Source organism: Apium graveolens, chromosome 11 (genome assembly GCF_009905375.1).
Source record: "Apium graveolens cultivar Ventura chromosome 11, ASM990537v1, whole genome shotgun sequence".
NCBI classification, from domain to species: Eukaryota; Viridiplantae; Streptophyta; class Magnoliopsida; order Apiales; family Apiaceae; genus Apium; species Apium graveolens.
Window position 1 is genome coordinate 139328641 of NC_133657.1, and position 72089 is coordinate 139400729.

General features: G+C 34.7%; 1 long non-coding RNA gene across 1 annotated transcript; it reads left to right on the forward strand.

Annotated features, from left to right (window-relative positions):
- Positions 1 to 38804: 38804 nt before the first annotated feature.
- LOC141697150 (uncharacterized) lies at positions 38805 to 40141 on the forward strand. The gene is made up of 3 exons (XR_012564604.1): positions 38805 to 38937; positions 39023 to 39091; positions 39840 to 40141. It is a non-coding gene; the product is annotated as an uncharacterized LOC141697150 (long non-coding RNA).
- Positions 40142 to 72089: the final 31948 nt, after the last annotated feature.

Sequence of the window (72089 nt, forward strand, 5' to 3'; positions counted from 1 at the left end):
TTCTTTATCATTCGGGGAAAGCCAATATGGTGGCTGATGCCCTTAGTAAAAAGGAGAGACTCAAGATGATAATGTCTTTTGGAGAGTTTATAAGAGATTTTGAGAAAATGGAAATAGTAGTGAAGGTAACCGGAGCCGGTACCGAAAAGCTGTTTGAGATAGCAATACAGCCCGAAGTATTGGAAAAGAACATATTGTGCCAGTAAAAGTGATGAATGAAGGCAGAGAGCCAACAAATAGGTATGAGATTAATACCGAGAGTGATGATAAGGGAATAATGAGGTATTCCTATAGAATTTGGGTTCCAAAGGTTTAAGAGCTTAAAGATGAAATCTTAGATGAAAGCTAGTTTGAGGAATAAGAGTTAGAGCAAACCCTGAACGTGATAGTCAGGGAGGTTGCCACCAAGACAAAAGGAACCCATAACATGATGAAGTGGAAAATGAGGATTTAAATTATGTAAGATGACCCCAATTATGGGGAGTAGGAAGAAATATTTAGACTGAGGAAACAAAAGTCGAGTAAGGACAGGAGACCCGAGATGGTACCCCTATACGGCAATTCATGGACCTGTCTAAAGAGAACTTAGACTATTATCCCCAACCACCACCCTGAGGAGACAGTGCGGTGGGAAATTCTTTCATGACCTTTAAGTCGCTAAGCTCTCAGAGTTCCAAGGAACAAGCTGACCCAGTCGAGGCAAGAGCCTGGCTAAAGGAAATAGATGAATCATTTGAGATTCTAAATGATTGATGAACCACAAAAGACTGTTTTGTCACTTACCCTCCTAAGAGAGAGACCACCCGCTGGTGAAAGGCCAAGGAAGGCACAGAGCAAGAGATTATAATAAACTGATTTAAGTTCAGTCAATTGTTTTCAGGAAAGTACTTCCCAAGGTTATGGAGATAGTGTAAAAGCTTAAGAGCCAGAACAAAGGCAGACGAGTATGATGAATTATGAATCTAAGTTGTAAAAGTTATCAAGATTCGTTCTGAAGACACGAATCCAGAATGACGGGATATTTGAAATCAATGCTTATGTTGTGTTGGTTCATGAAATAACGATAAGAGAAAGGAATATAAAGGCAAGAGAGTTTGAGGAATGATAAGGGAGTTGGGTATGAGGAAACCCTAAAGACTCGTAGAAATAGAAATAGAAAAGTAGGTAATCGTCCGGATGAGAGTGATTCACCATGAGTTAAATTGATGGTTGAAGGTATAAGAGATATATATATTTTATCCCCTGTAAGTTGGGAAGATTCGAGGAAACCTTGAGATAATTCGAAGGATAAATAATGAGACGCGGATAGATTGAGGAGACAAGAAAGTAAGAAATTAAGAAAATTGGGTGAAGGAAGTGACCTTCAAGAAGGTAAAGTGTAAGACCGGTGGCATGATACCCAGAAAGGGAGACGCCAGATATGAAAGATATCCCAACATTGAGATGACTGTTGAGATAAACAACAAAAGTAAATAAGGAATTATTAAGAAGAAGTTCACGTTGAACATGACCAATATCTTCCAGAACATCCATGTTATCATTACCAAATCAAGAAAGAAAAGTGGATGACCATTGTTATCTTTTGGAGGCCATATGGATTGACCTCAATTTGAATAAGGATGCTATTATGAAGTTAGGTATAGACTATCGAGGTGGGAATGATTGAATAAGACACCCTTATCAGGGATATATGACTTGATTTATCCATGGAAGGATGCAGGTACCTTTTAAAGGTGGAATTAAGGATAGAACATCGGTAACTTAAAATGAATCCTAGGGGAATGCATAAAGGTTGGAATTTCACCCTTAATAGGGACAGTATGAGTTTTGACAGTATGATTTGGAAAGGATTAAGGTAATAACGACCTTTAAGGATCAGTGGAGAAATTTTTCAGAAGTATATAGACAATGGTTTTAGTATTAGTAAATGGTATTTTGATATGCCCTGTATCTAGGGAATACAGGAGGAACGATTCAAGGATAACCTTAAAGGTTTTACAAGGAGAAAGGTAATATTCAAATTTCTCAAGAATAGAAATGTTGATAAAGGAGATATGACGTAATTATAATGATGCCAAGTGGGGCACGTGTTAAACCACGAGAAAGTATGGATCGAACCAGTAAAGGTCGAAATTATTCAAGGCAATTAGGACTTAAGATAAAAGATGTTCTAATTATGATTGAGAGTCAGTCATGACAGTGATTAACCTCTAAAGACTGAGGCAATAACTTATGGAAAAATGGTGATTTTTTTTTTACTCATCTGATTTTAAGGAAAATATCTTCACTCAAGCAGTGATCGGAAATAAGGTAGAAAATTTATTTGGAGGTGGTTAAAATGACATTGACTGTAAGGAAATTTTACTATCAGGAAAGGCCAAAGAGGTGGCCGACACTTTAAAGGTAAGTGGATAATTATAGGCGCGTGTGCCAAAAGAATACAGTGATGATGGTTAAAACTGTGAAGGTTGTATTATGGTTTGGAAGATTGACATTCCTTCTGATGACTGTGCAATACCCAACTGTAATAGTAGTTGGTAAAGGTTTAATTCGTGTAATCTCCATGAACGGGCTATCTATCTTAGAAGGTACTATCTTGAGAATGAGCCTGGACCATGTTTCAAAAGGACTAAACGAACCTTTGAGATCAGGAGTGTTCTTCATGAATCAGAAATGGTGATTATGTTACCTCCTTAGAAGGATTTGATACGACATGTATGGACTCCGTATGGTTAGCTATTAAGATTTCATGGAAAGTGAATGATGACAGTGGGTCAGTGGTGGACCATAGTAAGGCAGCAATGATTCTGCGAGTAACGAGCTGATTACAACCGTGAGAGTTGTATTGGAATGGATGTTGAAATTGAGTACCACTAAACGGGTCGTGGTAGTGTATAAGTTATCATTGATAGACTAATTAAGTAGAGTATCTACCTATTGAATATTTATTCCCTCTTATGAAAAGAGAGTCGTATTACTATATGAGGAAGGTTGCGGTGCAAGCATAGAACTCTAGTAACGGTGATGTCTAAAATGAGATCCCAGGTTCGATTTTCGAAATCGAGGGAGTTTCAAAGGTGATTGTGTATAAGCTCGAGGAAGAGCATGGGTCCATAGAATGATGGACGGAATAGAAATATTTAGGCATGGGAAATACGATGCTATAATACTTGATGCTGATATAAATACGTATATGTTTTGTTCTCCTATGACAAACCTCTATAGTTCAGAGGTAGGTTCCAAGCCAGATATTTTGTGGCAGTATATTTTTTTATATATACAATTCTCTTCAGTTCGTTCTTTTCTCTTCTTTTCATTTCATGTAAGTTGAGAAGAACAACCCTTCCAGAAGGGGAGGTATTGCCGAATGACTGTCTATCTGTGTGATAGAAGCCTAGTAGGATACCAACTATTGTTTAATTGCTTGTCAAGTACTAAAGGCTGGCCACCTTCTGTACTAACTATGCGAGATAACAAGTGTTCATGATCATAGTGATCTCTCAATAAATTCTTTTACTTCTATATGAAGGATTAAGCTTTCGAAAATAGAAACAGCTGAAAAAGGAGTAGTAAAGTTATGGTGGTATTCAGAATGGGAACACATTCGTAATACTAAGGTTGACGTGGTTATTAAAAGGTTATAGAACGCTAACGAGCAAAAGTATAACCAGTATAATATTAGGAACGGAAGGTAGTAGCGATTACGAACTCGAAAAGAATGGGTATTGAGAAGCAAAAGCTCTAATGCTAAACGCTATAATGAGAGTCTGTGCAATAGACTTGAAAAAATTTGGAATGATCACTTAACGCGGATTTAGTTATATCACGACAATAGATCATATGTCATTATCGAGGTGTCACCTTATGAGATCCTTGAGGGAAGATAATGTCGATCTCCCTTATGTTAGGATGAAGTTGTAGAGCGCAAGATGCTCGGACCCGCAGTAGTCCAAAGGACCAGGGATATAATAGATCTAATCAGAGGACGGCTGGTAGTAACCCAAGATGGACATAAGAGGTATGTTGATTTGACTCAAAAAGGACAAAGAGTATGAAATAGGGGGCCTAGTAATGTTATAGGTATCCCCTTGGAAACCCTTGAAAAAGGATTGATGAGGTTCGGAAAGAAAGGAAAGCTAAGTCTACAATTTGTTGGACCCTTGGATATATTAAGACGTTTGGGAAGTTAGCATATGAGCTAGCCCTAACCCCGAACATGTAGCAGGTCGTAACGTGTTTCACGTATCAATGTTAAGGAAGTGTAATTCAGATGCCAGATAAATAGAGGCATATGAGCGCATAGACATGCAACCAGACGTAACCTATATGGAGCAACCAGGAAGGGTATAGATTAAGAAGGAACGAGTGTTTAGGAGAAGGGTTATCAAACTAGTAAGAGTTTGATGGTAGAACCACAATGTGGGAAAATTGACTTGAGAGTTAGAAAGTGCAATATTAAGAAGGTACCCCTATTCATTTCTATCTGATTCCGGGACAGAATCCTTTTAAGGAGGGGAGACTGTAATAACCCCAATTTTTGGAAATTTTTGAAACCCTTATGAATAGTGTTTTTGCTGAATGAGAAAACTGTTCATGCCACGCTATGTAGGGGTTCTGTTATTGATCTTATGGGATATTATTAGTACTCTATGTGGTATATAAGTGTATGTAAAGATCGTCAGAATCCAATTCTGAACACTTTGATTTTCGGAAATCCACTAGATACGGAGAGAATTGAGTATAAGGTAACAGGATAAAAAGGATTTAAATTAAAGGATTATAAGAGAGGATCATAAAAGGAATACAATATATTGAGAAAGGTTAAGGGAACCTAAGTAATAAGATCCCGGGTATGATCCCTCAAACGATAAACGAGAACGAAAGATAAGTGAACCGTAAAACAAATAAGTGACCAAGAGACAAGCTTGTACAAGAAGCCAGGGGTTGTGACATCATCAAACCACAAGGTGTGGACAAGTGGGAGCATTATGACATGTGCAAGGTGACATAGGCATGACAAGAAAGGAAGGAGATGTGGTGACTTTTTAACCACACAAAATCAAGGGCAACTAGGTAATTTACTAAATCAAACACAAAAACCAAGCCAACCAAGCCAAGCAAAATCATTTTCATCAAAATCAAAAAGAAACCAAGACATGGTTCATCATGCTCTCGGCTTTTACTATTGCAAATGGGCAAAAATTTCAAAAATTCAAGATCCAAGCTTCCTAAATTGGTGAGTAAATTCCCTAATCATCTTCATGCTTAGTTAGGGCTATATCATGAGTTTAATCCATTAATTCCTTCTCAATCTTCTTCATTTAATCAAAGAAGAAGACTATGAATAGTGTTTTCAAGTTTTTAACTTGAAGTTTTTCTTGTTTTTCTTGAAGATCCAAGCTTTCCTAAGACTTCTCAAAGCTTCTTAAGGCTTCCTAGCTCCTCCCACCACTTCAAGGAAGGTATACCATCTCCAAACCCTAGATCCCTATGTATTATAAGATAATTTTAATTAGTAGGATGATATTGTAGCTTGTTGTTGTGATTTAGAGTTTGGGATTTGGAATGGTAGTGAAATGGAATGGTAAATGTTGTGGTTTTGATTAAAAGAACTTAAGTATGATTAAAGTTAAGCTTAGGCATAAGTATGAATGATTAAATTGAATTGGTTGGGGTTGTTATGATGTGATAAGGATGGATGTTGGTTGTATGTTGGATTTGAGGTTGATTTGGGATGGTTTTGAATGGTTTAAAACATTGGAAATCGCGTAAACATAGCCGTCGTAACGTCCGATTTTCTTTGGACTGTTTTTGTGCATAACATTAGGACCCGAGAACCCCCTGCTAGATTATTACCACTGCCATGTTTAGATAGCTCATGTTACGATCTTCGTTTTGATATGTAGTTCGTTCGATTCCGATGCACGGTTTAGGAGAAACGACCGTTTCAAGTAACGGCGTTTCGCGAACGAAACTTTTCCCCTCGCCTTACTTTGAAACATAGGTTAAAGACCAAAAAGGGTTAATTAATGCATGAAACATTTATGGTAAGTGTGTTAGGCAGTTGGTAAGACACTCGCGAAGGAATCGCCTTAAAACTCGTAAAGGTTAAATTATTAAAAATGGTGGAGCCGAGGGTACTCGAGTGACTTAAGAGAATCAGTAAGCGCAAAACGAGCGTTAGAGTCTGAGTTGGTTAGAGTATAGATTTACAAGTGACTTTGGTTTAATTCCAACTTACTTGTTGTTTATAGGTTACCAGACTCGTCCCGAGCCATTCGTAACCCCCAATCGCTCAGGCAAGTATTCTATCCGTTATACTGTTGTTGTGATGAATATATGTATTTGCATTATCTTGCGATAGATGCATGTTGGATAATTAGCAAATGATGCGATATATGGTAGCATGTGATATGATATATATGCATGCCTGTTTCATATTCTTGAAATATATATCTGTTGGTTCAGTTGATAATACCTATGCTAGAGGATAGCGGTATCTTGCATATACCCTTAGTATAGGGACTCAAAGGTGAAAATATTTTCTAAAACCGGGAGTCGAGGATCCCGAGTAGATTTTGTATATATGGATATGGATATATATATATATATATTTATATATATATATATATGGTTATAGTTTTCCAAACTATTAATCGAATAAGGTTTATTCGATAACTTTAAACTTTATTTTATTATTGAATATTATTTCGAATATTATTCGAGGGCTTATGACTCTTTTATTTATTTATTGAATATTATCTTGAATATTCATCGGAGGGCTTATGACTCTTTTATATTATTTATTGAATATTATTTGAATATTCATTCGAAGGCTTATGACTCAATTTATATTATTTACTGAATATTATTTGAATATTCATTTGAGGATCTATGACTCCGATTATGTGCTGAGGTATATTCTTTAGTTTATTAAAGAATAAGGTGTCAATAATCAAACTTATTTTCGATTATTCAAATAAAGATAATACTTTCATATAAGTATATCTTGGGTTATTTAATACTCGTTTCAAGTATAAGTTTTAATACTTCTACTTCAATTATTTTTTTTATATAAAGATTATTCTTTATGGGAATATTATTTAAATAATAATAATCAGTCATTTTCTAAAAATACTGGGGACTGATTTACTTCATTAAATCAGTTTTACTCCAAACACTCTTTAAAGTGTTTTCGAGTCTTCAAAATGATTTTTAAAAGTTAGAGCGGATCCCAAAACTCATTTTTATATTTAAGATCTTCCTTTTTAAGGGGATTTAAATACTCGCTCAAAACCTGGGGAATCCGGCTCTGTGGTGTATTTTATATTCGCAACAAGGTTGCTGTCTTGGTAAAAGAGTTTTTGATTACTTACCCAATATTCGGGAAGTAAAATTCTTGGAACAAGTTAATCCATTAACAGGCATCGCCTGGGAAATATCGGTGAGTTTTCCTTTCCAACTAGATACGACTTCTTGGTGAAGCCGTATCAACAAGTTTCTACTTGGGGAAAGGGGGAACGAGCTTTACGTTTCAGAGTCATGGATTTCATCTGAACTAGGAGTGGCGTAAGTGGTCGAGTAGCGCCGGCCCAGCCTTATTATATTGGCCCAAATGGCCTGGAAGTTCCGCTAAGGCGGTCCATTCCTTAGGAGTTCAGTGTTCGGTTGACAAGTAAATCCGACAGGTTCTCCTCTACATGTAGAAAATGGTGGGGTTGTACTACTACGACTGATCATCGTAAGTGGTCTTCCTGGCGCGGCAAACTCCCGTAATGAGTTCATCATCCAATTGGATAATTTCTGCAACACTACCCAGAGCACTTCGATAGAAAGGCTACGGTTGGGCGATTGTTGAGTGTTGGCAGGGTCAAGTTTTCAAAATGATGTTTACATCAAATGAAGTATCTCGTAACTTCATTTTATTTTGATAATATTTTAAAGATTTAATCTATTCAAATCTTGTCTTATAGTCTCATCTATGTGATGAACTTTTGAAGCTAATTATAACTTGAACGGTGGTAGTTCAAGTAGTATTTGGGAAAGATATAAGTATATTGGGGTATCTTGTAACCTCATCTTTTAAACTTATATCTAATTAATAATTGTCTTATGAATGACAAAGATTTTCAAAAAAAACGTTGAGACAAGGTTAGATATATGAGATCACCTTGCAACGATATTTTTTTATATATACAGTTATACACTGGGACTTTGTGTATATTGTGCATGGAAGAGGACCTCCAATATTTTGAAAAGTATATATGTATATATATATACTGAATATTTTGCGACTTCCTCGCATTAAGAGATCAACTTGGTTCATTTCTTTTGACCAAGACTTTCATGAGTACTAAGAGAAGGCTCATATACTATTAATCATTATACATATTATTTTGGTGGGCTTGCTGCTCACCCTTGCTTTCTTCTTTCATCACACAACAACAGATAGAAAGGATGAACAGGACCAAGCTCCCGATTCGCAAGTGATTAGGAGACGTTCCACAGTTTTCTAGAAGCATTGATGCCGCCGTAGCTGAGGTAGGAACTACCAATAGGCTAGGCTTTCAACTTCTAATGTATCAGATTTATGTATAATTATGAATTGTAATAATGGCAAAGAAATGTAAATTTATTCAGAAAACCTTTTAAGGTGTATTGGCAGATAATTGTGGAATAAAATGACTTGTGGTTATTTTTGGATGTTCATCTCTGAGACTATAACGTATGGTGTGTGTGTTTATTGTGGGGTCACAGTACAGAGTAGTTGAGTAATTATTAAGATTGGGTGTTATTAAGGGAAATGGAACTCGTGACAACCCGGATCCCCGACCCCGGATTTGGGGGTGTTACATTTATCAAAAACTCATTCATATTGAAAAACAAAATTAAACTTCTTTCTACATTAGTGATTTCTTATTTCATGTAAAATCTTTTAAAATCACTATTGTAAATCATTTTCTCTCTATTACCATATATTCTGTGTTACAGGTTCAGTCTCCAATGACTTTCTTTCATTGACAGTCATGAGGTTGAAAACCCACAACGTCTATCCCAGACTGTAAAGACAAACATAAAAACAGAACCAACCAACACTCTCTTACCACTAAAAGTAGTATGAATGAGCGTGAGGGAGATAGTGCCTAGTGCACCACATAAGGAAGGTTCTGTAGTCAACCCAGTAGCTCTGTCTCCTACATAAATGAGTAGTATTTAAACCGAGACAACTGCTAGCCCCCATACATCTTCTCAAAAAGATGTAATGGCTGAAAAGGCACAAAAACAGTTACTAGATTCATTTTCTCAACAGGGTGCGTCTATTGAATTTTGTCTGTCGGCCAAGGTATCCGATGTAGTGTCACCACTTCAAACATAAACAATTCTTGATGCACAAGGAGAGGTTACACACACAAAGGATGAGTTGACAGAAACAAGAGTTTCGACCATTTTAAGGTCAGATTCGATTGTTCAAGGTTCGTTAGTGGACCAATTGCCTTTACAGGTGTTAGGAGAGGATACTGATCCAAAAGCCATATGTCAGTGGTCAGTGTCTACCTCCCCAGGCTTAAATCCCCTGGATGCATCTGCGGATAGTGGATCTGACATAGGCGCAGATCGGCAACTTGTTGACAATGATTCAGATATTACCTGATGAGTCACAAGGAAATGTCTTCACAGACATTAGAAGGGAACTTTGATCTTTATGCTAAATTCGTTGGATCATTGTTTACCTTCCCAGAATTCAAATCTGGAACCCTAAAAGGGAAACTAGCAACTTGTAGATTATGACTCAGATTCATCTGACGAGTTTAACAAGGATGGGGATTTGTGAACTCCCATTGCACCACCTGTGACCTCCTTAAGGATGGCTAAGGTGATTTTCCTTGCAGGTACAGCTGGATTATGGAGCTATGAGAGAAGAGTGATACACTTGTGAGAATGAGTGTAAACACGAGTGGAGAGAAGAGTGAAACACATGTGAGGTACACTAAAACACAATCACACACTCACAGTGAAGAAGAAAGAGAAACTACTTGTTATTTCTTTTCCAACCAAGTGAAATATGAGAACTCCTTCAGACGACGGCATACATTCCTTCTTTAAGGGGGAGATAAAAGCTTAAGTAATAGTTTGGAGGATTCCTCAACTAAGGGGGAGAAATAGCAGGGAGGAAGAAAAAGATCCTATATGTACACTACACCACACCATTGTTGTTTGTAACTACGGATCCTATTGTACGGGAGAGGTGGTAAACACAAGGTGATTTCCTAGTAAGGGAAGAAGCAGTTAGGGGAGTACCATTGGTTTTTATCTGCGGATCCTATTGTACGGGAGAGGTGGTAAAACGAAGGTGATCTTCTTTAATCAGTTGATTCTCATAGGGGGAGAAGCAAGAGATATGGGCTTCTCAACAGGAAATGTGGTTGTACAAATGAAGATGGAACTACTTGAAGATATGTTCAGTCTAGAGGAACATCTACTTGGAATCTGGAAAATGTTAAATCTCATCCAGAACTTTTCTGCTATTTACTTTGCATGTATGTTTATATCTTTTTCTTATTTGTTAGTTGAGTTATCCTCTAGGTATTTGTGTGTTATTGTCTAACAAACAAATAGGGGGAGATTGTAAGTCATATGTCATAGCCTATTTGTATATTCGAGGATTCAACTCAACTCAAATAAGAATGTAATAAGTAAATAGTGGATCTACCGTCAGAGAGATCTCGCAAAGTAATATCTGTCAAAGGATTCAGAAACAAGGTTCATCTACAGACTTGAGAAGTTAATTCACTGGAAGAAGTTCAAGAAGTTGATCATGCCTCAGTGATATAAATCAAGATCGTGGATTTAATCAAGTGACAGAGATCTCGTCAGAGTATCATTAATTACAAGGATTTAATCTGAAGAAAATCAAAGCGTCAAAGTCAAGACATGAAGAAACGTCACGGAAGTTAGTCACTCATGAACCAGACAGTACATCGAGTGTCAACATTGAAGTGGTGATTGATTCATAATTTTCAGTGATTTTCAGAAGATCTGCAGAAGAATGGTTGCTGCTCAAGACTAGAATTAATTCTCTATTAATTAATTAAGTCATCTAATTTAATTAAGAAAATATATTATATCTGCGAAGAATAATTTATTTATTAATTGAATTAATTGATTAATTAATTCTGAATTAATTTTAGGAATTTTCAGAATTTAAATTGGATTAAAATCTGCATTAAATCAGCAAGACAATTGAAAATGAACTAGCATGACAATCAGGATTGTCATACCGATTGTCATGCTAGGCCATTTTCAATAGTCTCACCGAAAGTTACACTAGGAGGATGATTGTCTTGCTAGTTCATTCTGATTGTCATGCTAGTTCATTCAGATTGTCTTGCTAGTTCAATCCATTGTCCTACCGAAAGTCTTGCCAGCTATAGGATTGTCATGCCAGTTCAATTCTATTCGGTTGTTGATTAAAAAGAAGCAGAGCAGCAGAAACTCAATAATCCAGAAAAAAGAAGTCAAGAACATACAGAGAGAAAAAGCAGCCAAATATTTCATCTTATCTGCTAATTCAAAGATCAAATTTCTAGCTTGTAAAGTTAAATCCAATCAACTAGAAATCATTCTCTTGTTCTTGTTTAACAATCTAGCGGATCAAAATCCCTAGAACTTAATCTCAAATCACGTTTAGCATTTGATTCTAATTATTGCAAAAATTGAAAAAGTTCATGTCGAATTTATTCTAGATTTGTGATAATTGATTTGAGATTAATACCTTGTAATCGATACAGTTGTTGTAACACCTTTCAAGTTTAATAATATTTTTATTTAACTTGAATTTTGTTTCACATTTTTTATTCCACATTTATTCGATTATTTGGTAACGTTTGTATTCAACCCCCCCTTCTACAAACACATTGGGACCCAACATAACCTCTGTCACAGATTTGACTCACACTTAGCAGATTGTGTTTAAGTCCTGAGACAAGAACTACTGTTTCAATGATGACATTCCCAAGATTGATATTGCCATATCCCAGAGTTTTTCCCATGTTGCCATCTCCATAAGAAACTCCTGAGCCAGCTTTCTCCACAAAGTCTGATAGCATGGCTTTATTTCCAGTCATATGTCCTGAACATCAACTGTCCAGAACTAGGATGTTTTTCCTGTTGCCCTGAAATCACAAAGACCACTATTGGTTACTTTTAAGGACCCGGACTTGCTTGAATTCTTTGGCCTTTTTAAGTTTGTTAGCATTTGCAGTGGATTTAATTTCAGAGTTTATGCTAACATGCTGTTTATCAGAATTTATATCAGACTTTGCATCAGACTTTACACTAGAAGGAATAATACTAACTTTCTTCAAAGAAGGTTTTATTTGATAATAATCATAGTACAAACTCTGATATGCCTTATAAGTATAAATGGAGTGCCATAAACTACCACAATGAAAATAAGGATTTTATGGTTTAAACCTAACAGACTGACTCTTAACTCCTGATTTAGGAGGTAAAGAGTTTATATCTTTATTTTTCCTGCAAAAAGAGGCAAAATGGTTAGGGTTTCCACAGTTATAACATTTATTTCTAGGAACATTAGGAACAGGCATATAATTATTGCTTTTATTCACACCTTCCTTTCCATTTCTATTTTTCCTAGCTTCTTTTACCTTGTTCACATTTCTAATCTCTTTCAGTTTATTGCTTAAGCTGCTTCTTTGTCATTAAGCCTATATTAACTTCAGCTGGTTTTTCCTATTTTAATTTGTCAGAAGTTGACTTTTCTTTGGCTTCTTTCCTAGACTCTTTCATCTTTTCAGAATCAGACTTTACAGTTTTTGCTACAAACTTAACAAGATTTACCTTTGGCTTAGCAGTCTGTTTAACAACAATTGGCTCAATTTGCACAGTTCTTTTCTCACTTTTATCATCTCCATAACCTAAGTCCTCTTTCCAGTTTCCACTACTTAGTAAATTATAAGTTGTTCTGCCAGAGTTAGTCCAAGTTCTGATAATCTCTATTTCCTTTTCTAAGTCAGCTTTTAGAGATTCATTCAATTTTAACACTTCATCTCTAACATACAAAGCATTATCTCTTTCTTTCTTAGTTTGATGAAGAAAAACTAACTCCTTTTCTAAATAGTCATTTCTATTTTTAAAAGCAAGATTTTCAGATGTTAATCTTTCACATGTTAAAGTCTGATCTCTATAACTAATGAACATGGTTTTAAGATATAATCTCAACTCAGTAATGTCATCAGTATGAAAAGCATAAGTTGTTTAAGGTACCTTCAATTCAGAAGTTTCAGTACTACTATCAGCATTTTCCATCAAGGCATAATTCACCTCATGTTCAGAATCTGAAGTGTCTGTCCAGCTTTTCTTCTTTGTGAAAAGTGCCTTGCCTTTGTCACTTTTTCCTTTCTTGCAGTCAGGAGATATGTGGCCTCTTTCACCACAATTGTAGCATTTGACATTTGAGTTGTCTCCTCTGTCAGACTTTCCTCCTTTGCCTTCAGACTTTCTGAACCCTTTCTTATCAGAACTTCCACTTTTCCTGGAAAACTTCTTGCCCTTTCTGGATTTCCTGTAGGCTATCTTTGTGATACCCTTCATCATAAGAGCACATAGTTGCATCATCTCTGCATCAACATCCATTTCAGGTAAACTTTCAGTTTCTGAATCATCATCATCAGAATATGATGACTCTAAATCAGACTTTATGATGAGAGCCTTTCCTTTGCCCCTCTTTGAGGCAACCACTTTAGGAGATTCCTCCTCAGTTTTAAGAGCAATTGTCCTTGACTTTCTTCCATGCCTCTTGCTCCTTTAATCCATCTCAAGTTCATAAGTCTTGAGCATACCATAAATTTCATCAAGAGTAGTTTCAGTAAGGTCATAGTTGTCTCTTATGGTAGTAGACTTCAAATCCCAATTTTCAGAAAGAGCTAAAAGGAATTTTAGATTTGAATCTTCAAGATCATATTCCTTGTCCACCAGTGACAGGTCATTCAAGAGTTTGACAAACATGTCATATAAGTCAGTTAATGACTCATCAGCTTTTGAGTCAAAGTGCTCATATTCTTGAGTGATTATAGTCCTCCTGTTCTTTTTTATTGCACAAGTTCCTTGGCATCTTGTCTCCAAAGCATCCCATATCTCCTTTGTAGTCTTGCAATTAATTACCCTGTTTGACATAAAATTATCAATGGCACTATGCAGCAAATGCCTTACCCTTGCATCCTTGGCAATATATGAGATATCTTCAGCTGTGTAATCACCTTTCTCCTTTGGTATGGACTTTGCTGGTTGATCACCAACTGTAACAGAGAGCTTGGTAGGCTTATATGGTCCTTCATTAATTCTGTCAAGGTATTCTGGATCTGTATCTTCCAGAAACATAACCATCTTCACTTTCCATATGGGATACTCAAAAGGTCTCAGTATGGGAACCCTAATAGTCTCACATCGACTGTGGGTTTAAATGTTTTGAGTTTCTTGAGTTTTGGTGGGCTTAGTTGGGGTTTGTGTTTCTTCAGACATGATTGTTTGGATCTTTACTGTATGTGTGTTAACAGAAAAGCTCTGATACCACTTGTTAGGTCACACAACACTATGAAAGGGGGTTGAATATAGTGTTTATACAATCAAATCGATTTCAACACAAGTATGTAACAAAGATCAAGTATATTCAAATAAACTCTGTTACAATATGAACTGTTGTTCTCTCTCAGTGATGAACAAATATCACTAAGAGCTGCTAGGTTACAATGTATAATCTTCTCGATAATGATAACACATATAGTGTAAATCCTAAGTCTGTGTTTATATAGTACACAGTTAAAAGATATATTCTAATTGATATGGAATATAATTCTTTCTCCTAAAATATATCAATCAGATATCGTCTACAAGTCTTCTAGTCCTCTAACTCTTTCCATGCATATCTTCTATTGTTTTAGTCTCGATCTTCTCCCGTAAATCAGCTTCATTCCATAACTGAAAGTCTTCCCACACTTAAGTACTGATATGTATCTTAAGTTCTGATATTAAGCTTTGACTTCACTAAGTTCTGATTTCAGTAAGTGTAACACCCCCAGATCCGGGGTCGGGGATCCGGGTCGTCACGGTCTTTCTTTCCACAATATCACTTCACTTAATTAATAATAATAACCTTATGATGTGACCCCACACTAACACACACCACAACCCGTTATAGTCTCAGAGATGAAATTTAAATAAGTACAAGTCTTTGAATCCACAATTTAAAAGTTATTACAACCCAAAATGATTACTTGATAAATTTACAGTTAATTGCCATTATCTGCCATAAGTTATAATTATACATAATTTGATTCTCAAAAATAGAATGCCTGATCTACCAATAGATCTACCTCTGCAGCTATAGCAGCCACAACATCATCGGGAAGACGCGGGATGCTTCCCACGCGCTTGCGCTGGGTCTGCTGGAGTCTGGCCATCTTTCCTAACTGTTGTTGTGTGATGAAGAAATAAAGCAAGAGTGAGCCTTACAGCTCGCAAGATAATATGTAGTGATAACAATAATATAAGTATCTAAATGGATACTTACTAGAATCTTTTATCACGAGTAAGATAATTACTTACTAGATATAAGTAGAAACAAGGGATGAAGTTACCAAATACTTCACTATACTTATATCATTTATGAAGCTAGTATAATGAGCTTTCAACAGTTCATCACATAGATGAGACTACAAGACAAGATTTGAATAGATTAAATCTTTAAAATATCATCAAAATAAAATGAAGTTACGAGATACTTCATTTGATGCAAACATCATTTTGAAAACTTGACCCTGCCAACACTCAACAATCGCCCAACCGTAGCCTTTCTATCGAAATGCTCTGGGTAGTGTTGCAGAAATATCCAATTGGATGATGAACTCATTACGGGAGTTTGCCGCGCCAGGAAGACCACTTACGATGATCAGTCGTAGTAGTACAACCCCACCATTTTCTACATGTAGAGGAGAACCTGTCGGATTTACTTGTCAACCGAACACTGAACTCCTAAGGAATGGACCGCCTTAGCGGAACTTCCAGGCCATTTGGGCCAATATAATAAGGCTGGGCCGGCGCTACTCGGCCACTTAAGCCACTCCTAGTTCAGATGAAATCCATGACTCTGAAACGTAAAGCTTATCCCCACTTTCCCCAAGTAGAAACTTGTTGATACGGCTCCATCAAGAAGTCGTATCTATTTGGAAAGGAGAACTCACCGATATTTCCCAGGCGATGCCTGTTTGTTCCAAGAATTTTACTTCCCGAGTGTTGGGTAAGTAATCAATTCATTTATCAAAACAGCAACCTTGTTGCGAAAATAAAACACACCACAGAGCCGGATCCCTCCGGTTTTGAGCGAGTATTTAAATCCCCTTCGAAAGGAGGATCTTAAAAAAAATGAGTTTTGGGATCCGCTCTAACTTTAAAAAAATCATTTTGAAGACTCGCAAAACATTTTTAAGAATGTTTGGAGTGAAGCTGATTTAATGAAGTAAATCAGTCCCCAGAATATTTAGAAAATGTCTGAATATTATTATTTAAATAATATTCCCATAAAGAATAATCTTTATAAAAATAATCGAAGTAGAAGTATTAAAACTTATACTTGAAATGGATATTAAATAACCAAAGATATACTTATATAAAAGTACTATCTTTATTTGAATAATCGAAAATAAGTTTGATTATTTACACCTTATTCTTTAATAAAATAAAGAACAAATCTCAGCAAATAATCGGAGTCATAGATCCTCAAATGAATATTCAAAAATATTCATAAATAAAATAAGCTGAGTCATAAGCCCTCGAATGAATATTCGAAATAATATTCAATAAATAATATAAAAGAGTCATAAGCCCTCGAATGAATATTCAAATAATATTCAGATAAATAAATAAAAGGAGTCATAAGTCCTCGAATGAATATTCAAAATAATATTTATTAATAAAATAAAAGGAGTCATAAGTCCTCGAATGAATATTCAAAATAATATTTATTAATAAAATAAAAGGAGTCATAAGTCCTCGAATGAATATTCAAAATAATATTCATTTAATATAAAGGAGTCATACGCCTTCGAATAATATTCGAAATAATATTCAATAATAAAATAAAGTTAAAGTAATCGAATAAACCTTATTCGATTAATAGTTTTGAAAACTATGACCATATATAAGTATATATATATATATCCATATATACAAAATCTACTCGGGATCCTCGACTCCCGGTTTTAGAAAATATTTCCACCTTTGGGTCCCTATACTAAGGGTATACGCAAATACCGCTTATCTCTAGCATAGGTATTATGCAACGAATAAGCATTTGAACCAACAGATATATAAATCAAGAATACGAAACAGGCATGCATATATATACCATATCAGCATGCTTCAATATATCGCAACATTTGCTAATTAACCAACATGCATCTATCGCAAGATAATGCATATACATATATTCATCACAACAACAGTATAACGGGTAGAAAACTTGCCTGAGCGACTTGGGGTGATAAAAGGCTCGGGACGAGTCTAGTAACCTATAAACAACAAGTAAGTTGGAATTAAACCAAAATCACTTGTAAATCTATACTTTAACTAACTTAGACTCTAACGCTTGTTTTGCGCTTACTGATTCGCTTAAGTCACTCGGGTACCCTCGGCTCCACCATTTTTAATAATTTAACCTTTACGAGTTTTAAAGCGATTCCTTCGCGAGTGTCTTACCAACTGCCTAACACACTTACCATAAATGTTTCATACATTAATTAACCCTTATTGGTCTTTAACCTATGTTTCAAAGTAAGGTGAGGGGAAAAGTTTCGTTCGCGAAACGCCGTTACTTGAAACGGTCGTTTCTCCTAAACCGTGCATCGGAATCGAACGAACTACATATCAAAACGAAGCTCGTAACATGAGCTATCTAAACATGGCAGTGGTCATAATCTAGCAGGGGGTTCTCGGGTCCTAATGCTATGCACAAAAACAGTCCAAAGAAAATCGGACGTTACGACGGCTATGTTTACGCGATTTCCCAAATTTAAACCATTCAAAAACCATCACAATTCAACCTCAAATCAATCATACAACCAACATCCATCCAAACCACATCATAACAGCCCCAACCAATTCAAGTTTAACATTCATACTTATGCCTAAGCTTAACTTTAACCATACTTAAGTTCTTTTAATCAAAACAACAACATTTACCAATCCAACAACATCCCAAAACTCACTAATCTCTACATACACAACCATCAAGCCTCTCATGAACTAAAATACTCATATTATGCTCTTAACATTCAATAACAAAGCTTGGTTAAGAGATTATACCTTCCTTGAAGCTTTTTAACACAACACAAGAGCTTTGAATGCCTAAAGAACCTTGATCCTTGCTTGTATAACCTTAATCTTTCATAAAAATTCAAGAAAACTAAAGTTATTTCTTGAAGGTTACTATTCACCATCTTCTTCCTTAATTTATAGAAAAAGATTGGCTTGGAATTAGAAGCTTAAACTTATAGGAAGTATGTAACTATCCATGGGGAAGCTTAGATAATTACCTTGCTAAATAGTAAGTGGAGGAGCTTGGACTTTCATTTTTTAAGAAAAGCACCCGAGAGCATGAAGAAGAAGAAGAGAGATTTTTGTGTTTTGGCTTGATTTGCTTTTGGTTGGTTGATTTTTGTTGTTTGTTTTAGTGAATTACCTAGTTGCCCTTGGTTTTGTGTGGTTAAAAAGTCACCACATCTCCTTCCTTTCTTGTCATGCCTACATCACTTTGTGATGTCATCACCCCTCCTTTGTCCTCTTTCTATTGGTTGGATGACATCATCCCCACTAATCCCTTTGATTAGCTTTTAATTGTTTGCCTAATGACCGCTGATCTGTTATACGGTTCGCTTAACTTTCGTTCTCGTTTATCGTTTGAGGGATCATACCCGGGATCTTATTACTTAGGTTCCCTTAACCTTTCTCAATATATTGTATTCCTTCTATGATCCTCTCTTATAATCCTTTAATTTAAATCCTTTTTATCCTGTTACCTTTTTCTCAATTCTTTCCGTATCTAGTGGATTTCCGGGAAAAATCCAAGTGTTCGGAAATTGGATTCTGACGATCTTTACATACACTTATATACCACATAAAGTACTAATAAAATCTCAGAATATCCATATCAGAACCCCTACATAGTGTGGCATGAAAAGTTTTCTCATTCAGCAAAAACACTATTCATAAGGGTTTCAAAAATTTCCAAAAATTGGGGTTATTACAGTCCCCCCTCCTTAAAAGGATTCCGTCCCGGAATCAAATAGAAAACAAATGGGGATACTTTCTTAGCATTACACTTTCTAACTCTCGAGTAAATTTTCCCATATTGTGGTCCTGCCACCAAACTCTACCTAGTTTGATAATCCTTCCCCTAAGCACTTGTTCCTTTTCACTCTATAACCCTTCCTGGTTGCTCCATATAGGTTACGTCGGGTTGCATGTCTATGCGCTCATATGCCCCTATTTGTCTGGCATCCGAATTACACTTCCTTAACATTGATACGTGGAACACGTTATGAACTTGCTACAGGTTCGGGGGTAGGGCTAGCTCATATGCTAACTTCCCAAACGTCTTAATATATCCAAGGGTCCAACAAATTGTAGACTTAGCTTTCCTTTCTTTCTGAACCTCATCAATCCTTTCCAAGGGATACCTATATCATTACTAGGTCCCCTATTTCATACTCTTTATCCTTTCGTGTCAAATCAACATACTTATCATGTCCATCTTGGGCTACTACCAGCCGTCCTCTGATTAGATCTATCATATCCTTGGTCCTTTGGACTACTGCGGGTCCGAGCATCTTGCGCTCTACAACTTCATCCTAACATAAGGGAGATCGACATTGTCTTCCCTCAAGGATCTCATAAGGCGACATCTCGATAATGACATATGATCTATTGTCGTAAGATAACTCAATCCGAATTAAGTGATCATTCAAAATTCTTTCAAGTCTATTGCACAGACTCTCATTATTGCTTTTAGCATTAGAGCTTTTGCTTCTCAATACCCATTCTTTTCCAGTTCGTAATTGCTACTACCTTCCGTTCCTAATATTATACTGGTTATATTTTTGCTCGTTAGCGTTCTATAACCTTTTAATAACCACGTCAACCTTAGTATCACGAATGTGTTTCCATTCCGCATACTACCACCACTTTATTACTCCTTTTTCAGTTGTTTCTATTTTCCAAAATTTGATCAATCAAATAGAAGTAAAGGAATTTGTTGAGAGATCACTATGATCATGAACACTTGTTATATCGCATAGTTAGTACAGAAGGTGGCCATCCTTTAGTACTTGACAAGCAATTAAACAATAGCTGGTATCCTACTCGGCTTCTATCACACAGATAGATAGTCATTCGGCAATACCTCCCCTTTTGGAAGGGTTGTTCTTCTCAGCTTACATGAAATGAAAAGAAGAGAAAAGAACGAACTGAAGAGAATTGTATATATGAAAAAAATATACTGCCACAAAATATCTGGCTTGGAACCTACCTCTGAACTATAGAGGTTTGTCATAGGAGAACAAAACATATACGTATTTATATCAGCATCAAGCATTATAGCCTCGTATTTCCCATGCCTAAATATTTTCGCTATCCCGTCCATCATTCTATGGACCCACACTCTTCCTCGAGCTTATACATAATCACCTTTGAAACTCCCTCGACATCGAAAATCGAATCTGGGATCTCATTCTATACATCATCGTTACTAGAATTCTATGCTTGCACCGCAACCTTCTTCGTATAATAATACGACTCTCTATTGATAAGAAAGAATAATTATTCACTAGGTAGATACTCTACTTAATTAGTCTATCAATGATAACTTATACACTACCACGACCCGATTAGTGGTACTCAATCTCAACACCCATTCCAATACAACTCTCACGGTTGTAATCAGCTCAATACTCGCAGAATCATTGCTGCCTTACTATGGTCCACCACTGACCTACTGTCGTCATTCATTTTTCCATAAAATCTTAATATCTAACCATACGGAGTCTATACATGTCGTATCAAATTCTCCTAAGGAGTTAACATAACCACCAATCACAATTCATGAAGAACACTCCAAACTCTGACGTACTTTCATGACATGAAGCAGATAAAATTGCAGAAGAGTTTCAATCAAAGCAACGATAGCAGGTTAATACCATTCTTAATCATATGCCTTAAATAGAAGACTTAACTCAAAGGTTCATCTAGTCCTTTTTGAAACATGGTCCTGGCTTATCTCAAGATAGTATCTTCTGAGATAGATAGCCCGCTCATGGTGATTACACAAATTAAACCTTTACCAACTACTATTACGGTTGGATATTGCACAGTCATCAGAAGGAATGTCAATCTTCCAAACCATAATACAACCTTCATAGCTGTAACCATTATCACTGTATTCCTTTGGCACAAGCGCCAATAATTATCCTCGTACCTTTAAAGTGTCGGCCACCTTTTTGGCCTTTCCTGATAGTAAAATTTCCTTACAGTCAATATCGTCTTAACCACTTTCACTAATTTTCTACCCTATTTCCGATCACTGCTTGAGTGAAGATGTTTTCCTTAAAATCAGATGAGTAAATAAAAAAAAATCACCATTTTTCCATAAGTTATCGCCTCAGTCTTTAGAGGTTAATCACTGTCACGACTGACTTTCAATCATACTTAGAACATCTTTTATCTTAGGCTTTAATTGCCCTGAACAATTTCGACCTTTACTGGTTCGATCCATACTCTCTCGTGGTTTAACACGTGCCCCACTTGGCATCATTATAATTACGTCATATTTCTTTTATCAACATTTCTATTCTTGAGAAATTTAAATATTACCTTTCTCCTTGTAAAACCTCTAAGGTTATCCTTCAATCGTTCCTCCTGTATTCCCTAGATACAGGACATATCAAAATACCATTCACTATTACTAGAACCATTGTCTATATACGTCTGAAAAATTTCTCCACTAATTCTTAAAGGTTATTGTTACCTTAACCCTTTCCAAATCATACTGTCAAAACTCATACTGTCCCTATTAAGGGTGAAATGCCAACATTTATGCATTCCCCTAGGATTCATTTTAAGTTACCGATGTTCTATCCTTAATTCCACCTTTAAAAGGTACCTGCATCCTTCCATGGATAAATCAAGTCATATATCCCTGATAAGGGTGTCTTATTCAATCATTCCCACCTCGATAGTATATGCCTAATTTCACAATAACATCTGTATACAACATGAGGTCAATCAATATGGCCTCCAAAAGATAACAACGGTTATCAGCTTTTCTTGCCTAATTTGGTAACGATAACAAGGATGTTCTGGAAGATATTGGTCGTGTTCAACGTGAACTTCTTTTTAATAATTCCTTATTTACTTTTGTTGTTTATCTCAACAGTCATCTCAATATTGAGATATCTTTCATACCTGGCGTCTCCCTTTCTGGGTATCAAGCCACCGGTCTTACACTTCACATTCTTGAAGGTCACTTCCTTCATTCAATTTTCCTAATTTCTTACTTCCTTGTCTCCTCAGTCTATCCGCGTCTCATTATTTATCCTTCGAACTATCTCAAGGTTTCCTCGAATCCGCCCAACTTACAGGGGATAAAATATATGTATCTCTTATGCCTTCAACCATCAATTTTAACTCATGGTGAATCACCCTCATCCTGACGATTACATACTCTTCTATTTCTATTTCTACGAGTCTTTAGGGTTTCCTCATACCCAACTCCCTTATCATTCCTCAAACTCTCTTGCCTTTATATTCCTTTCTCTTATCGTTATTTCATGAACCAACACAACATAAGCATTGATTTCAAACATCCCGTCATTCTGGATTCGTGTCTTCAGAATGAATCTTGATAACTTTTACAACTTAGATTCATAATTCATCATACTCGTCTGCCTTTGTTCTGGCTCTAAAGCTTTTACACTATTCCATAACCTTGGGAATTACTTTCCCGAAAACAATTGGCTGAACTTTAATCAGTTTATTATAATCTCTTGCTCCGTGCCTTCCTTGGCCTTTCACCAGCGGGTGGTCTCTCTCTTAGGAGGGTAAGTGACAAAACAGTCTTTTGTGGTTCGTCAATCATTTAGAATCTCAAATGATTCATCTATTTCCTTTAGCCAGGCTCTTGCCTCGACTGGGTCAGCTTGTTCCTTGGAACTCTAAGAGCTTAGCGACTTAAAGGTCATGAAAGAATTTCCCACCGCACTGTCTCCTCAGGGTGGTGGTTGGGGATAATAGTCTAAGTTCTCTTTAGACAGGTCCATGAATTGCCGTATAGGGGTACCATCTCGGGTCTCCTGTCCTTACTCGACTTTTGTTTCCTCAGTCTAAATATTTCTTCCTACTCCCCATAATTGGGGTCATCTTACATAATTTAAATCCTCATTTTCCACTTCATCATGTTATGGGTTCCTTCTATCTTGATGGCGACCTCCCTGACTATCACGTTCAGGGTTTGCTCTAACTCTTATTTCTCAAACTAGCTTTCATCTAAGATTTCATCTTTAAGCTCTTAAACCTTTGGAACCCAAATTCTATAGGAATACCTCATTATTCCCGTATCATCACTCTCGGTATTAATCTCATACCTATTTGTTGGCTCTCTGCCTTCATTCATCACTTTTACTGGCACAATATGTTCTTTTCCAATACTTCGGGCTGTATTGCTATCTCAAACAGCTTTTCGGTACCGGCTCCGGTTACCTTCACTACTATTTCCATTTTCTCAAAATCTCTTATAAACTCTCCAAAAGACATTATCATCTTGAGTCTCTCCTTTTTACTAAGGGCATCAGCCACCATATTGGCTTTCCCCGAATGATAAAGAATCTCCCAATCATAATTCTTGATTAGCTCTAACCGCCTCCTCTGGCGTATGTTGAGCTCTTTCTACGTAAGAATGTACTAGAGCTCCTATGGTTTGTGAATCTCACACTTCTCTCCATACAAGTAGTGCCTCAAATCTTTAGGGCAAAACTATTGCCACGAGCCTAAGCTCATGAGCGGGGATATCGAATTTCATATTACCTTAATTGTCTTGACATGTACGCGATTACCTTACCGTGCTGCATAAGCACGCACCCTAAGCCCTTGTGCGAAGCGTCACTACACTTCACAAAATCTCATTTTCCATCCGGCAACGCCAGCATAGGGGCCATCACCAACCTCTGCTTCAGTTCTTGAAAGCTGTTCTCGCATTTCTCTGTCCATTCGAACTTCTCAGTCTTACGAGTAAGCTGCGTTAAAGGGGCTACTATCTTTACAACTTGAACGAACCTCCGGTAGTGACCGGCCAATCCTACCTCTGGTAGTTGACCCAACCAGGGTCATCAATTCATCAGTGGTCCTTTATCCAATCTCGTCAGGATCCTCCATGGGATCCTCCTCAGCAACTATCCCTTCTAGGATAACATCCTCAACCGCTACATCCTCAATATCAACATCATCCGGTCCTGCGTTAGGACGCTCTATTGGATCCACAATCTGATCTCCAATTAGTAATAAAACATCATCGCGTTGATGTTCCTCAACTTCAGGGTTCGGAGTCCCGCTACCATATACGATAACGAACTACGCTCCTATCACGATATTTATAAGGGTTCCCATAAGGGTTTTAACTGTCAGTACTACGTTAGGTAGTCCGACTATGAACTTGGCAAGAGTTCTTATTATCTTAGTGAACTTATTATCTTAACGTCCCATCATCTCTGAGGTTTATAACGCTTAGCTCTGATACCATTTCTGTAACACCCCCAGATCCGGGGTCGGGGATCCGGGTCGTCACGGTCTTTCTTTCCACAATATCACTTCACTTAATTAATAATAATAACCTTATGCTGTGACCCCACACTAACACACACCACAACCCGTTATAGTCTCAGAGATGAAATTTAAATAAGTACAAGTCTTTGAATCCACAATTTAAAAGTTATTACAACCCAAAATGATTACTTGATAAATTTACACTTAATTGCCATTATCTGCCACAAGTTATAATTATACATAATTTGATTCTCAAAAATAGAATGCCTGATCTACCAATAGATCTACCTCTGCAGCTATAGCAGCCACAACATCATCGGGAAGACGCGGGATGCTTCCCACGCGCTTGCGCTGGGTCTGCTGGAGTCTGGCCATCTTTCCTAACTGTTGTTGTGTGATGAAGAAATAAAGCAAGAGTGAGCCTTACAGCTCGCAAGATAATATGTAGTGATAACAATAATATAAGTATCTAAATGGATACTTACTAGAATCTTTTATCACGAGTAAGATAATTACTTACTAGATATAAGTAGAAACAAGGGATGAAGTTACCAAATACTTCACTATACTTATATCATTTATGAAGCTAGTATAATGAGCTTTCAACAGTTCATCACATAGATGAGACTACAAGACAAGATTTGAATAGATTAAATCTTTAAAATATCATCAAAATAAAATGAAGTTACGAGATACTTCATTTGATGCAAACATCTTTTTGAAAACTTGACCCTGCCAACACTCAACAATCGCCCAACCGTAGCCTTTCTATCGAAATGCTCTGGGTAGTGTTGCAGAAATATCCAATTGGATGATGAACTCATTACGGGAGTTTGCCGCGCCAGGAAGACCACTTACGATGATCAGTCGTAGTAGTACAACCCCACCATTTTCTACATGTAGAGGAGAACCTGTCGGATTTACTTGTCAACCGAACACTGAACTCCTAAGGAATGGACCGCCTTAGCGGAACTTCCAGGCCATTTGGGCCAATATAATAAGGCTGGGCCGGCGCTACTCGGCCACTTAAGCCACTCCTAGTTCAGATGAAATCCATGACTCTGAAACGTAAAGCTTGTCCCCACTTTCCCCAAGTAGAAACTTGTTGATACGGCTCCACCAAGAAGTCGTATCTATTTGGAAAGGAGAACTCACCGATATTTCCCAGGCGATGCCTGTTAATGGATTAACTTGTTCCAAGAATTTTACTTCCCGAGTGTTGGGTAAGTAATCAATTCATTTATCAAAACAGCAACCTTGTTGCGAATATAAAACACACCACAGAGCCGGATCCCTCCGGTTTTGAGCGAGTATTTAAATCCCCTTCGAAAGGAGGATCTTTAAAAAAATGAGTTTTGGGATCCGCTCTAACTTTAAAAAAATCATTTTGAAGACTCGCAAAACATTTTTAAGAATGTTTGGAGTGAAGCTGATTTAATGAAGTAAATCAGTCCCCAGAATATTTAGAAAATGTCTGAATATTATTATTTAAATAATATTCCCATAAAGAATAATCTTTATAAAAATAATCGAAGTAGAAGTATTAAAACTTATACTTGAAATGGATATTAAATAACCAAAGATATACTTATATAAAAGTACTATCTTTATTTGAATAATCGAAAATAAGTTTGATTATTTACACCTTATTCTTTAATAAAATAAAGAACAAATCTCAGCAAATAATCGGAGTCATAGATCCTCAAATGAATATTCAAAAATATTCATAAATAAAATAAGCTGAGTCATAAGCCCTCGAATGAATATTCGAAATAATATTCAATAAATAATATAAAAGAGTCATAAGCCCTCGAATGAATATTCAAATAATATTCAGATAAATAAATAAAAGGAGTCATAAGTCCTCGAATAAATATTCAAAATAATATTTATTAATAAAATAAAAGGAGTCATAAGTCTTCGAATGAATATTCAAAATAATATTTATTAATAAAATAAAAGGAGTCATAAGTCCTCGAATGAATATTCAAAATAATATTCATTTAATATAAAGGAGTCATACGCCTTCGAATAATATTCGAAATAATATTCAATAATAAAATAAAGTTAAAGTAATCGAATAAACCTTATTCGATTAATAGTTTTGAAAACTATGACCATATATATATATAAGTATATATATATATCCATATATACAAAATCTACTCGGGATCCTCGACTCCCGGTTTTAGAAAATATTTCCACCTTTGGGTCCCTATACTAAGGGTATACGCAAATACCGCTTATCTCTAGCATAGGTATTATGCAACGAATAAGCATTTGAACCAACAGATATATAAATCAAGAATACGAAACAGGCATGCATATATATACCATATCAGCATGCTTCAATATATCGCAACATTTGCTAATTAACCAACATGCATCTATCGCAAGATAATGCATATACATATATTCATCACAACAACAGTATAATGGGTAGAAAACTTGCCTGAGCGACTTGGGGTGATAAAAGGCTCGGGACGAGTCTGGTAACCTATAAACAACAAGTAAGTTGGAATTAAACCAAAATCACTTGTAAATCTATACTTTAACTAACTTAGACTCTAACGCTTGTTTTGCGCTCACTGATTCGCTTAAGTCACTCGGGTACCCTCGGCTCCACCATTTTTAATAATTTAACCTTTACGAGTTTTAAAGCGATTCCTTCGCGAGTGTCTTACCAACTGCCTAACACACTTACCATAAATGTTTCATACATTAATTAACCCTTATTGGTCTTTAACCTATGTTTCAAAGTAAGGCGAGGGGAAAAGTTTCGTTCGCGAAATGCCATTACTTGAAACGGTCGTTTCTCCTAAACCGTGCATCGGAATCGAACGAACTACATATCAAAACGAAGCTCGTAACATGAGCTATCTAAACATGGCAGTGGTCATAATCTAGCAGGGGGTTCTCGGGTCCTAATGCTATGCACAAAAACAGTCCAAAGAAAATCGGACGTTACGACGGCTATGTTTACGCGATTTCCCAAATTTAAACCATTCAAAAACCATCACAATTCAACCTCAAATCAATCATACAACCAACATCCATCCAAACCACATCATAACAGCCCCAACCATTTCAAGTTTAACATTCATACTTATGCCTAAGCTTAACTTTAACCATACTTAAGTTCTTTTAATCAAAACAACAACATTTACCAATCCAACAACATCCCAAAACTCACTAATATCTACATACACAACCATCAAGCCTCTCATGAACTAAAATACTCATATTATGCTCTTAACATTCAATAACAAAGCTTGGTTAAGAGATTATACCTTCCTTGAAGCTTTTTAACACAACACAAGAGCTTTGAATGCCTAAAGAACCTTGATCCTTGCTTGTATAACCTTAATCTTTCATAAAAATTCAAGAAAACTAAAGTTATTTCTTGAAGGTTACTATTCACCATCTTCTTCCTTGATTTATAGAAAAAGATTGGCTTGGAATTAGAAGCTTAAACTTATAGGAAGTATGTAACTATCCATGGGGAAGCTTAGATAATTACCTTGCTAAATAGTAAGTGGAGGAGCTTGGGCTTTCATTTTTTAAGAAAAGCACCCGAGAGCATGAAGAAGAAGAAGAGAGATTTTTGTGTTTTGGCTTGATTTGCTTTTGGTTGGTTGATTTTTGTTGTTTGTTTTAGTGAATTACCTAGTTGCCCTTGGTTTTGTGTGGTTAAAAAGTCACCACATCTCCTTCCTTTCTTGTCATGCCTACATCACTTTGTGATGTCATCACCCCTCCTTTGTCCTCTTTCTATTGGTTGGATGACATCATCCCCACTAATCCCTTTGATTAGCTTTTAATTGTTTGCCTAATGACCGCTGATCTGTTATACGGTTCGCTTAACTTTCGTTCTCGTTTATCGTTTGAGGGATCATACCCGGGATCTTATTACTTAGGTTCCCTTAACCTTTCTCAATATATTGTATTCCTTCTATGATCCTCTCTTATAATCCTTTAATTTAAATCCTTTTTATCCTGTTACCTTTTTCTCAATTCTTTCCGTATCTAGTGGATTTCCGGGAAAAATCCAAGTGTTCGGAAATTGGATTCTGACGATCTTTACATACACTTATATACCACATAAAGTACTAATAAAATCTCAGAATATCCATATCAGAACCCCTACATAGTGTGGCATGAAAAGTTTTCTCATTCAGCAAAAACACTATTCATAAGGGTTTCAAAAATTTCCAAAAATTGGGGTTATTACAGTAAGTCCTGATATGTCATGTTGTTAAGTTCTGAAAACTAAACATAAATCATATTAGACATGACATCTCAAATATATCTAACACCACCACCTGAAGTAATCCCCATTGTTGCTGAAGATGAAGTAGCACAACAGTCCATTCATAAAGTTTCATCCGTTTGAGGGTCACCACAGCACTCTACAGGAACTGAGGTTCTTGAAGTAAATTTAGAAGCTCAAATTCATTTATCTATAATTCTTGAATATGTGGAGTTAACTACTGATGGTATGGAAACTTCTGAAGTTGCTGGATCACATACTGCACTATTTTCTTATTCTATCTTAAATGCTGAGGCTGGTGATGAAGTTCAGCAGATAGTGCAAAATCCAGTTGCAAAGGGAGAATCTAATGATGGTGAAGAAGCTAACACTTCTAATGTTCCCATAAATCCTGAAGATGATCTTTTCTTCACTGAAGATATGTCTACACATGTAAGGCAACGGAAACTGAAGGAGTTAGATGACAGAAAGAAGCAGGATTATCTTGATGATATTTGGAATGCTAAATGGAAAGATGTTAATTATCCAATTTCCAGAAGCAATGCTGTTGATCATCTGGAAACAACTGAAAGGAAAATTCAAAATCCTGATTTACGGACTCATCTGAAAGCATCTACTCTGATTGTCAGATCCTTACATACAGCTCAAGAAGCAACTACTTCTCAAATCAATCAGATCAAAGAATCATTGATTGCTTCAAAGCTGACTACTCATCAGGAAATTCAGAAACAAATTGCACCAATAGTTTCCAAACAAACTGCAATTGAAGCCAAACAAGCTAGATTGGAAGCTAAACAATGTTATTCCCAAACAATCTAACAAAGAATTATAGAAGGGGGGTTGAATGTAATTCTGGCTTCTTTTTCAATTTTAAGAACAGTTCTACTATGACTATATAACTGTGTTTGATTTGGCTATGGTGCGGAATGAAAGTATTGATGAAATCAAAATAGAAAGTAATCAAATCCAAGTATTTAAAAATTTTCTGGTGGATTGAACTTTTCCACCAGAGTTATATATTAAGTAGAGAAGTCTGTGTTACAATATTGTACACAACTGCTTACAAGTTGAACTACAAGAACAGAGAAATTCTTTACAGAATTTGCTTTTTCTATTTCTCTGGTAATTACTTACTGACTTAGATAAAGTTCTACTTACTACACTTGGTTTATATATCACCAAGTTACATAATAAAAAGATAAACAAATAAGACAAAATGTTTCTAGTCTAATCTCATGCTTCTTCATTTCTCAATCCAGCATCTTTGAATATCTTCAGCTTAGCATGAAAATGGAAACACTTATTTGTTCTCAAAACCCTGCAAATAGGCTGCCACATTCCATTTGCATACATTCAACGCATGTGACTGTCAAGTCACTATCAACTGCTCTTTTAAATTTGTTCATCCATTGAAACTTTATTGGATCATCCATTGACACTATGGTTGATCATCCGTTGGAACTTTGGTTGATCATCCGTTGGAACTTAATGAAACATCCGTTGAAGCTTTAGTTGATCATCCATTGAAGCCTAGTGAAACATCCGTTGAGACTGTCTTCTTGGCAGTTAACTCCATTTCATTTATACAAGATTACAAGGCATTTGATATTTACAATTAACCAACCTCTCTTGTATATCAATCTAGTAGTCAACATGACTTAAGCATTTTACAACATCTAGTTCACTAAGGCATTATGATATGCAGAAATGTGCTACTAAACTTATTTTTACATAAGCTACTCTTTGAACGGATGTTGAAGTGATCATCCGTTGAAAACTACAATTTCATTAAATAAAATATGCTAAGTGTTTTGTTTAGCTTATCATCAAGTTCACAATATATACCTAACAAACAAGTTTAAATGTATGATCAACTTACCGAGGTACATAATTCAATGGAGCTGATTCTTTCTCTACTGCTTGGTGATGATGCAAAAAAGGGGGAGAAAATTGTTAAATCTAAATGCAGGCAGCTGACATTGAAAAATACTGATGATGAAAATCCCGATGGAGGTAATAAAGGGGAACAGAAGGATAATGAAAGGAGAAAAGGTGAAGAGCTAGTTGGAGTTAGTGGTTCATCAAAAGCAATCACTATATCTCAATCTAGACAAGGTGTAGAGAGTAAGAGAAATGAAAGAAGAGTTGTAGAATTGACTGTGACAACACCAGTGCAACAATCTTTACACGTCACTACTGCTGATGAAGACCAAGGTATTCTGGAGATGATAGCTAGTGCTGAAGCAAATTAATATCTTCAAACTCTGAAAGTAAAAGGAAGAAAGACAACTCTATTTTACAAGGATCCAAAGATTCAAGCATTTGACTCTGAGGTGAGTAGAAGAATCTTTGAAAGAGAAAATCCTGGAGTTGATCTAGAATAGCTAAGGCAAATGGAGGAAGACTTCAAGAAATCCATAAAGACAGCAAATGTTGATATTGCTGTTATTTCTCAAGTACTTTATGAAGATGATCCTTCTAACAGACCAACCAAGGGTATAGTCATAAGGGAGGAAAGTCAGGCATATGCTGAAAGGTGTTTCAGATCTCAAGCTATCGTAACTGCCGATAGGAAGCATAAAGGGAAAGAGAAGATATGAGAGAAGTCAAAGATTTCAAAGCCTAAAGCCAAAGTTGTTGAAAAGAAGAAATCAGTATCTAAAGAAACTAAATCACAAATAATGATAGATCCAATCTATACAGTTGCTCAATCTTTTGATACTGATGAAATTACTGAAGAAGAAAATGAAGAAGAAATCAGCCAAGCTCATCAAAGAAGGAAGATTTATGGAGCTGACTGGGTAGATAAATTGAAATTAACCTTTGACATTGCTCAAGTTAAGGAAAAAGCTGTTATTAAACCAATCACAACCTCTGATTCTACTCATGTTGTTGATTTCTCAAATCAAATTCAAGTAGATTTATCAAATCCTGATTTTGAAGACATGGTTTCTGATAAGCCAGAATTTACTTTTGAAGAAAAGAAGAAGCTAATATGGGGAAGCAAGAAATCAGCACCTAGAAGAGATTCTTCTGAAACATTAAAGAAGATTTATATTGGATGTTTTTAATATAGAAGACCTGGAATCACAAGTGGACTTGGAAGATTAAATGTTGATCCATTTGTAGAATATTCTTTGATTTTAAGAAAGCATGCTAATTTGACAGAAATTGGAGACAATGTGATGCTTGAAGACTTACAGAAGATCATATCAGTGCAAATTGTTATTGATCATGCTGAAGAGAAAATAATCTATTCTCTGGAGTCTCGGAGAAGCTTACGGTTGAATCAAGAACAGTTAAGAGACAAACCTGGCAGGAATTGGAACTTATTGCTACAATTATCAAGGTAACTAATTCTGTGACTGCCAGATGGTCTGCATTCATAAAGAACCTGATATAGTTAAAGCAGAAAGGAATGCCTTATAAATCAAACTACATTCCAAAGTATATTGATCAAACTGAATATGCTGTTGATATGCCTATTGGAGGAGACAGGATAGAAATGAGTCTAGGGACTAAAGTTTTAACCTTTAATCCTGATGGAAAGAAAATTGGGTTTCTGTAGCTTGATGATCTATCTCTTGGAAATTAAAAGTTACATGCCATCTATCAGAATGATGAATCAACAGATGAACTAAAGGAACATAAATAGATGATGCAATGATATTTGAATGTAAAGGAAGAGAATCTGCTGAGGAAGTTTCTTGAAGATTTTCCAAGACTGTGTTAGAGTTTAGAATGAAAAGTAAAGTCTGATATTCACCGAAATAAGAATGAATATGCTTACTTGATTTATGCATTTAGATTGTTTTTACATCATCAATTGGAACTTGTACATATGTTCATTATGCACAAGTTGGGGAGATTGTTAGATATTATTGACGATATCAGCAAAACTATCAGAAGTTCATATAAGGACTTATATCAGTATTTACTGAAGAGTGACGTCATCAGTGCTTATATCAGTACTTGATGATCAGCAGTTGATGTCATCAGTACTTTTCACCTCAGTAGATATTCAAGAAGGAAAAGTAAAAAGAAATTCAAGGCAATGAAGGACTTTATCTTATAAGCAATCAAACATGGATATGGAATAGGTTTCCATACTATAATAGAATAGGATTCCTTATTTGATAGTGTAGCTGTGCTCTATATAAAGCATAGATTACGTTCATGTTGTATGCATTGCGTACATTGTTATATCTTTCGTATAATCTAGAAGCTCTCAAGGATAATTGTTCATCCTTTCGAGAGAGTACATTTATAATCAGCTTTTATCTGTTAATATAAAAACTGTTAATTATGTTGAAGCTTTTTCAAATTAATTGAATAAACTGTATTCACCCCCATCTACAGTTGATCACGGGCCTAACATACTATAACATTGACTCAAAGTAGGCACGGGGTTCATAATCAGAATTTGACCTTTAATGGCAATATAATGCTTATTAAGGCCCATAAGAAACTAAGTGAGCTGAACAGAGTCCTCATATTTTGTCAAGTTTTCATTGACATTACATGTACATTTTAGGCAATTGCACTTTAACTTGATAGAGAGACACTCCAACTCATCACTGAGTGTTCGATATTTAGTGAAATAGGCAGCAATGGACATTGTGCCCTGTGATAATTGATATAGTTCCTTGCGCAGATGAAATAATTGAGGAATATTGCTTTGAGCAAAGCGAGCTGCAAGATCTTGCCAAACCAATCGAGCAGTTTTCATGTAGATAACACTATTGCAAATATTAATCGAGACAGAATTCAAGATCTAGGATGTAATCATATTCTTACACATGTTCCAATGAGCAAGAAGAGTAGAGTTTGCAGCAGGCATAGTGTAGGTTCCATCCACAAAACCTTGTTTCAACTTAGATGATAGAGCAAATTCCATTGAGCGACTCCATTGATTGTAATTGTGCTCAATAAGAACAACATTTGTTAAAGTCATGTTAGGATTATCAAATGGATGAAGATAATATGGATGATTCATGTTAATATTGACAAGAGATCTCATAATAGATGATGTATAAGATGAAGGAGACGTCATACTCAAAGAATAGAACATATAAAGGTCAATCGAGACTCAACAATGGAGATGTACGGACAACAAGATAGATGAGACAGGTCGCAAATATAATCGATCAAAAAACAAGTAAAACTGTTATCAATACACAGATTTACAGATAAATCACAAGAAACAACTCAGTGACACATATATATGATATAGCGGAAGCAACGATACTGATTATCAACAACATAGTGAAAAATCTGAAGATTGAGAGTAAGAAATGATACAAATTAAGTACAAATCAGGAGAGTAGATCGTGAATTGAGTATCATTCCATCCAGGTTTGGCACTAATACCATGTAAGATTGCAATGAAATACTGTAAATTACATATTAGAAAAGGTGAAGATGAATCTGTATCTATATTTAGATCTAACTTTATATTTTGTGTGTATATTACAAAATGAGAAAAGCACCAGTATTTGTAACTAACTAGCTGATGCCTTATATACTCTATACAAGACTAACATCTTATTCTCTCACTACTAACTATAATTGTTATTCAGTTTTCCTCATTAGCTGAATCCTCACTTGTTATTGACTCAGCTGACGTAATATCTTTTACACCATTCCTTAATTTGGGTATACATCAGTTACTTTCATTTTTGCATATCCCTCAAAGGTTCATGTTGGTGAGACCTGCATAACTGTATGAAAAGTTACGTGACAACTCAACACGAGAACAACACTAGAACAAGACATGTTAATAATACTACGTATACACAAGAAATCAAGAAGAAATGAAGACAAGGTAAATACAAAGAATCAAAAGATTAGAAGAAAGCTTGAAGTCTGTTTACAGGTCATAGAAAGAAGCTTATTAATATGTTAATGCCTCAGTGAAGAATAAAGGTTAAAGACTTTCAAGGTTTCAGAAATGTTGAAGATTCAGTGTATAATTACTACCAGAAGATTTCAGTGTATTAGCATTGATTGAAGATAGACAGTGTTCAAAGCATAGGAATTTGAAGAATTGAAGACATGGTATAGACAGAGGTTAAAGAAGACAACTGCAGTCTTGAAGTTATACTCAATGACAGGAGTTCATTTATATGTTCAAGCGTCGGTGAAGAATAGTGAATAAAGTATTCAAGATTGTAGTAGCAATGAAGACGTTGTCTAAAGTACCAGAAAGGATTCAAGTGAAAGTACAATTATTTATTTATAGTCAGTGTTGGAAGCGATAAAGTTTTTGCCAGCTTAACAATGTAATCAAGGCTATAATACGAAGAGCTGAATCGGGGTTAGTCGTTTGTGCACCAGACCAATTGCACTATGCGTCAACAGCTCGTGAAAGGATCCTGGGTATTATTTATAGAAGAATTGTTATACAGGTGCGTGGGGTATACAACTAAACTGCTCGAGGGATTGGCGAAGTTCAAAATTTAATTGTTAACTTAAATAAATTTATTTAATGGACTTTATTATAATTTATTTAATAAACTTAAAATAAGTTATTCTATAAACTTTAAATAAGTTTATTTTATAAATCTAAATTAGTTTATTTATATAAGTTATATATAAGTTTATTTTATAAATTAATTTAGTTACAATTTAAACTTAAATAAATAAAAAATAAAATAAAATAAAATAAAAACAAAAAGAAAAGAAAAAGAAAGGAAAAAGAAAAAGAAAATAGAAAAAGAAAAGAAAAAAAAACAAAAACCAAAACAAAAACAAAAACAAAAATACAAAGATTGGTCGCAAGTTAACCAAGTAAAAGAACCAGGTGGTTGTTTTTGTTTAATAGGTCGCAAGTTGCAAAAGGTAGTAGTAGCCAGTTGGTTTTATTAATCGCAGGTTAGCATTTTTGTTGGCTTACAGATATGTGGTCGCAAGTTACAAAGAGTGTACCAGTCGCAACTTACTCTTCAGCCACATCTTTGTTAATACATTCAATTAATTTGTGTGGTTTAATTTTAGCCACACATTTTAATTGAACATAAATCCTACACTCAGCAGCAGAAGAATTCAGCAATTAGATTTGTTATGTTCATCTTCTCTCCCAAAAGAGGTGAAGAACTGAAGCAAAGAGATACAGAAGAGATATACACCCAAAACTATATCCGTTAATCTTCTCACTGGAGTAACGTTATAATGCCCGATTTAACTCTTGTATATTTATAGAGGCATTATAATCGTTACCCGGTAATTAAATCCTTAGACAAACAAAAGTTAGATTATTGTATAGGATTTAATTTGTTGGTCTTTGTAGAAGCTAGGAACCTTGTTCTTAGATTGCAGCCGGTTAATTTATTTACCGAAGTGTAGCAGCACCCCTCACGAATTTATATATGAATATATTTCCCCGAATATTTTGTGTTCCTCGTTTTATTGTTCCAAACACTATTCACCTCAAGAATACGAAACCACAAACCGAGCACTAAATTTTATATCCGTAAACGATTCGAAAGAATTTTTAATTTAGTAATTATCTAATTCAACCCCCCTTTACGATAATCCGGCACCTAACAATTGCTATCAGAGCAGACTGATTGATACATAAATCAGGATCCTTAAATTAATTTATTTTATTTAATTTGCATTTACATAAATTTATTTTGTAAATATGATTTAACAAATTTATTTTATAAATTTAATTTAAATAAATTTATATGAACTTTATTTAATGAATTTATTTTATAAATTTGATTAAATTAATTTATTAATTAAATTTTAGTAAATAAAAAAATTATTAATTTAAATCCATTTTTCAGGAGTTTTACTGCCATTTTTCTGTTTAGTTCACTTCGGCAGTTGAATTGGTTTGATTGTTTAGCTGCCACTTTGCCAACATCAAGAAGTATTAGTAATAGAAATGGCAGGAGTTTGGCAACTAAATGAAAGGACTGGGTTTTGATTCACGCGCGGCCATTCAGGAGTTCATTCCTGATTCTTGTACATGGTCACGCGCTGGGCATTTGTACTGCACCTTTCTGTTTCACGCGCGGACAAAAGTACAACGCGTAGGGTAACAAAAGAAGGTCGCAAATTACCCAAAATAGAGTCGCAAGTTGTATAACAGATTGTTTAGTCTCGAGTTGCTACTTAAGAAATTCTGAAGCCCCATTTTTTTAATTTCTGATATATTTATTTTTCAGAAAATTTAAAATTCTTAAATTTAAATTTTTCTTAAATGATAATTTACGTTTTATTTAATTTTTAAGAAAATTCAAATTTCTTGAAAAGATTTTACATAAATATTTATTTTTAATTTATTTAATTTCTAAGAAAATTAAAAAATTTGGAAACTTAAGTTTCTCTTAAATATTAAATTAAGGGTACTGAAAAGATTCGTAGGCTCGGGATTCCTCCGGACTTTTATATATGATTTTAATCTTTTGAAGAAAAAGAAGACCATGTGCTATTAATACAGAAAATTCCCGAACATGGAAATTTAAGATAATGATTTTCTTATTCCAATGAAAATGATTCCAAGACCTACAAACGAAAATTGTGGAACTTCCTCAAAGGCTTACTCTATAGGATACCACTAGGTTTTCAGATGTAGGAAAGAATGAAATTTTTACGGGTATAAGTTTTCATGAAGATTTTAAAGACAACTCTATGTTTCCAGATTATACAGTCACACAGTGGTTTGTACCAATGCTACATATATCCGGGAATCACAAAGATCAGAAAGGCAGGAATTGTGGTGGTCAAAGAGAATAGTGGGGACATACAAATATCTCAGTTTCATGAATTAAAGTTGGAATCTCGGGACAGAATGTTAGAGTTACTGATAGTTGAATCAGAGGAAGCTCGGGTAGAAGTACCTGAGGGACTGGAAGTCAGGGCAGTGTGTTTTACTTGTCATGGAAATTTAGTCGTATCAGATTCACAAGTACTGAAGCTATATACAAGGATCAAGCTTATCTATTCTGAAGCAGACACTCTTACAGATTCTGTAATAACCCCAATTTTTGGAATTTTTGAAACACGGATGAATAGTAACTTTTGCTGATGATGCTGATTAAGGAAAATTATCAGACCATGCTATATAGGAGTACTGTTATGGAAATTCTAAGATCGTATTAGTATTCTATAAAGTAAATAAGTGTATGTAAAGATCGTCAGAATCCAAATTCGAACACTTTGATTTTCCCGAAAATCCACCAGATACCGAAAGAATTGAGTATAAGGTAACATGATTAAAATGATTTAATTCAAGGATTATAAGAGAGGATCATAAAAGGAATATAAAATATTGAGAAAGGTTTAGGGGAACCCAAGTAATAAGATCCCGGGTATGATCCCTCAAACAATAAACGAGAACAAAAGTTAAGTGAACCGTATAACAGATCAGCGGTCATTAGCCAAGTAATTAGGAGATAATCAAAGAGGTTAGTGATGATGATGTCATCAAACCAACAAGAAGAGGACAAGTGTGGGAAGATGACATAGGAAAGTGACATAAGCATGACCAAAAAGGAAGGAAGGTTGGTTGATTATAAACCACACAAAATTCACCATGGTTAAAAGGTAATAAATCAAAACAAAAGTGGATCAACCAAGCCAAAACAATTCATAAAACAAAAACACACAAGTTGACTTTCATTATTCAAGAGAAGCTCTCGGCCAAAACCAGAGCAGCAACTTCAAACTACCATATCTCCTTCAATACTCACTCAAATAGTATGTTCTATAGCTGTTTGGAAAGGTATTGAGATGGCCTACAACTCTTGTTCACAAGTCTCGTCCAAATAAGCATGGTAAGACCCTCGTTTTGACAGTTCTTTCAATCTGACTTTTAGAAACTTCACAACCTAACTTTGTGTTCTTGATTTATTTGGAAAGATCAAGCTTGTAGGAGGTTAGATTAAGGCTCCCTAAGGCTTCCTAGAAACTTAACACCTACCAAGGAAGGTATCAACTTCAAACCCTAGCTTTGATTTTATGATTCCATTAAGTTTTATTGAAGCATTGTTAGTATTAAGGCTTGATCTTTGATTATAAGTAGTTTTGGTGGATTTGTCTTGGTTTTAAATATTGGGTCTTTGATTGGTTGTATAAATTGGAAAATCTTGAGGTTTGGGGACTGATATAGTAAGGTTTGGATGAGGGTTGGTTGTATTGTTGGTTTTGAGTTGAATGGTGGTTGTTTGGAGTGGCTTAAAACATGGTAATCGCGTAAACATAACCGTCGTAATGCCCAATTTCATACAACTGCTTATTCTTAGTGTTCGGGACAGAGAGCTAACTATTGTATCTGTGACTTTTCCATGTTTAGTTAGATTATGTCGTAAGCTTCGTTTTGATATGTGGTTCGCTTGAATCCGATGTACGGTTTAGGAGAAACGACCGTTTTAAGTAACGGCGTTTCGCGACCGAACCATTACCCCTCGCCTTACTTTGAAACCTTGGTTAAGGACTTTAAATGACTAATTGGGGTATGAAACAATTATGTTAAGTGGATTAGGCAGTTGGTAAGGTACTTGCAAAAGAATCACTTTAAAATTCTTAATGGTTAATTTATTAAAAATGGTGGAGTCGAGGGTACTCGAGCGACTTAAGTGAATCGTTAAGCGCAAAAGCGAACGTTATGGTTCAATTGGTTAAAGTCTAGTTTCTTAAGCGACCGGGGTTTAATTCTGACTTATGTTGTTGTTCATAGGTTATCAGACTCACTCTAAGCTTAAGTCTATCCGGGAGCACTCAGGCAAGTTTTCTACCCGTTATACTGTTATTGTGATGTATATATGTATATGCATTATCTTGTGATAAGTGCATGATTGTTATTAGCAAATCTTGCGATATATTGGAGCATATTGATATGGTATATATGCATGCTTGTTTCGTAATCTTGATATCTAATTGTTGATTCAAATGCTTATAGTTGCATAATACCTATGCTAGAGATAAGCAGTAGTTGCGTATACCCTTAGTATAGGGGACCCAAAGGTGAACATTTTCTAAAACCGGGAGTCGATGTTCCCGAGTATATTATATATATATATATTGATATAGTTTTCAAAACTATTAATCGAATAAGTTTTATTCGATAACTTTATTTTATTTAATGAATATTAGTTGAATATTCATTCGAGGACTTATGACTCCGTTTATTTTAATTAATGAATATTAGTTGAATATTCATTCGAGGACTTATGACTCCGTTTATTTACTAATTAATATTATTTATTTTATTAAAGAATAATGTTTCGATAATCAAACTTATTTTCGATTATTCAATTAAAGATCGTACTTGCGTATAAGTATATCTTTGGTGATTTATTATTCATTTCAAGTATGAGTTTTAAAATTTCTACTTCAATTATTTTTATAAAGATTATCCTTATGAAAATATTATTTAAATAATAATATTCAGATATTTTCTAATATATCGGGACTGATTTACTTTATTAAATCAGCATTACTCCAAACACTCTTTAATGTGTTTTCGAGTCTTCAAAATGATTTTTAAAAGTTAGAGCGGATCCCAAAACTCATTTTTATATTTAAGATCTTCCTTTTAAAGGGGATTTAAATACTCGCTCAAAACCTGAGGGATCCGGCTCTGTGGTGTATTTTATATTCGCAACGAGGTTGCTGTTTTGATAAATGAATTGATTACTTACCCAAGGTTCGGGAAGTAAGTCCATCTATTGAGTCGGCATAAGCAACATGGGCTCAGTGGGCGTCCATGAAAGTGTAAGTGGCTCAGTGGGAGTCCATCAAATGCGTAAGTGGCTGAGTGGCAGTCCAGCATAAGGTCCTATTGCGGCCAGGGTGATGACCAGTGGGGAATTCGTCCATCTACTAGTAGAAAAGGTTACTTATTGGTATCTTTGCCTGATCAGCAAGATATCAGGTTTATGCCAAGGTTTTCTCCTTTCCAAATTCATTGGATATTGCAACTCTGTTTATAATTTTCATAACAGAGGTTTTCAAGGAGTGTATGAAATGTATATATATAGGTGTATATATATATCGGGACTTAATGAAGTATCTCGTAACTTCATTATTTATAATGATATTCAAAGATTGAATCTATTCAAATCTTGTCTTGTAGTCTCATCTATGTGATGAACTTTTGAAACTAATTATAACTTGAACGGTGGTAGTTCAAGTAGTATTCGGAAAAGATATAAGTATATTGGAGTATCTTGTAACTTCATCTTTTCAACTTATATCTGGTTAATGATTATCTTATGCATGACAAAGATTTTCACAAAAACGTTGAGACAAGGTTAGATATATGAGATCACCTTGCAACGATATTTTTATACAGTTATAAACTGGAACTCTGTGTATATTATACATGGAAGAGGACTTCCAAGATTTTGAAAAGTATATATTTATATATACATATATACTGAATATTTTGCGACTTGGTCGCGTTAAGATATCAAACTTGGTTCATTTCTTCTTGACCAAGACTTTCATGAGTACTATGAGAATGCTCATATATTGTTAATTATTACACATATTATTTCGGTGGGCTTGTTGCTCACCCTTGCTTTCTTCTTTCATCACACAACAACAGATAGAAAAGATGAACAGGACCAAGCTCCCGATTCGCAAGCAGTTAGGAAACGTTCCGCAGTTTCCTGTAGGCGTTGCTGCCGTTATAGCCGAGGTAGGATCTACCAATAGGCTAGGCTTTCAACTTTTGATGTACCAGACTTATGTATATTTATGAATTGTAATAATGGCAAAGAATACGTAAATTATTCAGAAACCCTGTTTATGGTGAAATGGTTTATAATTGTGGAATAAGATGACTTGTGTTATTTTTGGATATTGATCTCTGAGACTATAACTTGTGGTGTGTGTGTGTATATTGTGGGGTCACAGTACGCAGTAGTTGGTTGACTGTTAAGATTAAGTATTGATAAGGGAAATGGAACTCGTGACAACCCGAATCCCCGACCCCGGATTTGGGGGTGTTACAGATTCAGTTCAAGGGGTGGTTACAAGACTGAGATTGGGACATAAACAAGATTTGATAGCTACAAGTATGACAAGCAATATGTGTCAAGTAACTATCTGGGGTTTTGCTACAACAGAACAAGAAGCTTGAAAATAAGGATGAGTAGGGACTCAGTTGACGAGTTGAGACAAAGGTGGAATGTTTTTTAGGGAAGCATCCAATCAAAACTTATAGTGCACGGGAAATAGTTGGGATGGAATATCAGATGACGAGAAGGAAGATCATGAATATCTTGCTTTCACAACAATCTCTGAAGATGGTCCAACTCACATATCTCAGGTTTCAATTTCTTGAACCATTGTAATATTTTTTTTTTCAATATTCAATGCATTGTAAGATCTTAGTGTTTAAATGTTTAACACTCGCACAAGCATGATAGCATTACACATAGATAATGTTGAACTAGTTCACTAGATTATTTTTCTGGTAACTGGGACTGATGTTTAACTTGTGCATGTTACTTTAGGTGATCTTAAATATGTGTTTGAATATTTGTTGAACATGATTAATTGCTTTAGTGAGATATATGTTTTTTAACATTTAAGACCTTTGTTTATGCTTACTCTCTGTACCCTATCACATTGAGATTTATTCATTTGTTCTGAATTGTTTGTTAAGATGTGTTAGTTTATAATTGGATTGAGACAGCTAGATAAGATACATCAACATGACTGAACTATATAGAATTAGTGATTTATTTGTTAATTCTGTTTATTTCATATCATGCCTGTCTTGCTTAATTCTTATGTGTAATGTCTCTGAATGAATGTCAGGTATTCTTAATACAATGCTTGCTTATTTCAATACCATGAATGCATCTCTTAGTACTTGCATTAATCACAGAAAAGCATGTTTAGGATTATAATAGGGCAAAGACTGCTAGTCCTCCCTATGTAAGGTTATAACCATTTTTCCCCTAGCCTAGAGACAAATTTGTCAAGGGCATTAAAATGGAGAAAATGGTCAGTCAAAGATAAGAATTAGCATGGTAAGATTGCAAATGTTGTTATCTCTGTTTATATTAAAATCTCTAATCCATCTGGACCCAAACTGATAAGTTGGGTACCAAGAACTGTTAATCCATTTGTGAGTGCAGGACATAACAGGTCAATTGATTCATATGTATTCTTGGTAATTGATACTCAATGCATATGATCAAAGAAAGAGCCTCACAATCAAATATGATTAATAAAAGCTACTCCGTCAATAATCTTTGGATATGACAGCAAAGGTTTTCATCACGGGACAAGCTATGAAGAAATAAAAATATCATCATTGATTCAACAATTGCTATCACTGATAACAACTAATCACTGGTGTCACTAATAACAATTGAAGCATCGTTCTTGCTGGAGAATCAAGGCACAAATTGTAAAATCCGGGAAATATCGTGTAATTATTTGTATCAATATATGATTATTATGTGAATATTATATGATTTTTTGGTGAATTATCTGATGTTTGATAATAATATTTGGATGTTTGTATGTAATAAAATGTGAGTATGTTAATTTTAATATGTCCAGAATAAAATATAGATAATTCAGGTATTTTTCTGGTAATTTTTGGAGTGTTAGATGATTTTATAATGATTTATGAATTATTAATTATTTTCTGAATAATTACAAAATTATTTTATAAAGCCGGGAATCGTCTGACTTCAACCGTTTTTAGGTTTTTACAACCCGAATCTCTTCCGAAAACTCCTTCCTAACCTAATCTGGTAATTCCGGACATTTTCTGTGTTTTGACTTTTTCGATCCGGATTACGGTTTGACCCGTACGCGGCCCGACGCAAGATTTTCGATACGACAATCATTTCGGTAAATCAACGAAACCCGTATTTTCAAAAGACGAGATACTATCACATTATTTTCGTATAGAGTGTTTTATAAAAAGCCCGGTTGGGATAATTATCCAAAGTTGATATCAAATCGGATCGTTATTGCAGTTACTTAGCGGCTAAGCAACTAATTTAATGATCCAAAATGAACCATAACGAACCAATATTCCGTAAATATAAATAGCATATTTCTTATTTCATTTTATTCGTTTATTCCTTTACAACCAGTAAAAATACGGTAAAGACAGAGAAAAACCCTAAAAACGATACATTGCTGAGAATCAAACGCACGAATGAGGACGTTACCGGACTCCGATTTAAGCGTGTAATATATCAAAACGAAGATCTCGAAAAGTACTTTCTGAATCAATCAACCATTTAAGTGCAACAATTAAGGTAATTGTTTTATTAATTTATTTATATTCGAACTATTTGATGATTAAATTATGAAAATTTGTTCTTGATTTTGTTGATAGGATTTTATGATTCCATCGTGTAGATCATATTTTTCTGGTCAATTTGGTATATTATATGTCAAAAACTGAGTTTAATAACATATAGAAATTGAGGTTTGATTTTTCTGAGAATTAAAAATTAGGGTTCTTGAATGTTCTTGAGCCCAAATTTGGGCGTTTTTGATTTAGGAGTTAATGATTGATTTGGATTATTGAAATAGCTTCCTGATGTGATTTCCTATCGATTCATGTATATAGTTTTACCAAGCGATTGCTAAATCAATAAAATCGAAGTTTTGTTACTTTTATTTAATTCGTTTTTAATTTCGATTTTTACGGATTTTAGATGTTTTTGTATCGGATTTGGTTGATATAAATAGATTACACGATTACTGAACTTCGATCTCGTATATAAAATGTGTTGTTTGGTTGAGGAATCATTTACTTCGATATATCGCCAGATTCCGAGCTCGACGCCGGAAAAAATGGCGAAGTGGCCGGATTTCTGCTGTGTTGATCGAATGCTGTCGTGTTTGCTTGGAACAGAGTGCATGATGGTGTTCTATGTTACTAGGAACAAGAAACTATGAACCTCGAGCTGTTTGGGTGCAGAACGGGGGTTCGCCGGACCTCCCTACCTGCCGGAATCTGCAGAAATTTTCGGTGGGTTTGGGTCGTTCTTGGCGACCCGTTGACCCGACTGTCTGACCCGGGTTTGATCTGAAAAATCCAAAACCTGAAATCCTGAAAGTGTTTCTGAGTTTTCTTTTTATTTTAAATCAAAACTCATTTTTAAATTGTTTTTAATTTCCAAAAATCCTTATTTAATTATTCCGAAAATTATTTTAATTACAAAATAAATCTTAATTATTTAATTAATTAATTTTAGTTAATAATTAATTATTTAATTAGTCAATTAATTTAAATTTTAATTGATTAATTAATTTAATTATTTATTAATTAATTTTAATTGAATATTTAATTAGATTTAATTATTTAAAATTGATTTAAAAATTTTGAAAAATAGTTTCAAGCTTTAAAATATTATTTTAAATTATTTTCAAGGCTCGATAATTAATGTAAAATTATTTTAAAGTCATATTTAGGTATTCGAACCCTATTATTTAATTATTAAATGATTCGGAGACCGTTTAATTCTGAAAAAAATGTTTAAAAATTCATTATAAATCAACCGTTCGTCTGTTTAATACGAAACGAACGCCTCTAGACTCGAAAAAATATTTTGCTTCTATTAAAAATATTTTCGAGACCTAAATTCGTTTGTATCAAAAGGGTGTTTGTTTTATGGATCATTCCGAGTCAATAATTGATCGATAAAATATTCTTTTGACCCAATTTCAATTCTAAACGTATTAAGACCTATCTTTTGTCGATTCAACTTATGTGCTACATGAATTATGTGATTATGTGTTTGCATGCCCTATGTGTACGTGTTATGTGGATAATGAGTCAGCGTGTCTTTTAAACAGTATCTGATTGTGATGTGATCTTTATCTGTTATTATCGGGCGGGTAGATAATAAAAATAAACATATAAGACTAGACAATTATATATATTATTACTTCATTGAATAGTATTATTTATGATAGATGCACATAGTTCGAGGCATTCAAAGCCAGTTATGGCAGCTAGTTAAAGATCAGTAGATTATCAATTGAGGCAAGTATTCCTAACCTTTCTCCTTAAATACTGCAAATATTTATTCGCTCCTATTTTAAGTTCAGAATAGTTAACTGTTTTATATTTCGCTGCAATTACTCTTATTATGCCAGTTCTTTTCATTATTGTTCCTATAATTCGATTGCTCTCTTGAGCAAATACCCATTCGTTCGGGTTATTTGCGAACCCTAATTTGGGATGTTTTGAAATCAAAATGATTTGATATCAAAATACTCTACGGGCTAGATGGTTACTATTAGGACCAGTGATAAGCTGGATCCTATGGGTCAGGGATGAACCGGACCCTTAGGCCATAGTTGCCTGGGTACCCCATATGTTGGTTGGGTTTATGCAGTTGGGTATAGATCCGCACTGTATCCTGACTGATCAGCAGGTTATAGTGCATATGTTGGTTTCTAGTGTCCAGTCTAATTTATTGTTGATCGCCATTAACGGCATTCCTTCCCGAATAATTCATAATTACAAATTTCAAAAGGATGAACTATTGAAACGATTACTGTCCTTTTACGAAAAAATGTGATTTATGATTAAAGGCCAATGAGGGCCGCTGTTTTGTTCACTCAACTATTTAAATATGTAAAGACGTTTTTAAAATCATTCAACAATCGTTTCCAGGAGTTTTCTGATCTGAAACCTGGAAACCATTTATAATACTTGCTGGGCATTTTTGGCTCACTCTTGCTTTGTGAACTCTTATTTCTTTCAGTATCAAATGAGGGCAAAGTGAATAGCTTTTAATAGACAGCAAAAGTGGTGAGATTCCAGCTGAAGAAATTTGGAGATGTCAGAGTGATTAGTACACGGAAATTAGTAGTGAGGTAATGAAATTGTATCTAGACAATGTAAATTTTAGAAGGTTAGATTCTTGTTTCATACTATAACCTGTAAGCGATCCGGAATATGAGGCGTTTCTGTATATTTATTTTAATATACATGTTTTTATTATTATTTAAAATTGTTTAGTGACACCCAATCCTGACCCCGGATTTGGGAGATGTCACAGTTGGTATCAGAGCTATAGGTTATTGGTCACTGAAATAAGAATAGGTGAGAGTAAGATAGGAGTGGTAGGCCGTACAAGATAGGAAAGACCCTAAGCATATTCTTTTTAATTTTGAGTTGAGTGAATAAGGATTAGCACGTCCGATACGGAATTGGTAAGCCAGGATTATTGAGGCAAGCATAAGGCGAATATCACAACGCTATAGGTATATTAAGTTCTCCGATCCTACAGTAATGAGGAATCGATAGATCAGCGGAGACTGGATATGATACCCTACGTTTCATGCAATTTTGAAGAAGATGCGAATGAGTCTTGTGAGAATTTCGCGTAAGAGAGGCTAGGTGAGTTTTGGGTACGATATAACTTAGGATTAGGTAGTAGGACGAGCATCACGCTGGAGGCAACAAGTTGATGGAAGCTGATGAAGAACCAATGTTGCACGTTTCGAAGGCACCACCGCTACGAGAAGATTCCTATCACTTATCGGGGGCTGCGCAAGGAATGATATCTACCTTATTAGGTATAGGTAAGACTAGCAAGAAGATGCGACCCTATCTATAAACCGAACATCAAATCGCTTGCGTGGTTGTAAGCATAGCATCAAAAACGATGGCAAGAATATCAGAGACAGTACTAAATGCAGCATTACGGTGGAATTACGAATAAATGATATATGACGGTAAATAAAGTTTTGTCGACTAATAAGTATGAGCAGAATCCAAGGAAGAGTAGAAGATGTACCAAAAATGGAGAGACCCTTATATGGGCATTTCTTTAATTATATATTTCATTAGCGGATCAAGAGAATAGCAAGTAACTTATCTAGTAATGATGACCAAATAATTGATTTTCAAAATTTTAAAATGAGATTTCGGAGAAGATCTTCTTAATCAACATTCGGAAGATTTTTGTATGAAATGAGTTTTAGAATTTGGTTGTCGAATTACTATTTATGTTCTTGTTATTATAAACAGAAAATGACCTAAAAAGAAGAATGGTTATAGACTCAGTATTGTTAATCTGGAGGACCAAGTAGACCCACTAGTAAGAAGAAAATTTAAAGTTTTTTTTTGTGAAAGACGAGAGTAATCTTTGTTTAAATAATACCAATAATTGAATGAACATGTTAAAACATTATTTACCCAGTTCATGAAATTGCTAATATTTAACGAGATTCATAATTTGAATGGACAACGGATGACTGAAGGAAATGGAAGAATCTTCCAGATAATTGGAGAATAATAGAATTTCTATCGACGGAGTTGAGACGTTGCGGGATCGACTGTTACCTTAAGTGGCATTAAGGAAATTGGAAGTAATAATTATAAATTTCGTAGGAACGCGATTACGATCAAATCATTAAAGCATTTTATGTGGAGGCATTTCCAGACGACATTTTGATGATATAATGTGACCTATCTCTCATTCGACTGGTTTCTGAAGGCATAATTAGGTGAAGCGTGGAAGGTGATCAACATCGAAATTCCTTTTCTTAATATGACAGCATATGTTCTTCTTAATTCTTGGATACGTATAAGTTTCTTCTGTGGATAAATCATACGAGGTGAAGACGAAAGAAAATTTATTGTATTCCTTCTAAATCGTTGCTCTTTTCAAATCACTAATTTCTGATTGAGACAAGCAGTGTTGTGGTATGACGCTTTGTCGAAATGATGAAGAGTCGGGTGGGACGCCACCTAATCATATGTTGTATGCTATATAGTACGAAAGACTGGCCATCTTGAGTACAAATATGGTTGTCTCATTCACATCTAAATCTTCACTCATTCTTCTTCCTTCAATTTACTAAATTATAAATTCTCCCAATAGTTTGTGGCATTGTTATTCCTTATTCAGTTTTCAATCAAAATCATATTTGCAAACTCTCCTTTTGCGTAAAGTCTGTTCTTTGACGATTTCAAAAGAAATGAAATAGTGTGGCACGTAGAATCATACAACAAACATAGATACGGCTACAAACCAATTAAGGATGGACATCTGCAGGTAAGGAAGAAGAAATTCATCAATAACATGGACGTGGCGAAGACATCAAGTCAGACAGTGGTTCGTGTTACGAGGATCTCATCAGTACGATAGATTGCGGTAACATGACACGCATCAAATCAGAGGATCTTGACGTGAAATGAATGGTTAGCGAACCGTAACGAATAAATTAGTTATAAACTAATGAAGTAAGGCTATATGCAAGCAAACGAATGTCGGGACAACAATCGGAGCTCAAGGGAATTTTGAACACTGACTCAAACAGGCAATTCATACGCAAAGCATTCCTTCATCGCGGAAAGATATTTGTCATAAAGATTCAAGTTCAAAGAAATCTTAATTGCAAACAAATTTTGAACATGTTCTTTAAGAAATTGTGAAGTTCTCTACCTTGAGTAAATAAGTTATGGTGAATTTAATACACATAAGCGGGCCAAAGACGAAGGTTCGATACGGGAACATAAGTAGAGATGAATCAATGGTGACTCGACTATGAAATCTTTTAAGAAATAATGATTTGGCAATTGAGTTTTCACCAGACTCTGGCGATAATAATGAAAACCATGCGTAATTATTAAAAGATAAATGGATCAGTTAATGAAATTAAGTGCGTATCGTCAACAATAGATGATTGGTGTGACCAATTGAAGGATGCGGTATAATTTTTAAGAGTAACTATACACAATAAGTAACGACAATAAATAAGTCAAAATACTCGCGAAATAAAATTTTGAGACACGAGATAAATTTTAAAGCTTAAGACCTTGTTAATTTAAGACCTTAAGTCTCATTTCAAAAGATATATGTTACGTCAATTAATCATACCTATACTAATCAGAATGATATAATTCGAACTAGGGTGGATGGATGAATTTGGTTGATGGAAGTGGATGGATGTGATTATAGACGATTTGGTAGATGGATGGTGTTGGCTTGAGTCCGACTGGTAGTCGATGGTATAGGGGAGGTGATGTCCAAATTTTCAGAAATTACCCTACATGTAAGGATAAAGGAGTATATTCTCACTCCCAGTTGTACTCCAAATGGTTGTGATTTCGGTTCTTGAGAAAGAATGTTATGATCAAACTGACTTTATGTAATTGGTCTTTGATTCTAGTTATCTAGTATTCACTTGGTTTAAGTGATCGGTTAAAAGAGTTGATTGATCAACTTTACCAACTAATGGTTAGCTAAATGGAGATCGATTCCAATTAGATTGAGTCAAGCTCTAACATGATTTTCAGATCCAAAATCAAAGCGGTTAGCAAGTTGAAGGAAGTGATGGCATTAGCAGGAATCGAAAGTTTAGTAGAATTAGCGTGATGTTACCACAAACATGCGCGAGACTTTATCTAGATGAATACGCTCTTTTCGATAAACAAGAGGAACATAAAGTAGTTGGTACATGCTAGTTAGAAGAAAATTTTCAAGAACTGAAGGTTCAAGATAAAGCAAAGAGATTCTATCATCTATAATAGCATTCCAGGAAGGACTTGAAAGTATACCCATATCGAATGGCGATTGAGTAAAAGTTTTCGAAAGCTCGCAAATCCAAGTATCTGATGTAAGACGAAGACTAACGAAGTCCGTATGGGAACTCAGGAAAAAGGAATATTGATCAGTTGGAAAATGCCAAATATGCAATCAATGATGATTTAAGTGAGGCTAAGAAAGTAACCATCGATGAATTTGATAATTCTGTCAATAAGAACTTAAATATTATAAATAAAAGTCTTTTTATTAACTTCAGAATTGGTTTATCTAATAACGCACATATTAATATAATTAAGAAAAAGACATTTCTTATGTTAGAAGAATTAATGAGTAATGAGAATGAAGAACTAAATAAGAAAGGAAGTGGAATCAAAAGGATAATAAAGAAGTGTTATAAAATAATCCAGGATATACGTTCTGAGCATCAGATATGCCAGAACTAATAGGGGAATGAAGTAAAATACCGGCAATTGAAGACAAGAATTTCATTCAAAGAATGCGCGTAAGCAGGGAAGATTAAACAACAGTATTTGTGGCAAACTATTAGAGAAAAATGATACAATGAATCTCATATCGGAATTCTCCATAATTAAAGTGAAGTCCCGAAGATTCTAACGAATGGTTTACCAAGGTTACCTCGGGAAATGAGGTAAGAATTTTCATCCGTTACTATACGAGTCGAGCTGGTGTCAAAAGCCCTGTATCGTATAACCCAGTGGAAATGAGATATCGAGTGAAGGAAAACTTCAGAAATGTGGAATGCAAGAATAATGAAATAAAGGGGTACTTTGCGCTATACACAAAAGTGATCATGGAGAAAAGAGAAGGGAGGTATGAAATCATGCATCGGTTCTCAGAAATTGCAAGTCTGAAGATTAAATGAACATAGTGAATAAGGAGTAATTGGATAGTATAATTGTATTTACTAATAACTCCATTCAGAGACAGATGTCTTGAGTAGAAAAGAAAGAGTGAATATCACTAAGATTTCTAGGGAGTGGATAAAGGAATAGGAAAAAATCAGGAATTGAGAATAGGTTTTGATCCAACTTCTGGATTATACTGATACTTACTTTGTTGTTAGATATCAAAGGTGGTATTAATATAGATGATTGATGTTGACTTCAGTATGGAATGTTGTGAGCATCAAAGTTCATATTGATATCTAATTTGATATGACAACAAAATTAGTATTAGTACCAAGAATTCGGTTTTGAATAAAATTATGGTTCATTCTATTCCAAATTAATATTTCCTTTCAGATAGTAAAAAAAAAGTTCGCTCGATGAATATACGTGTTAGTGATTGAAAAGATATTAAAAAATACTACAAAATGGTGAGTTAAATACAATTGTCAAGATCTTCCTTTAATTTTTAGTTTTGAATAGATTTAGAACATTTCGAAGCATCAGACGCCATGAGCTCAGTATATCGGGCGCACACGGATGAGAAATTCAAGAGATCAGCTAAAGGTTCTCGAATACGATTAAAAACGATTATAGGCCAGACTAACCAAACAAAAGGAGACGCGAGAAGTAAAGTAGAACAGTCAGGAAAATGGAAGGTGCATAATCGCAAATTATTAAAATTAGAAAGAAAATCAGATTGGTATAAATCAAGTTAGTCCATCAAGACAATGAGATAGATAGAACGGTTACGAATGAGTTGACCCTGTTGTTACAGGCATAACGAGTTCATAAGATGTTTAAATGTATATGGCTAAGAAAGGTCATTTAGCTCCCTACATATAAAATGAAGGTTGATTTGAGTTACGAGAACGACAGAAAGTAAATACGCCCCGGTCTCAGTGCATTATTTACAAATGAAGAAGAAGATTACAGGAACGGTTAAAAAGCCTCCAATGCGATGGGAAGTGATCACAAATTAGATTATTTGAACGAAGAAACATATGAGGACGAGATTCAACACCGAGTAACAATTGGAAATGCACATAAGCACGAGTTACTAGAATTAGAAAGAAAAAGAGAATTAAGACGTGTTATGCTGGTCCCTCCTAGATAGTAAAATAGACATGATAAATAGAAGTGAGTTGGCTTCACCGCTACCCGTATAGCAAAAAGAGTAAGTTAGCTCCATTATATATAAAAGATGGAGATTTGAATTGAGATATATAAGCAACAAATAGAATATGTTATTAGCGAGAGACTATTAAGGAAAGATTGATATTATGCGTTAAAGTTATGAAAAATTATAAGGTTGAAAGATTCACCTGAGAGAATGAAAGTCATATACTTAAAAAGTATCAGTATTATTCCTTAGCGTGATTCTGAGGACAGAATCCTTTTAAAGGGGGAAGGATGTAACATCCGGGAAATATCGTGTAATTATTTGTATCAATATATGATTATTATGTGAATATTATATGAATTTTTGGTGAATTATCTGATGTTTGAAAATAATATTTGGATGTTTGTATGTAATAAAATGTGAGTATGTTAATTTTAATATGTTCAGAATAAAATATAGATAATTAAGGTATTTTTCTGGTAATTTTTGGAGTGTTAGATGATTTTATAATGATTTATGAATTATTAATTATTTTCTGAATAATTACAAAATTATTTTATAAAGCCGGGAATCGTCCGACTTCAACCGTTTTTACATTTTTACAACCCGAAACTCTTCCGAAAACTCCTTCCTAACCCAATGTGGTAATTCCGGACATTTTCCGTGTTTTGACTTTTTCGATTCGGATTACGGTTTGACCCGTACGCGGCCCGGCGCAAGATTTTCGATATGACAATCATTTCGGTAAATCAACGAAACCCGTATTTTCAAAAGACGAGATATTATCACATTATTTTCGTATAGAGTATTTTATAAAAAGCCCGGTTGGGATAATTATCCAAAACTGATATCAAATCGGATCGTTATTACAATTACTTAGCGGCTAAGTAACTAATTTAATGATCCAAAATGATCCATAACGAACCAATATTCCGTAAATATAAATAGCATATTTCTAATTTCATTTTATTTGTTTATTCATTTACAACCAGTAAAAATACAGTAAATACAGAGAAAAACCCTACAAACGATACGTTCCTGAGAATCAAACGCACGAACGAGGACGTTACCGGACTCCGATTTAAGCGTATAATATATCAAAACGAAGCTCTCGAAAAGTACTTTCTGAATCAATCAACCATTTAAGTGCAACAATTAAGGTAATATTCTTATCAATTTTTTTATATTTGAATTATTTGATGATTAAATTATGAAAATTTGTTCTTGATTTTGTTGATATGATTTTATGATTCCATCGTGTAGATAATATTTTTCTGGTCAATTTGGTATATTATATGTCAAAAACTGAGTTCAATAACATATAGAAATTGAGGTTTGATTTTTCTAGGAATTAAAAATTAGGGTTCTTGAATGTTCTTGAGCCCGTTTCCCCGACCCGTTGACCTGACTGTCTGACCCGGGTTTGATCTGAAAAATCCAAAACCTGAAATGCCGAAAGTGTTTCTGAGTTATCTTTTTATTTTAAATCAAAATTCATTTTTAAATCGTTTTTAATTTCAAAAAATCCTTATTTAATTATTCCGAAAATTATTTTAATTACAATATAAATCTTAATTATTTAATTAATTAATTTTAGTTAATAATTAATTATTTAATTAGTCAATTAATTTAAATGTTAATTGATTAATTAATTTAATTATTTATTAATTATTTTTAATTGAATATTTAATTAGATTTAATTATTTAAAATTGATTTAAAAATTTCGAAAGCTTAAAACTATTATTTTAAATTATTTTCAAGGCTCAATAATTAATATAAAATTATTTTAAAGTCAGATTTAGGTATTCGAACCCTATTATTTAATTATTAAATGATTCGGAGACCGTTTAATTCCGAAAAAATATTTAAAAATTCATAATAAATCAACCGTTCGTCCGTTTAATACGAAACAAACGCCTCTAGACTCGAAAAAATATTTTGCTTCTATTAAAAATATTTTCGAGACCTAAATTCGTTTGTATCAAAAGGGTGTTTGTTTTATGGATCATTCCGAGTCAATAATTGATCGATAAAATATTCTTTTGACCTGATTTCAATTCTAAACGTATTAAGACCTATCTTTTGTCGATTCAACTTATGTGCTACATGAATTACATGATTATGTGATTACATGCCCTATGTGTACGCGTTATGTGGATAATTAGTCAGCGTGTCTTTTAAACAGTATCTGATTGTGATGCGATCTTTATCTGTTATTATCGGGCGGGTAGATAATAAAAATAAACATATAAGACTAGACAATTATATATATTGTCACTTCATTGAATAGTATTATTTATGATAGATGCACGTAGTTTGAGGCATTCAAAGCCAGATAGAAATTGTAGAAGTAAAGCCTGATAGCTTGTAGTAATGAAACGAGTGGATTCAGAATAAAGATAAACCTAAGGGAGTAAATAATAAGAAAAGTCAAGTAGCCTGTCAAGAGGAATGCAGATGCAACAGGACTGAGTGTTATGGCAGCTAGTTAAAGATCAGTAGATTATCAATTGAGGCAAGTATTCCTAACCTTTCTCCTTAAATACTGCAAATATTTATTCGCTCATATTCTAAGTTCAAAATAGTTAACTATTTTATATTTCGCTGCAATTACTCTTATTATGCCAGTTCTTTTCATTATTGTTCCTATAATTCGAATGCTCTCTTGAGCAAATACCCATTCGTTCGGGTTATTTGCGAACCCTAATTTAGGATGTTTTGAAATCAAAATGATTTGATATCCAAATACTCTACGGGCTGGACGGTTACTATTAGGACCAGTGATAAGCTGGATCCTATGGGTCAGGGATGAACCGGACCCTTATACCATAGTTGCCTGGGTACCCCATATGTTGGTTGGGTCTATGCAGTTGGGTATAGATCCGCACTGTATCCTGACTGATCAGCAGGTTATAGTGCATATGTTGGTTTCTAGTGTCCAGTCTAATTTATTGTTGATCTCCATTAACGGCATTCCTTCCCGAATAATTCATAATTACAAATTTCAAAAGGATGAACTATTGAAACGATTACTGTCCTTTTACGGAAAAATGTGATTTATGATTAAAGGCCAATGAGGGCCGCTGTTTTGTTCGCTCAACTATTTAAATATGTAAAGACATTTTTAAAATCATTCAACAATCGTTTCCAGGACTATTCTGATCTGAAACCTGGAAACCATTTATAATACTTGCTGAGCATTTTTGGCTCACTCTTGCTTTGTGAACTCTTATTTCTTTCAGTATCAAATGAGGGCAAAGTGAATAGCTTTTAATAGACAACAAAAGTGGTGAGATTCCAGCTGAAGAAATTTGGAGATGTCAGAGTGATCAGTACAAGGAAATTAGTAGTGAGGTAATGAAATTGTATCTAGAAAATGTAAATTTTAGAAGGTTAGATTCTTGTTTCATACTATAACCTGTAAGCGATCCGGAATATGAGGCGTTTCTGTATATTTTTTTTAATATACAGGTTTTTATTATTATTTAAAATTATGTAGTGACACCCAATCCTGACCCCGGATTTGGGAGATGTCACACAAATCCTCGTATCAGGCGGTTTTGTATCAAATGACAAAATGTCAATTCAATAAAGGATTTGTGTCTCATTTGAAGCAGTAAGATTGAGAAACTTGCTCTTGTTAAGAGTAAGGAAATGATATGCTCGTGGATAGACTGGAATCTCAAGAATGGTGAAGTCAATGGTTTCTACTATAAAGCTTCATCTGACGAAAGTTTAGTTATGGCATTAGAAGCTTTCACCCTTGAACATCAACTCAAGGAACTCTTTTGTAAAAAAAGGGATTAGTGAGAGGACTTCCTCATCTGAAATTCAGAAGGATGATAAATATGAGGCATGTCAAAAAAGAGGAGTCAAAGACAATATCACATCGAAGTGAAGATATACCTTAGTGATGGTGGCTGACTACTCTTATTAAACAAAGTTGTTGTTTGTGCATTCTCAAGATAGGACATCACATATGGTGATTGATCGTATTAGAAGATCAAGATGGAAGCAACTGTAAAAGAAATGATCTTGTGGTCAGATAATAGGACTAAATTCAATAAGAAGTTCTGATTAATATCTGTTAATATCTGTAACATCAAGAATATTCTGAGACATATTCAGCACTAGGAGCTCCGTGTCATAATGAAGTGGTACAAAGGAAGAACCGGAACTTGATTAAAGCAAAAAGGACAATGTCAAGCTAATCAAGACTTTCTAAATACCAAAGGGCTGGAGCAGTCAAAATTGTTTGCAACAAGTAAGATTAAGCCTTGATCAGGATGTATACATGAAGACCACTAATGAGTTAATTGCCAACAGAATCAAACACTGGATAACCTGAAAGTGTTTGGAGAGAATAGTATACAGAAGAAAATAATGAAATTTTTTCAGTTGTTTGAAGATCTTGGCATTTGCAGCTAAGACTTGTAAGGATATTCTGCATGCTTACTAAGTGGAGTCTACAACCTATAGGGCATTTGTGGTTGATCAACAGAACATGATTGAAAGTCTAAGTGCATATTTCAACAACTCCATGCTCCAAGCTGTTACAGGTGAAATTAATGGTATTGATGATTCATATCCATGCAGTGGAATGATAGTGTATCTACAAAACTTATTACTTCAATGAGGCTAATCAGCAAGGGTAAGTATTTTCAGGAAATCCCAGCAACAGCTTAGGGGGAGCAAAAGAAGGATCAGCTAGTCAGACACAACACCACATTGAAAATTAGAGGACACTAAAGAACATATCTGCTGAGACAAAGGGTTTGAAAGGCATATGGCATAGCCTATTTGTATATTCGAGAATTTAACTCAACTCAAATAAGAATGTAATAAGTATATAGTCGATCTATCGTTAGAGAGATCTCACAAGTAACATCTGTCAAAGGGTTAAGAAACATTATTCATCTACAGACTTGAAGACTTAATTCACTGGAAGAAGCTCAAGAAATTGATCAAGCCTCAGTGATATAAATCAAGATTGTAGATTTAATCAAGTGACAGAGATCTCGTCAGGGTATCAATTAATTACAAGGATTTAGTCTGAAGAAAATCAAGAGTATCAAGGTCAAGGCTTGAAGAAACGTCACAGAAGTTAGACACTCATGAACCAGACAGTACATCGAGTGTCAACATTGAAGTGGTGGAATTGATTCATAATTGACAGTAATTTTTAGAAGATTTTCAGAAGAATGGTTGCTGCTCAAGATTAGTTTTAATTCTCTATTAATTAATTAAGTCAAATAATTTAATTAAGAAAATAAATTATATCTGCAAAGATTAATTTATTGATTAATTGAATTAATTGATTAATTAATTCAGAATTAACATTAAGGATTTTCAGAATTATTATTAGATTAAAATCTATTAATAATTCAGTAAGACAATATGATTTGAACTACTATGACAATCGGTATGACAATTGATAGTCATACCGAAAGTCTTGCTAGTTCATTCTGATTGTCTTGCTAGCTATTGGGATTGTCTTGCTAGTTCAAAAGGATAGTCTCACCGAAAGTCCTACCAGTTCAAATGGATTGTCATACCAGTTCATTTGATTGTCTTGCCGAAAGTCTTGCTGATTCAACTGGATTGTTCTGTTTACTTAAACAACAAAACACAGCAGAAGACATTCATGCAATTATTTCAACAGAACACACAAGTCAAGAACACAGTAGAAACAAAAGCAAATTATTTCATTTTTCATCTGCTTTATTCAAGATCAAAATTCTAGATTGTAAAGTTAAATCCAAACCACTGGAATTATTTATCTTGTTCTTGTGTAACAATCTAGCGGATTAAAATCCCTAGAACTTAATCTCAAATCGCATTTAGCATTTGATCTTTTCATTGCAAAAATAGAAAAAGTTCATGTCGAATTTATTCTAGATTTGTAATAATTGATTTGAGATTAATCCCTTGTAACAGATACCGTTGTTGTAACACCTTTCAAGTTTAATAAAAGTTTTATTTAACTTGAATTTTATTTCACCTTTTTATTTCACATTTTATTCGATTAAACGGTATTGTTTGCATTCAACCCCCCTTCTACAAACAAATTGGGACCTAACAATTGGTATCAGAGCCTTCTGATTAACGTACAAATCTAGATCCTAGACTTTTGTGTTTCTTTCACTCCTTGAATTTTTTATTCACTCAAAAATTCATAATGACTACACAAAAAGTTGGAACCGTTAAAATTCCACTTTTCGATAAAGAAAATTATGTTATGTGGAAGAAGAAGATGCTACTGTTTTTACAAGTTGCTAATCCCAAATATCTGCAAGTGTTAAAGAAAGGTCCAAAAATTCCTATGGTTATTGAACCAGAGGTAATAGAAAATGATGTGGTGATCACCAAAGCGAGAACTTATGTGAAAGATCCTGAGGATTTCTCTCCTGCTGAAATAGAAGAAGCTTCCCTGGATGCTAGCCTTCAATTAATTTTAGTAGATTCCCTTAATCCCTTGATGAATAGACATGTGATGAATTGTAAAGATTCCAAACATATCTGGGAAACTATTGAGCTTATTAATGAAGGCATAAAGGAAGTTAGGGAGAACAAGTTAGAAATCCTAACCTCTGAGTATGAATACTTTAAATCCAATCCAGGAGAAGGAATCACTGAAGTGTTTGAGAGGTACAATGCATTGATCAACAACCTGAACATTAATGGTAAATACTATTCCATCAAGGAGGTCAACAAAAAGTTCCTTTTAACACTGCCAACTCATCTCGAACATAGAATCACTGCCATAAGAGAAGCAAGAGATATGAGTGAGATTTCTTTGGAAAGACTCTATGGTGTGTTAAAGACTTATGAGTTGGAGCAGATTCAGCAGAAGGAAGTTTATGGGAAAGGAAGAGTGGTCAGCACGTCTACTGCTCTAGTAGCTGATGAACAACAACAACAACCACAATATCAACAACAATCTCAACAGTCAGAAAGAATGGTACAGTCTTCCAAGGTTGAAGAAAATGTGATAGTAGCAGAATTTGATCCTCCTACTACAAATCAATCAGGAGATGATTTTTATTCCTTGGAAGAACTGGAGCAATTGGAGGATAAGTCAATGGCCCTGATTGTCAAGAGATTCTCAAACGTCAGATTCAAAAGGAATCCCAAGTTCAAGTACAAGTCCAACTACAATAGATTCCAGAAAGGTGGATCTTCATCCTCTAACACCAGCAGTGGTGGGTATAAAACAGGGATGGTTGATCGAAGCACCATTCGATGCTTCAACTGCAATGAGTTGGGACACTTTGCCACAGAATGCAGGAAGCCAAAACAAGTTAGGAAGAACTCTTACGATTCTAATCAGAAGAGTAAATCTGAAAGGGCTTATCTGGCAAAGGGAAGAAACTGGGATGATACTGACAGTGAAGATGAAGAAGTTGGGAATCTTGCTCTCATGGCTAGTGATGCAAACACCTCATCATCAAGAAAAGAGGGCATTAAACAGCTACAACCGGTAGTGTGGATTCTTGACAGCGGATCATCAAGACATATGACCGGAGATAGAACCCTGCTATCAAATTTGGTTGAGAAAGCTGGCCCAGTGGTTACCTTTGGTGATAACAGCAAAGGTTCAATGGAGGGATATGGCTGTTTGCTAGCTGGAAATGTTATTATTGAAAATGTGTATGTTGTGCAAGGACTTGAACACAATCTGCTTAGCATTAGTCAGTTCTGTGACAACGGCTACAATGTTTTATTCGACAAGCTGAAGTGTCAGATTCTGCACAAGAAAAGTGAAAAACCCTCCTTGATGGGAATCCGGAAAGGAAATCTGTTCGTAGCTGACATGAACTCTGGAAGCAATTCTGAAGTCAATTATTTCTATGCAAAGGCATCGTCAGATGAGAGTTGGCTATGGCACAAGAGACTTTCTCATCTCAATTTCAAAACAATGAATTCTCTTGTCAAAAGAGAATTGGTCAGAGGTCTGCCTCAGCTGGAATTCTCCCCAAAAGGACTATGTGAGGCTTTCCAGAAAGGAAAGTCAAAGAAAGTAAGTCACAAAGGCACTGACACATCTTCCATAACTGGTGTTCTGCAATTATTGCACACAGATTTATTTGGACCAGTTAATGTCCTTTCGATGTCAAAGAAGTGTTACTGTCTTGTGATAGTTGATGACTATTCCAAGTATATGTGGGTTTTATTTCTTCACTCTAAGGATGAAACACCACAAGTTGTGATTGATCATATCAAGATGATTGAGTTAGATTCTAATGTCCCTGTTAGAGCAATAAGGTCAGATAATGGAACAGAATTTAAGAATTCACTTCTCAATGGATTCTGTACAGACAAAGGGATTACCAGACAATTTTCAGCTCCTAGAACCCCTCAGTAAAATGGAGTGGTAGAAAGGAAGAATCATACATTGATTGAAGCTGCAAGAACGATGTTAAGTGAATCAGGTCTTCCAATGTACTTTTGGGCTGAAGCTGTCAATACTGCATGTTATACTCAGAATCGAACTCTAATCAACAAAGACTTCATGAAAACTCCTTATGAGATTTTGAATGAACATAAACCTTCTATCAAATACTTTCATGTATTTGGTGCCAGATGCTTCGTGCTCAAGGATGAAGATGATCGTCATGGTAAATTTGAGGCAAAGGCATATGAGGGTATTTTTGTTGGATATGGAAGAAGATCATACAGAGTGTATATCATTGATCAACACAAAGTAACTGAAAGTGTCAATGTTATATTTGATGACACTAAACTCCCTAGTATCCAAACTGAAGATCCTTCTGAGAAATTGAAGTTTGATGAAATGTCAGATTCAGAATCAGAACATGGTCAAGAACCTGAGGTTGTTGCTGGTGAAGAACCTGTTAATCATGATGATACTCAAGGTAATAGTGATGGAAACTTTGGCAACAATGGAAATACCACTGCTACTGACGGAGAATCTTCAAGTCAACATGGCAACAACTCAGGGGGAGATGCTGAAGGATCATCTAGTAGGACACAACATCACAATGAATTTCAAGGAGAATTATCAAGATCAAATCTTCCAAGACAGACTGTCTGGAATAAAGCTCATCCTTTTAAGTTGATTATTGGTGATCCAGATGTTGGAATCAGAACTAGACGTGCTACTCAAAATGAGTGTCTGTTCTCAGGATTTCTTTCTGAGATGGAACCTAAGAAGATTGAGGAAGCACTGACTGATCCAGATTGGGTGATTGCTATGCAAGATGAGCTCAATCAGTTTGAAAGTCAACAAGTCTGGAAACTGGTACCTAGACCTACACACAAGAAAGCTGTTGGTACTAGGTGGGTATTCAGGAATAAACTAGATGAAGATGGTGTGGTTACAAGAAACAAGGCAAGACTGGTAGCAAAAGGGTATTCTCAAGCTGAAGGCATTGATTATGATGAAACCTATGCTCCAGTGGCTAGACTTGAGGCCATCATGATATTTCTGGCATTCGCAGCATTCTCAAACTTTAAAGTTTATCAAATGGATGTCAAGAGTGCCTTTCTGAATGGAAAGCTGGATGAAGAGGTATATGTAGAGAAACCTCCTGGTTTTGAAGATCCAGATCATTTGGATTTTGTCTTCTTTCTTTTCAAGGCTATCTATGGGCTCAAACAGTCTCCAAGAAAATGGTATGACACTCTCTCTGAATTTCTTATTGAAAATAGCTTTATTAGAGGTGTCATAGACAAAACTCTCTTTTCTAAAAAACATAAGAATGATACTATATTAGTCCAAGTCTATGTGGATGATATAATATTTGGGTCTACTAATGATAATCTCTGTAAGAGATTTGCTAAGTTAATGCACAGCAAGTTTGAAATGCGCATGATGGGAGAGCTGAAGTTCTTTCTTGGATTACAAGTAAATCAAAGGTTAGATGGAACATTTATTTGTCAATCCAAGTATCTCAAGGAACTCCTCAAAAAGTACAATCTAGAGGATTCTGCATCAGTAAGGACTCCATCAACTACAGATGTCAAGCTTGGACCATGTGAAAACTCCACTAAGGTAGATGTCACAATCTACAGAGGTATGATTGGCTCGTTACTCTATCTTACTGCAAGTAGACCAGATATTATGTATGCTACATGCTTATGTGCAAGGTTCCAAGCGGATCCTAGAGATATTCATCTCGTTGCTGTTAAACGAATCTTAAGATATCTTAAGGGAACACCAAATCTAGGTATTTGGTACCCTAAAGAATCTGATTTTAACCTTGTTGGATATACAGATTCAGATTACGCAGGAAGTGTTGTTGATAGGAAAAGCACCTCAGGGAGTTGTCAATTCCTAGGTAGCAAGCTAGTCTCATGGTACAGCAAGAACCAGCAAACAGTTTCCAACTCAACGGCCGAGGCTGAATATATTGCTGCTGGAAGATGCTGTGCTCAGATCTTGTGGATCAGGAACCAGCTACGAGACTATGGCTCTGTATTGAACAAAATTCCTATTTTATGTGACAATACAAGTGCAATAGCCATCACCAACAACCCTGTGCAGCACTCGAGGACAAAGCACATTGATATCAGGTATCATTTTATTAGAGAGCACGTCATGAATGGTACAGTTGAACTATTTTTTGTTCCAACAGAAGAACAAATAGCAGATATTTTCACTAAACCACTTGATGAATCCACATTTACCAGATTAGTTGGTAAATTGGGCATGTTGAATAGTTTTAGTGATTAATTTAGTTAATATCTGAGATCTGTTCTTGAATGAATTTACAAATGAATTTTTCATAAATGAAAAATTCATTTGCAAATTTATTTTATCATTTTATCATATTTCTTGCTTAATTCTATGTAATTTATATTATCTTATCTGTTTTATTTACTCTTCTTGTTAATTTCAAATATCTCAGAATATTTTATTTTCTCTAAAAATATTTTTCTATGAATTTTATTTGCTAAAATTCAACAGAAATCTATTTTTGGAATAAAAATAATTAATTCTGAAATATTGTCATTGTTTTTATAAATATTTTCTGTAATAGTATATAATTGTCTTTCTAATTTCTGTTGTGTGTCGTTTGGTTTTTTCAAATCTGCGTTTGTGAGTTAAGAATTTTAACGAGATTCATTTCTGTCTAAATTTTTCGATTATAATTAATTTAATTCGAATTATTAAATTAATTTAATTAATTCGAATTTTCTTAATATTATTCTTAAAATTCTGAAAGTGTGTGTCTTATTATTATTTTAAATGGCTCTCAATTTCCAAATTGTCGCGCATAATCAGGTTGGTTATTTTAATCCAGAAAAATGTGATGTGGAAAAATTTAAGCCATGGATTAGATTTTTAGATGACCATTCGATTGTTAGCTCTGCTATTAAATCAAATGTGATTTTAAATGTCGATCTGCTTAGACTGATTTGCACAACCTCTACTGTGGCTGATGATTCAAAATCTTTTTTATTCACCGTGGCAAACACACAGTATGTAGTTGATGAAACAATCGTCAATCAAGCGTTAAATTTTCCATTGGACAATTTCTGTAATTTACCCTCTGAAAATGATATCACAAACTTTTTCCATGCTATTCACTATCAGGGGGTGATCAATTTAACCAAACTTTCAAAATCCAATTTGGTGTCTGAATGGGACATTTTCTTCGATACACTTTCTAAAGTGTTTTCCAACTGCACTAAATCCAACTTTCACAACATCACTTCCACTCTGCAGTATATTGGTCTTGCGGTTGTTTTCAATCAAAGGATCAATTTTGGCAAACTACTTTTTCCCATTCTCTTGAGACGTCTCACTACTGCTTTACGTGATCATTCTACAAATCGTAGGGTATCATGTTACTATGCTCGTTTTCTCATGCTTATAGCAGATCATCTTCTCACACCTGAGCACAAAGCCCTTTTTGCTAACTCTGCAGTAACCGAATCCCCTCCTGTAAGCAAAAAGATTTACACCCGCCAAGACACAACCTTCAAATTCATGCAAGTTCCAGTACTTGTATCTGCTTTCATGGCCACTTATATTCCCCTACCTATTTTCAATCTTCCCGGTCATGAACAGCAACCTCAACCTCCAGTGGTTCAAGCCACCCAGGCTCCTCCAACATCAGATGCTCTTCCATTACAGGTAGTAATTCCTCACTCTCACTCCATTCCTACTTCTGTTGAAAGACCCCCAGTGGTCGATAGGACTGACCATGAAGTTGTAGAACCACAGCTTCAATCCCAGGTCATAGAGCCAAACACAGAGTCATAACCTATCTCAACCTCTCCCCCACTATCTAAAATGTTACCCAGAAGGTTAATAGGAAGTAGTGTATTGTTAAATGTGAGTGAACCCTCAGCTCTGCCTCCTCCCAAGAAAAGAAGAACATATACTGAGGCATCTGAAAGCCCATCCTTGTCCTCCCAACAGGAAATGGACTTTGAAATGGCCAATGAACAGTTACTAGAGACATTCTCTCAACAGGATGAATCTATTGAAATTCGCCATAGGGCCATGGCATCTTGTACTGAGTCAAGCACAATTCCATTACTCACAATGGAACCATACATACCCACAGATGATACTCAGGACACAGAGCAAGGAGTGCACATAGAGTCTGTTACAGTGCCTGCCATAGTTACGGCAGAAGAGTAGTCACATGCTTCTGAGGGAAAATCTGACTCTCAGCCACCCTTAATAGAGTCATTTTCTCCCCTCCCAGATCAAACACCTCTGGCTCCCTCACGGGATTCTCCACTCGTAGATTTATCTGGAGAAAGTGGAGGGCAACTCAGTCAATCCATCCCTGAAGCAATTCAGACATCTATTTCACATGAAATGATAGGTTTGACTGAGGATCGGGACTCGCGAATTCCCATTGCACCACCACTGACCTCTCTTGAAGAGGCTAGGGTGATTTTAACTGCAGGTACAGAAGAACAGCAACAGGAAGACTCCTCACGAGCAATTATATTGAGAGAAACACAAGCACGTGAGGTGAGTGAACCAAACACGAGTGAAATTCAGGTGAGAGCACACACAGACACAGACACTGAAAACCTGTTAGCTCAAATTGCTGCTCTAAAAGAAGAACTTGCTAAAAGCCAAGCTGAGGCTCAAGCATTCAAAGCACAAGTGGTTGAACGGTCTTCTTTTTCCACCTCTGTCAACAATCAGCTGGCACTCATCAGGAATAATATCTCAGATCTCAAGAACACTGTCACACCAAAGCTCAATTCCATTCAGGAAACTCCAACTTTATCAGCTGATGACATTTCTAACTTCTGCTCTCTACATACAAGAATGACTTCTCTTGAAGACCTGGTTGAAATGAATCATGCACTGGACTCTTCCAGATTTCTAAAGATAGAAACGGACATGGAACATCTTAATGAAGGAATGAAACACTTGTATTTCATGATCAAGAATTCTCACTGCCCTAATGAAGAACAAAGAACTTACTTTGAAGGGCCGTCTGGTGGAGGCTCAGGCTCTGGAGATGATGGAGGTCAAGGAGGTTCTAAAGGAAAGTCAGTAGAGGATCCCTCAACTAAGGGGGAGAAGAAAGGGAGTAGTGGAAAGGGGAAAGAAAAAGATACCTCTTCTAGAGACAAAGGAAAGGCTGATGATGTCTACTACAGTGGAGAACATGATGACTTTGATATTTTTGACATTCCCACTGAACCAGTCTTGGAAGATAAAGATGGTTTATTTGAAGCTGAAGAGGAAAGTGATTTTGGAGAATGGGAAGAGGAAGCTACAGTGGATCCTATCTTTGAGAAAGAGTTTCAGCAGCAGTAGTCAGAGATGAAAAGAAAAGAAGCTGAACTCAAAAAGGTATCCCAGATCATTGACATGAGGAAAGACATACAAAGAACAGAAACTCTTCAAAAGTAACGTCTTCATGACATTAAGGCTCAAGAAAGGAGAAGAGATGTCAGACTGAAGATTGGTGAAAAATGGGATGAAGCTAGGAGAGTACTTGATATGCCTCAGCTGAGCACTAACAATGATAGGCAGTTCCTACATCTTCTTGACAAGCTGGAAATCTCAAATCCTAACAATGACATGTACATGAATGCTATCAAGACTGAAGTCTCAAGGATCACAGCTGCTTTTGACAGATCCCTAAATGAGATGAGCATTTTTGTATATTGTCAGAGTGAAGGATCTTTCAAGGTGTCACTTCATCTATTTGAGAATCGTTCTTTGTCAGAGATTTGGGTTCTTCTCAACAAAGTAAAAAGAAGCTCAGAATTGAATGAAGTTCTTCGAGAAAGGCTTAAAGAGTTTGCCTACAGGGCTAGTCCTCAAGTGGTCAACAATCCTCATCAGGTGAGATTCTTTAAGTCTGATTGTCTTCAAATCTGTCAGCTAGATGTACAATCTCTTAAAGACTACTCAGCTAAGCATCTGGTTTGGATGGAACATCATTTAAGAACTGCTGGATACTCATCCATGTTGAAGACTCAAGCTGCTGATTTGATTCAAGCTTATTGTGAAAAGAATATTAAAAGGTACAATCAGATCAAGAATAAGCTGAAGTCAGTTGGAGTTCAACCAGTCAGACCAGCAAGCTTCACTTCAGAAAAGGATCGTGTCTTTGACAAAGAGTTGCTTCAAGATTTAGAAGAAGGTGAAGTCAGAAGAGAAGACAACTGAAGTCAATTAGCTCAAAACTCAATGTAATATGATTAGAGCTTTATGAATCAAGATAGTCTAATATAGTTATATGTTCAGGCTAGAGGAACATCTATCTTGTATTCACTTGTAAATTTCTTTTAGAATCTGGAAAATGTTAAATATAATCCAGAACTTTTCTGCTATTTACTTTGCATTACTGTTTATATCTTTTTCTTATTTGTTAGTTGAGTTATCCTCTAGGTATTTGTTGTTATTGTCTAACAAGCAAATAGGGGGAGATTGAAAGGCATATGGCATAGCCTATTTGTATATTCGAGGATTTAACTCAACTCAAATAAGAATGTAATAAGTAAATAGTGGATCTATCGTTAGAGAGATCTCACAAGTAACATCTGTCAAAGGATTAAGAAACATTATTCATCTACAGACTTGAAGACTTAATTCACTGGAAGAAGCTCAAGAAATTGATCAAGCCTTAGTGATATAAATCAAGATTGTGGATTTAATCAAGTGACAGAGATCTCGTCAGGGTATCAATTAATTACAAGGATTTAGTCTGAAGAAAATCAAGAGTATCAAGGTCAAGGCTTGAAGAAACGTCACAGAAGTTAGTCACTCATGAACCAGACAGTACATCGAGTGTCAACATTGAAGTGGTGGAATTGATTCATAATTGACAGTAATTTTTAGAAGATTTTCAGAAGAATGGTTGCTGCTCAAGAGTAGTATTAATTCTCTATTAATTAATTAAGTCAAATAATTTAATTAAGAAAATAAATTATATCTGCAAAGATTAATTTATTGATTAATTGAATTAATTGATTAATTAATTCAGAATTAACATTAAGGATTTTCAGAATTATTATTAGATTAAAATCTATTAATAATTCAGTAAGACAATGTGATTTGAACTACTATGACAATCGGTATGACAATTGATAGTCATACCGAAAGTCTTGCTAGTTCATTCTGATTGTCTTGCTAGCTATTGGGATTGTCTTGCTAGTTCAAAAGGATAGTCTCACCGAAAGTCCTACCAGTTCAAATGGATTGTCATACCAGTTCATTTGATTGTCTTGCCGAAAGTCTTGCTGATTCAACTGGATTGTTCTGTTTACTTAAATAATAAAACACAGCAGAAGACATTCATGCAATTATTTCAACAGAACACACAAGTCAAGAACACAGCAGAAACAAAAGCAAATTATTTCATTTTTCATCTGCTTTATTCAAGATCAAAATTCTAGATTGTAAAGTTAAATCCAAACCACTAGAATTATTTATCTTGTTCTTGTGTAACAATCTAGCGGATTAAAATCCCTAGAACTTAATCTCAAATCGCATTTAGCATTTGATCTTTTCATTGCAAAAATAGAAAAAGTTCATGTCGAATTTATTCTAGATTTGTAATAATTGATTTGAGATTAATCCCTTGTAACAGATACCGTTGTTGTAACACCTTCAAGTTTAATAAAATTTTTATTTAACTTGAATTTTGTTTCACCTTTTTATTTCGCATTTTATTCGATTAAACGGTATTGTTTGCATTCAACCCCCCTTCTACTAACAAATTGGGACCTAACAGGGTTTGATGTCAATATTATTCCCAGAGTCTAGTTTTTAAGTGATCCAGATGGTGGAGTAATTATTAGCAGGGCTACTGAGTGTGAATGATTATTTCTCTAGTTTTCTATCTGAAGAAGAAACTGAGAAAGTTGTAGAAGCTCTGACAGATCCGGATTGATTGGGAGATTGCAAAGCAAGATGAACTCAATCAGTCAGCAAACAGATTGTAGGGAAGCTGGTATCCAAACCAAATGACGATTTTGTAATTGGTACAAGGATAACCAAAAGTTAAAATTGGATGACAATGGCATTGTTATGAGGGACAAGGCCAAACTAGATGCTAGGTTATTATCAGAAAGCAGTATCTAACAAAAAGCACCAGTGATGAGACTTGAGGATATTACGACATATTAGGCACCTGATGCACATTCAAACTTGGAATTGGACTCTAGTAGATGTGTACAAGTGTACTTCTGGTTGGTGAGTCAAAAGAGGAAGTCAATTAACCACAGTTCATGGACTTTATAGTTGCAGATCTATTGGAATTTATATATCTCTTCTTCACAAGCTCACTTCATGATGGTATGGAATGGTATCTTACTCAAGAAATCGTCAAGGATATGGTATGGCACTCTAACTGAAGTTACAGTTTAATATGAACTAGTAGAGTCATCATATTAATAACTCTCTTATCACTAGGCACACACATAATGTTATATATGTGTAGTGATATAATGATAATGTTATATGTTGGTCTACTAACAAAGACTTGTGCAAGATTATTTGCTAAGTAATTGTAGAGTAGATATGGAGGAGCATGTTGGAAAAGTTTCAATTCTATTTAGAATTACTACAAGCATGCCAAAAGAATATTTCTTTTAGGAGCACAAGTAAACCAAAAGAATGATGGAAATACAAGTAAGTTAAGGATCTTTTGAAGATGTAAAATTTGGAAGATTCTGAACATACCAAGACTACTTACCAACTGAAACCACTAAAGCTTGATCAGTGAAAATCAGGTATAATGACAAGCTATAGAGGTATGACAAGCTCACTCTTTTACTCAAATGCTAATAGACAACATGTAATGTTCTCAAGATGCCAATGTGCATGGTTCCAAGTGGATCCCAGAGAATCTAATCGTATAGCTATTAACAAGATTTTTAGATATCTAACGGGATTACCTACTCTTGGAGTATAGTACCCTAAAGATATTGTGCTTAACATGTTTGGCTATATAGATATAGATTACACAGGTTGTAAGAAAGACAGGTGAAGCATCTCTGAAGCTGTCAACTTAAGTGACATGAGAAGCATCTCAGGAAGCTGTCAACTTCATGGAAGAAGATTGATTTCTTGTTACGATAAGAAACAACTTCAAATCCAACTTTGTGGAACATCTATGATAAGGCACCTTCACACCAGGTATCATTTATTTCGAGAGAATGTCTTTTAGTCAAAGAGTCACTTGTAGAAACACTTATTAAATCACTTGTTAAAGTTAATTTTTCAAGACTAGTTTGTAAGTGTGGGATACCATTCATTGCATATTAGTTGGAAATCCCATTTGTAAGGAATTCTTAATATAAGTTCATAAGTATTAAATCTTCAATATTTAAAGGACTTGTGAATTTATCAGTAATCTAGTACCTCGTACTTACTGCTACTATCATGATTATCACGATTACAATGTCATATATATTTGTTGTAGTTAAGTATTATAGCATTAAGTTTGAATATTATTTTAGTTGATTTAAATTATGATGGTAGACAATTCCATTCCATATCAGTCTCATAATTTAAATTATATTAGAATAATATGCAACATTTTTATTTGTATCATGTACGAATAATTGTGATACTTTTAGTATTAGTGATATTATTTAGAATTTTTGTTCTAAGTAATCAATTCTAATTTCTAAAATCACTAATATTGGAAGTTAAAGTATTTTCTAAGTTATGTGTATAAAACTCTCAATATTTTATATGCTTAGAAAGTATTTCGAAAATTACTAATTATCCAGAGAGTGATTGCCATGAATATAACTCATATATTCTATTGGTTATTATTCAAGGATAATTATAAATATTTAAGTGCTAGTATATATCTAACATATATTTAGTATTTAGTATTTATTTTGGGTTGTTTGGATTATGGAAATTGAAGCAATTAAATGATTTTATTTGCTCCATAATTCAAACTAACTTAAAATAAATAAGCAGCATGATTGATTATAACTAAATCTGTCAACAATTGATATCTAGTATATTCATTGTAACTTATGTGTTATAAGTTAATTATGAGATTTTGATTTTAGTGAATTTAGCAATGTTCACATCTCAAGAATTCACTAAAATCAGAATCATGATTGTAGCATGATTAGTTTCATAATAATTCTTGACTTATATCAGTTAATGATATTTAGTTATGAATTTAATTATGAACTAATTGTGAAGTATTAGTATTTGTGGCATTACTTAGAACTCCTCTAAGTAATCAATGCTTATCCTCGATCACTTATACTAATCTACAAAGTGTAGAAATCTTTCTTAAAGTACAACTATGATTACAGTGTTTAATGCTTTATTATAAATAACCATATATTCTCCACTTCGAATAATTTTTATACTTATTTGCAAATTCCTAAACACTTTGATAATAAATGCCATACTCAATTGATCAAAGTATATGGAACTTAGAATATTTTTCTAAAAATGCAAACAAGATAATGTAGGTTAATGTTGCTTTATTTATCGAACCAACATTGTTTGAGATATTACAGTTGTTAGGAGTTGACAATTGTATAATATATGAAATTGAATGCTAATGTATATTTAATAGATAAATGGTATTTAATTCATTGATATCTTATTATAATATATTTGAATTAAGATGTTAGACAATTCCATGTCAAATCAGTTTCATAATTTAAATTATATTAAAGTAGGATGCAACATAATTATTGGTATATAAAGTACTTGACAAGTATCAGTCAATGATATGTTGTTAATATTTTGTTGCAGATAATTGTGAGATTTTAAGTTCTAGTGAATTTATATGAATTGCTATATCTGAAAGATTCACTATATTTTGAAATCATCAGCATAGTTATTCTTATTAATATTATTTATCAATAAACAATATTGTTGGTATAATTTTATAAAAATAGATTATAGAGCTTTTGACATGAATGAAAATTGCTTAGACTTTACCCTAAGTGATCAATGCTT